Source organism: Musca vetustissima, unplaced genomic scaffold (assembly GCF_032173495.1).
Source record: "Musca vetustissima isolate MV318-11 ecotype Yass unplaced genomic scaffold, APGP_CSIRO_Mvet_v1 utg7633, whole genome shotgun sequence".
Classification (NCBI taxonomy): Eukaryota; Metazoa; Arthropoda; class Insecta; order Diptera; family Muscidae; genus Musca; species Musca vetustissima.
Genome location: NW_026884152.1, coordinates 59 through 71,892, shown reverse-complemented (window position 1 = coordinate 71,892; position 71,834 = coordinate 59). Strand labels below are relative to the sequence as shown.

Genomic DNA, 71,834 nt, shown 5'->3' with positions numbered 1-71,834 from the left:
CAGCTTTCAAAATTTAAACGAAAATATCTTCCTTCGAAGGAAATCTTGTGTCCAGGGGCAAACATTTTTCAATCATTTATATTTACTAATATTTTTAAGTTCCCTGCCTATAAAACCTACAAATATAAAATGCAACATTCTTAGTCAAATCTTGAGAACAATCAGGAGCTTTAGGAAAAATGTTATTTTTAATTTCTTGAAATTTGCCAATTGCTATGCGTAACATTTTATGGAATTGTTTTTTAATTTTATTTGAAATGGACATATAAATTCCCATGGTGTAACTATACAAGGTAGTCTTATGCAGTCATATATTTCCAATTTTTTCATAAAGTTTCCTTTGACCTAATTCAGCTTTCAAAAATTTTAAATCTTGAGAGCATGGTTCAGATTTAAAAAATATATTTTGTTTAATTTATTGAAAGCATGCCAATCGACACACATAAAATTTTATGAAATTTATTTTTCATATTATTTAAAATTGATAGACGAGTTCCAAATTAAAAAGGGTTGCCATCATAAAATTCAAGCTTGTATTATTGTGCCATGATAAAAACGGGAGTTATTATCATATCCATTTTTTTTAATTACCACTATTTAATACTCGAGTAATTTCCGATTGATAAAGTCTCTATCATTTCTATCAAATCGTAGTACATATTTTATAGCTTTCAAGACAAATTGCTCTGTTAAGAATAAAACAAATTTATGCTATTCCCAACTCAACTGTAGGAAGAAATCATTATGTTTCGTTCATTTTTAAAGTTTTTAGTTTTGTGTTGAAAATGTTTTAAATATACAAAACGACTTGTTGCGTATATATATTTTATATCAAATGGAACAAGCCACCACTTAAAGAGTTACTTTTCATGCTCTCCACAATATTCAATTTGTCATTCCGTTTGCAATACATCGAAATATTCGCCGGAAACCGCATATAGTATATATACTTAAAGTGGTGTGCAGAAGCGAGTGGATTTTGGACACATTTCACGTCAGAAAAGTAATATTAAAATAGCAAAATTATTTTTTTTGTCATTTATTATGTACTATGCAAAAAGAAAAACGAAAATAAGCACAAAGAAAAATTAAAAACACGGAAATAAATCGTATGTACACACTTCTGCACGTCACTTTTTAAAATATTTTTTGGTTTTATTGTTTTTTTTATATTAGATTTACATTATTTATATCCCGTTTACTGAAAACATTGTGGAAACCCTATATAGTTAAAAAAAAACTAATACATAACTTATAATATAAATAGTGAAAAACTTATATTGTGCCAATAAGTTATCATATAGCTACAAAAACGGTGTTCCGTTGTTCCCAAATCTCAAATAAAAAGTCATAAACGCTTCTAAGTTGTGTAGACCCTCGTCTAATGACATGTAAAATGTAAATTGATAAGTTTTAGCACCAAAATATCCTTCGTTAGTACTCGTCAACCCTGTCAGTCGGTGGACGGCGTGAAGAGCCCTTCCCGGCTTTGGTTATAGCAGCAGTAAAAAACAAAAACCTGCAAAATCAGTATAAAAAGTTTTCAATGAGCCCAAAAGTTGAACAGTGCTCAACTGAAAACGCGTGGTCGGATCCGACGAAACCGAATTCAACTGGTTTTAATTCGACTATAAACATAATTGGTGATGAAAACTAATTCAATGGGGCAATGTGAAGCACGATTAAGGAATCGCCATGGTATGGGTTGGCTTTAACTTGTGGGACCTTGGACCGATGTAAACAAATTGACAATATAATAATGAATAATGTATATAGAGATCATTGTAGAGTCATTTCAACCGGTTTTGTAGATAAGAATGCCTATCCTGTAAAAGAAGCAATTTTGAGCAACATATATTTGCGTGAGCAATTTTTTTTAACACAGTGGTCAGCACAAAGTCCCGACCACAATCCGAAGAATATTATCGGATCAATCTTAAAAAGACAGGTGTGACAGTTCCAAACAGCCACTAATAATTTAGATGAACTTTGGCAGTTGATCTCATGTGATTGGATGAATATTGAAAAATATAAAACTTCGATATAAGTACTAAAAATATTCGTATTCTTCATTTTTTTTGTTTCAAACGTGCGATGGAGTTGATTTTGTTTTCTTTGTTTTTTTCTTAGAAATTGAAGAAATGAATTTTTAATTATAGGAAGTTTAGTTAACTACAAAATACCTAATAAAATATAACAACAATTTTAAATTTGGTCTTTTCCATCCATTTTTAAGACATAAAAAGTGTTCTAAGTTCAAACATCCACTCACTTCTGCACGCCACTGTATATTTATGATCAGAATAAAATTCTTTATGGATTTATGCATGTCCGTCTGTTTGTCTGTTGATATCACGATAGAGCTCGTAATTTTTAAGATAGATCTTTGTAATTTTGCTCATACATTGCTATTACTCCTTTAATATTTGGTATTAAAAATGGGATATATCGGTCCACCTTATTGTAGAGCCATATGACGGTACCCCGAAATATTCGATACTTTAGGCATTTTTGGGTTCTTATTGGGTAACACATCTTCCTACAAAAACGATCAATATTGATAACTTTTGTAGGTAGCGTTTTTGTAGGTAGCGTTATTTCCCTACCAAAAATTATCAATATTGATAGACTTTAAAGGACAGTCCTCACATTCTCCCAAATTTCAGTATTTTGAGGAGTTTGGTCATTGGCTGTGATTTGGTATTTTAATTTCAAATTGGTTAGTAAATTTTCCTACCAAAAATTATCAATATTACTCCACTTTTTAAGTAGCATTTTTCTCTAAGTGTGCCAGAATTTTGTTAATGCGGTACTTATATTTTTTATGTATGTATAGTTTTAAAAAATGTAAAAACTTAATTCCAATAACTGCGTATTTTACGTCGTCCAATTTTAAGATATTTATTATTTCACTTTTGCATTTATTTTAATTTGAATAAAATATGAAATAAATTAAAATCACTTGTTGGCACGCGCAAGAAATATCCATAGTTATATGAACAGAAATCGATTTCAGGTGCAGAAGTGTATTTTAAATATATATATTGAAAGTTGTTGTACCTTCATAGTACACCGTGTTTTTTTCAGATTTGAGTTGTTTATTTTTATTTTGGTTTAATTCCATTTTTTTCTTATATTAAGATATTTAAATATTTGTGTTGGTTTTGTGTCATATATATTATAAAATAGTTTTAATTTTGTTAGTGGATTTGTGCCCTTAAACATGAAAGCCAAGATATGTATCAGAACCTAAAATAAATTTAAACTACTAAGTAGAAAACTTATATCTAAATACAAAAAACTTAAAAATACATTCAATTATAATTGACTCCCCAGCCATAACCACTAAAACAAAAGGGCGTAAATGAAAGCCAACACCAGCAAATTGCAGTCATTAATACAAATAAAATATGTGTAAATGAAATATAAATTAAATTGAAAAAAGAAAATAGAATGTGCAAAGAAATTGTCTGTAAATGAAATGAAAATGTATGTAAACAAAAAAAACATACAGTTCATAAAAAGCAAACCCGATATCATGAATAAGTTAGAATAGTTGACAGAATAATAAATGCGATTATCAGGACCACGTAAATATTGCAATAGCTTCAAACGAAAAGCATTATTCGATTGAGAAAATATTCTCAGTTCAATGGGCAAATAGTTCCACAATCGAGCAACACGTACAACACAGGATTTTTCAAAAGCGGAATTGTATATCCTAGGTATAAATACTTGAGGATTTCTCGTTGAGACAGAGAACCTGAACATGTTTCTTAACAAAACAGGTACACCATTCTTAATTATATTGCAAAAATTACGCAGAACTCTAGCAGAAACGAAACTTTTAAAATTTAACCCCAGAAAATCTACAACCTAATCAGATATGTGAACTCGAGATTTAATATTATAAATAAATCGAGCAATAGAATTAACAACTCGTTTTAATCTTAAAAATGTATGATCAGTTGATGATCAGATGATCAGTATTCGTATATTTTCATCGCCATTTTTCTTGTTACCCGATCTTTGCTCAGAAAACATATCTGTTAAAATAGCTTTTCATAACGGCTTCGTCCATTAAAAATGGATCTGAAAGTATGTCGTTTGTAGATTCAATGTAAAGGCTACATCATCATCATTAGTTCATTAGTTGGGTTATATAAAAAGCCAATAATTATAAAAAAATTAGGCTTTAAGCTAAAAGTGTTCAAAGGTGCCCTAGCTTTCCCCTATATATAATTTGAAATTTTATTAGCTCAAAAATCCTGCAAATAGCTCAAAGAAATATTTTCTTTAAGTTAATCGTAGCATGTAGTTGATCGTCCATAGGAAAATACAGGTTGTAACCACAAGGGACACACACACACTACCAATAATGGTCACTCTTAATTTGGGATTTCATCAATCTCTGCATAAATTATGTTTTGGGCTGCACTGGATATCTCGGATACACATTAACATTTTACGGATAAATTTTCAACACTAATGTAAGTGTGGAGTTCATTAACTGGTTTATTTCTGATTAAATGAATGCATCGTTTATTGGATTTTCTTTTCTTTAATATAAATATTTCTCGTTTTTCACATCTGGGATATATGTTTGAATAAGTGTTAGCTTTCTATTTAAGGTGTTTTTATTTAATTTAGAGATATATTGTAAAATATTTTTTATACAAGTTTTTTTATTATTTTCTCATTATTCTTCACGTTTTTTTAATGTAGATGTCTTATGGCTCATGTTTTTACAATTTATATACTAATCGGGTCACGAAAGCCCCTTGAAAATTATGTTTTTATTTATATATTTTCAAAGAAGCCAATCAGTAGATAAATTGTATCTGGTATTGTAATTTTCCAGTATTTTAATTGTTATTCGACTCATAAAAGTCCTTTCGAAATATATTCTACAAAAATAACGAATAACATAATAACATTTTCTATTTATATTTTTGATTTAAATCCCATTTGTCACCACATTCATTTATATGAAAATTCACTTTATCTTCACATCGATATTTTACACAAACAAAATCAATTTATCAATATTATCCTTTTCCGCCAGCCAATGAGCAAAAACTTACCTCATAAAATAGAATACAACTAATTAACACTTGTACGGCATTGTAGATGATCATGGTGTTCTTTAATTCGTAGGGTTTACGATCACGCATATAACGAGGACCCAAATATAAACAGAACAACAAATAAAAGGCTAAAATTCCAAATAACGGCCACGGGGAATTTGAAAGAAGCCAATTTTTCGTACGATGATCGCCATGCTCAAAGAATACACTTATCAGATAGTTGACCGTCGAATTTGCGCTTAACGTTAGCGAAGAAGACATTTTTCCCCCGATACGAACCGTTCGAACTTAAAAAATGGAATAGAAACGACATTCCCAATAAACGATTGGAGAGAGCAGTCGATCGGTCGACTGCATAGTCGCCAACTATCCAAGAAATATTTTCGGTTTGTTTCTTCTTCTTATTTGTTGTTGTTATTGTTGTGTTAATATTTATGCATAATACAAAGATGTATATCTGGGAATAGTTTAAGTCTTTTGTGCAATGTTTACCACGGGATGGGACCTAACAACATTCGTTATCGAAAGCTTGTTTAATAGTTTTATATTTACATATACATATACTTATTTTTTCGGGAGGTTTCATCTTGGAAATATGTGAACAAACAGCATTAGATCTGTGACACACTCAACTAGCCAGCCAATAAGTTTAGGTCTGTCTGTTGGTCAACATTGTTGGTATAGGTTATCACCATTATGTCCCGTGTGTTATGGTGTGGTACGACCTTGAAATCGTGTGGTGTAAAACTGGTAATTGGGTGACTAAAAATCAAATCCAATACACATACTTCAGTTTACCAATAGACAACAACAACGACGAAAAAATCATAAATTCACTTGTTGTCAAGTCTTCACTGAGATACACCGAATTGTTAAGACCCTTCAGCAAGTGATGGAAGAGAAAGCCATACAGCTTCAGTTGTTTGAAAGATTAATTTAAAATAGGTGCACAGTGGGTTGGCTCGTTAATACCAACGATTGATGAAAATTTAAATAATTGGTAAATGATTTAAAGACCGCCAAGTCTATTGTTTTTAAATAAGAATAATTTTCATAATATCTCCTAAAACAGTCTCAATAATGTTATCTATGGACTTCAATAGAGAGTCTGGGACTTCTAATAGAATAAAAATATTTAATACCGAAGAAATTACCTTTAGTACGCAAGGTATACATGATAACCATTACAACAGAGTAGATCGATAGAAAATTGTTTATAAGGTATTCTGCAAAAGACTACTTTGGAAAACATCAGACAATTTTAATAGGATATGAGATAGAGTTTTCACAGACAAACGATATTGATAAAGTTGTGTCTATGGTCAGAATTTGTATCGAAAATACCTAAACAAAAAGCTTGTTCTACAGACAGAATATAATTCAATTGTATTTTATTATAATCTTTTTTATCTCCTATATAAACAACAAGATACCTTTTAAATAATCTATTGTAAAATGTATTCCACAAATAAAATGCATTCGAACCTGTAACTTTAAACGGTATTGTGTTTACACAAGAAAAAATCTTCCTTATGGCAAAGTCTGCGAAGTAAAGTCAAGTTTTCATTATTCTGGATGAGATATAAAAATTATTCTACCTTGGTCAATTTATCACTGACACCATCAACACCGCAAACGTTAAAATTGCAGGGTACATTTCGAATTCCCAGTGCCACATATTTCATTTTTTTCTATTATTAATTTTCGGTTATGAAATTGTGTCTAAATAATACCTTTAAAACTTTTACTTGCTAATGAAACCGAAAAATAAACCTACACACACACAACTTCACACAGACTCCCAGTCTTTATATGCTACAGAAATCATCGAAAAAACTCGTTTTTAGTTCATGTCAGCGATGTGATTATTACGTCTCAACTTTTTTCTCGTCTTTCTTCATTCATATCTTTATGTGTCCGAGCGTGTTCGGGTGTAGTTCACAAGTAGACATGTAACTAAACGTACATAAACATTTTTATTATTGATTTTCAATAACACCTGCCGTACTTAGTGGTCAACAAGTGGAATGGGGTTAAGGCCTCGCCAAACCAAAGTTCCACCCTTCATGGTGGAAAAAGACAATTTCAAAATATCTTACAGTAAACCTTAATGTTTGCATGGGGTGCACACAAAAACGTGAATATGCATTCATCAGTTTTATAAAACGCAGACTAGATGACGTTTTCAAGACGGTATTTACAACCGGACGAAAGAAGGTATATATAAGCGAGTTGAGTCGTTTTAGATGATCTGAGATCAGATTTTATTGTCGAACTGAAAGCTTTCTTTATAGATGAGCTTTATGGACAATATAGGAGCTAAGTTGGTATTAATAAATGAGCATAACGCTGTCTTCATAGATAATCCAAACTCTGCATTTTTTAATGTGAACGGCAAGATGTACCCAGGATGTACAATCCATATCAAAACAACGTATTTATATTCGAACAGAGCGCCATATTTTCCTTTATAAATTAACTAAGGAATATGTTTATAGTCGACTCTGCCCTTTATAAATTTATAGTCAGACTTTGTTATAATGGAGTTAGTGAAGAAGAATTACTTTCGGGCAAGATCAAATCCATCTTTACATTTATCTTATTGTAAATGAGATAAATGTTGTGATAATGGACGAGATTTTTCTCATATAATCTATACCTAGCATAACTATAAATTAAAAACGATAAATTCCCTTCTTCCTGAACACCGAAGTTTTTAAAGACTTTTATGGTATTTCATATACATAGAATGAATTGTTCTTTATACAAATTATTTTTTTATTTTTTAATTTTATTGTTGTTTTTTATAATATTTTTATAATAAATACACATAGTAAAATTTTCGCCATATTCATCTAAATACATCCAATGCAATAAAATACATCATATTGAAGATTTCATTAAATATAAATATTCTTTTCACACAAATATACGTACACTTTACACACACACAGATTTTGGTTTCTTTTAATTCTCATGTAAATGTTGTTCCTTTTTTTTTTTTGTTTCATAAACTAAGTTTGGTTTTTCATGTTGTAATACATGTTTATACATTGATATCAGAAAATATTATTTATTCCTGTTAATATGTAGTTTTTTTTCTATCTTAGTATAGCGTATGTTAAACATAATACAAAAAATCTCAAAAATTCTAATGAAATATCATCTATTCCTTACACGACTGTATTTGATGATGATGCGGATGATGTGCATGATGATTGTGTGGCGCTGGCATTGTATGCGGAGTTTGAGTCATTGCTGAGGGATTAGATCGTGTAACTGGTGTACGCAATACAAGTTCGGAATCTTCAGATATAATGGGTAAAAGATTGGTCCAATGATAATTGATTAAATGACTTATACTTTCAAAAATTCGATCTTTAGTACGAACAATGCCCTCGGGGTCAATGAGAAGTAGGTGTTTAGGAGTTTTACCCTGTAAACCGGTTAGAACATACTGACCGGGTTTGCCTTGTGATTCACGTACCAGGAAATCGCCGTCGTTGTCCAACATACCCTCGGCAATAGGCCGACTTATAGAACCATGGAACCAAGACTCAGTCATGAGTTGTGAACGTTGTACTTCAGCGGACAATGAAAGAGGAGCTACAAAAGAAAACAAACGCTGCTGTTGTTACTGTCATTCCAAACAGAAATAAAGTTCTACACTTACGTATATCAAAAACATCGGGTGGCTGTGGCTGTGTTACGCCACCCGGCTCCTTCATGGGATCAAATGGGCAAAGATTCATTTTGTTTGTTGTCTGATCGGGCGGTGGACTATTCAAGTCAATCAAGTTACTGCTAAGACGATCGCGGGGTTTCTTCAAATTCAATTGGGCCACTTTTTGTGTTGATTGCGACTGTTGCTGTTCCTGTATGTCAATGTCATTCATTAAATCTGGTGGCAATTTATTTGGTAAATCATTATAATATTCTTTATCGTTTCCTTTTATAGATGTTTCATTGAATTGTTCGCTGACTTGTTGGTGATGTCTGAAAAACAAAGAGGAGGAGAATCTGCATGTAAAATTAATCATGAATCATCCAACTAATAATGACTTACCCTTTGCGACTGAGTGCATTGTAACGCAACATGAAGGCTTTGCCAATTGTCACAATAAGATCTTCACTTTGTCCCCCGATACATTCCAAAACATAACAAGCACGCCATTCATCTTCGTTTTTGGCAATGTAAGCCAAAAAGTCAAGGGTATCCTAAAAAAAGAAAAAAAGGTGTTAACTACGGCAGAGTTTAACTTTTTATACACTTATACAAAGTAACAGTCGATTTTATATGTAAAATACTCTAAATGTCAAAACATGGATGTGTTAAGCCCATACGGGAAGATTGTCATTGCCCATATCAGAAGATTGGCAAAATCAAATTTTAAATCTTAAATAAATCGAAAACAACTAAATTTTTACAATTTTCCCTTGATACTTTTTTGTAGAACTTTAGGAGTACTATCAGTGGTAAAAAATTGAGATCCTCTAGTTTTTAACTTTTGAGATAAAAGCCACAAAAGACCGGTCACTCACGCGACTTCAAATATACATGACTTTTGACATCACTACTAATAATGGGAAAACTTTGCGAATTGTGTGAATATTTTAGACTTTTAATATTCTTTACATGAACAAGAGATATCAAGCATTATTATTGGACTTTCAAAATTTCAAAATATGGCATATCCTTTATTTGCGAAGGATTTTTCTCGGTCACTCTCGCGACGTAACTCACGCGACATTGTTGATTTTGCAGTTTTTATTTCTGCAGTGTCTGCATTTTTAGTTATTTGGCACGATTATCAGGAGAATATTTATTGACAAGTTATCTGCTTAAAAGGAACTGCCTGTAGTAGGTAATGAATATTTGTAGAGGAGTAGATGAACGGGGTCTACACAGAGACAAAATTGACATTGTATAGATACGAGTGTTTTTATATACAAGCTGATGATATTATTTAAAAAAAAGCTGGTGGCATTGTGTATAGTTGATTTTAATAAAGCTTTATAAATAGACTAATACGAGGTTGTCTTTGTAGACGAAATTATCGAGGATTATGGGGTCGCTATTCAACTTAAGACTATGTGAAGGCCCGGCCGCGGACCATTTTGATTTGTTTTAATATAGGCCCTGGTTACATTCTTGCGTAAAATCCATATTTGGGGCACCCATATATTTTCCCATGATTTTTAAGAATTCTCTAACAGAATAAAGTGGTAGAAGTCCTGATTGCAAAAATGAATTTATCATATCGTTCTGATACATGGGTCTCCAAATTCGGTAACAATTTATCAAATAAAAGTCTTTAGTTGTAACCAGGGTGGCAACAATCTGTAACGATAAAGGCCCTAAACACTAGTCTTGTTCACAATCTTGGCTTTCTATAACAGTCTTTGCAAAGAGTATACAACTGCAATACATACGGAATCTCCGCCAGAAGCAAACGATATTCTTGGCATTTGATGTGAAGCAATAATTTCACCGGTGTCGACATTAATCAAATTCAGCGAACGGCTCGATACATTAATGACAACATTTGTACCAGCATTAACCATGCATGGACGATCGGCTATATACTGGCCAATTTTCTTATCCACACGTCGTTTTCCAGACTTTAAACCAGCGGCTTCACATACACGATTTATGCATTCCCTGGGGGTAAAAAAGACTTGTTAGTTATTCTCATTTCCAATTTGTACAACAATTTACTTACCTGGCCACCTGTGTACGGGTATGGAAGTCAAGCGTTTTCATCGATGTATTCACTTCGATACAACCAGTGTACTGCACACACAACAGCAACATATGCAAAAGGAAAAAAAATAAAACGAAAACAATAGAACAAATGAAGCCATACTTTATCATAAATTCAAGAGCAAATCATCAAAACCGCATATATGCATTCGGCCTCTGTGATTTGTTGTTGGCTTTTGTTTTTGGTATGACAAACTTACCCTCACATTAAAAGCCACCCCTTTCTCCATTATAACTTCATCCGGATATATGCAACCATCATCACCACCTGAAGCCCCACCCATACCGGTCGATGCAATTCCTGCACCGCCACTATTTCCACAGGCACCATTAGAACGCATCATTGTGGATGGATGGTTGGTAGGTTATCGTGATCGTTTCAATTGATTTCAATTATTTTTCTAGATGTGATGTCTAATATCGCGGCTGCTGCTGTATGTTTGTCTGTCCGTCGGCCTGTCAGCCAGTATCAATGTTCTTCACCCTGTGTCGATGTATGTGTTTTTGTGTGAATGTGTTATTCCGTTGTTATTGCTGTATATTTAATTAATTTCTTATACTAATTGTTTTTGTTTACTTCCTGCGCTTCGAATATCATTTATAGGTTGTGTGTATGTTGTTGTTGCCCGTTCGTTCGTTTGCTCGTTCAGTGTTATGATGGAATGTTATGAATTTTCTGTTAAATTCTCTGCTGAATCCACTCGATAGCGATAGTTGGTCGGTGGTGTGCAGTGGGCTTGAGGTTTATGCTACGGCCCGTTTTCGTAATTACTATAGCTTTTGTTTTTGTACTTGGCTTCCGTTTGTTGGCGACCAGTCTCTGACTAATCCTCTCTCAAATTCCATTTAAAACCGAGTCAATGTTTTTAATCTTAGTTTTTTCATATATTAATTTTGTAACTTTTCAATGTTATCAGTAATGCCCATTATAAACGAATAGAGGCATTTCATATGAGAAATTATTTTACAAATTCATTGTTTTTATTCAATAATTTTAATAAAATATACACAAAAAATACATTTCCTCCTAATGCTATGTTCTAGAGTTGTGTCCAAGGTGGATTTTATAAGGTAGATGCATTAGCAATCGATTACAACACAAACTATTGTAGACATTTGATATGTCAAAAATATATTCAAAAAAATTAACTATTTACGAAAAAATGGTTAAACCAATTTTATTCAGATTATATTGAGAAATTTATTATTGTATATATTCACTTAGAATTCAAAGATTTTCATTAAAAGCTATGTCTTTAATTCTTTTTGTTTCAAATTAAAACAACTTTTTTGACAGCTTATTGCACCAACTGCTGTTCTGGTGCATCTACCTTTATTTGTGTTGTTCCGCAACGAACTAGTTCAAATGACGACTCTGTGATGTGAACGATCGGAATTATATCTAGTTCTTAGTTCACCTAGTTTATTTCGCTTAGTCGAGTTCATAAACGACACTATTGAATAGACAATAGCGGTGTCTGCTATTTGATAACAATTGTTACCAAATGTTGTCTGTTTACGCAAAAGTCTAGTAAAAGAGAGTAAAGTGAGAGAGCAAGTTTGACAGTTCAACAACAAAAACGTACCGGAGTTTACTGAAGGAATTGTATGCAGTATAATGTTGTTAACTCAGTAATTTTTAAATCAGTTATTTTAGAATAAAAACGGCTTACTCTCTGAAATAGAACTTACAGTACGTTTACATTTAACCGGATTTTGTTAACCCAGTGGGTTTCAATTGTCATTTCCTTTGCATATATGTCAAATAAATCCTCATAAAGTAGGTTAACCCGGTAAAAAGTTCTAATGTACAAGGAGTTTTACTGAGAAAAATTTATTGGAATATTAACCAGACACACCTATTTTGTAGCAATTGTTACAAAATTTTACTAGATGTAATATGTTTACTTCAAAATTATGTAAAAGAGAGCGAAAAGAGAGAGTTAATTTGATAGTTCAACGCTGAGAACTTATTGAATATTTCTGGTTAAATTTTCGAAGACAATTCGATGTAGTATATTTCAATCAGCCGTTTATTTTAAATTTTGGTCAGAGTCAGAAAACATTTTTTATTTTATTAATTTTATTCATTAATAAGTTTAAAAAAGAAAAAATCAAGCATTTTATGTTTATTTTTTCAGTATTATTAATTGCAAAAGATAATAAACCGGCTAATTCTCCGAAATATAACTTAGTGAGCAAATGTTGGTAGAAAAATAACCAGACACAGTTACTAGCAGCCATTGTGTAAAAGCAATAGGGCTGCTAAGACAACAACAACTAGCAGCCCATAATTATGTTTTATGATTTAAAAATAAAACACATTAAAATAATTTTGTTAAATATTCAATTTCAATGTTATTTATTATTAAATCCGGTTGAAGACTGTTTATTCAACCGACAATTAATTATGTGATATTGTAAACTTAAGTGTTAATGAGAACTGAACTCTTCAATTAGAAATCAACGTCTTAGTCCTGATTTATATATTAGGCGAGTTTACTTGCGGCAATTTTTATCGTTCTCTTTTGAACTTGCTCCATGGCAATTCGGTTTCCAAAAAATTTTTTTATTTGTTGTTTTTTCACATTTAAATATATATAAAATGTCAACAAATACGAAATACACAAAACGAATTGCCAGAAAATTGTAGGTACGAGCAATTTTTTTCCATTTCTATTCCCCTTGCCCCTCTCTCCTACAAACAAAGACTTGCCGCAAGTAAACTCGCCTAATCTAAATCAAGACTTATAATCTAATTTTAAAATGTTAGTATAACAATTATAACAGATTAACTTTAGCTCTGTCTGTTAACTCGATATTAGGTAATAATTGTTACTAAATGTTGTCTGTTTACACAAAAATCCAGTAAAAGAGAGTCAAGTGGGAGAGCAAGTTTGACAGTTGAACAACAACAAAGTTGCTGGAGTTTACTGAAAGAATTTTATTCAGTAAGATTTTGCAACTCATTTTCTGATAAGCTGTTTTCAAACACCAACCAAAGACCAAACACAAAATTTATTTAAAACATTTTTTTTTTTAATTTGCAAAGTTCAATTTGAAGTTAATTACAGAAAATCAAAGAAAATTCGTAAGTAATGCAAAGTTTCATTAAATTAGAAACTAATTCCTTATATATTTTAGGCAAGTTCTAGATAGAGGGCAATGTATTGATGCAGGGAGCCTTAATGTTCCCGGGGAACATACCAGATAAATTTTTCTTTTATTATTCATTTTATTTTTAATATTAAATGCAATACAAATAATTGTGTTCGTCCTTTGTTTGATGTTTATTTTGGCGCAAATCAAATGTTTTCTTGAATCAGCTGTTTATTTGCTAAATCTTACTAAATGTTGTCTGTTTACATTTTTCAGTATTATCGCAAAAGAGAGTAAGAAAGGCTTACTCTCTGAACTAGAACTTACTGAATAAATGTTACTGGAAAAGTAACCAGACACACTTATTAAGAGAGCTTTTGTATCATACGAGACTACTACAAAGAGAGTGATAATTAATAATTGAAAATAAGAGTGAGTTTATGAATTTGGTAATCACATAAAAACTAAGATAGATTGGAGTTTTAGAAATAAGTGTATAACTCCATGGTATAATAATAGAAGGTAAAAGAAAGTGTTACCTTCTATTATCTGGAACTTGCCTAAAAATATATAAGGAATTAGTTTCTAATTTAATGAAACTTTGCACTACTTACGAATTTTCTTCCATTTTCTGTAATTTTTTACAACTTAACTTCAAATTGAACTTTGCAAATTAAAAAAATGTTTTGAATAATTTTAGTGTTTGGTCATAAAACAGCTGATCTCAAAATGGCTGAGCTTGCAAAATCTTACTGAATAAAATTCTTTCAGTAAACTCCAGTGAGTTTGTTGTTGTTGAACTGTCAAACTTGATCTCTCACTTGACTCTCTTTTACTTCTTGCGAGTTATTCAATGAAGAAAGATTTGCTTCCTCAAACTTTCCCAGCACATTTAATAAAGAACAATTTCAAATTGTATGCGTTCCCAATTTTCCTGTTGCGTGATTTTTAAAAACATAATTTGTCAAATTCACATTGACACTAGTATTAAATTTGTGATGTGTAGATTCTCTCGGAACCCTCAGTCATTTGTAGTTAGAGTCGTAAGATTGTGGAATCAGCTCCCTTTGAGCCTTCGTAAGTTTACCTTTTCCATTTTTGCGTATAGGAGGGAATTGTTTGTGCATTTGTCTCGTATTTAATGAAGTTGGCTTTGAAGAAATCACTGATTACAGGTTGCATAGTGTTACTTTTCCTTTTTTTTAATTCTTGGCTGGGGAGCCATCTTTATTTAAGTTCTATAGCATTTATATTATAGATTTATACATACGCGCTCATACATATGAAATTTAATGTGTGTGGGATATATAGTTTATTTTTATGTAGGATTCCTTATGCTTTCTTTCCCCTCCACTTTTCTTAGTGAAAGTTAAGTAAAGTGCAGTGGATAGGGGTTCTTTTTTTGTAATCTGTTATATTAGTTGTTTGCATTAAATTTAATTTTGTAGAGTTTTTACTGTTATGAATTTTTAATTTATTTAGTTTATTTTTTGTTTGCATTTTTTATATAAGTTATTGGCCATGCTGGTTTTTTTTTATATTACATTGAATGAAATAAATGAAATTAATCAAATCAGCTGGGATTTGCTGTTACCTTTTATAATTGTACCATGCTAGCAGCCACAACAAGCATTTTTACCTATACGTTTGTTAGTGTGTTTCCCAACAAATGGTACTATATTTGCAATTCCCTTTTGTTCAAAACAACAAATTGAATCTAGAATGATGTGTGTAATGTTTTGTCGAAATCGGTTCAGGTTATAATTTTAATTTCGTTCGGTTTAAGGTAATCTATAAGCCAAACTCACAAGGTATGTCCGATTGAGGCAAAATTTTGCACAGCGCACCAAATTTAGTTTAAAATGACGTTAAGATTTACATATAGCTCCCATATATATTTTTGTCCGATTTTATCTAAATGGTCCTCCATAAAACCAAGATAGCAATGACGGTTTTCCGCTGAGTGTATTAAATTGCGTTTAAACCGATTCATATTTAGATACAGCTATTGTATATTTTCGTTTGATTCCCTGTATTTAACGCACCTAATATCCAATATTTGTTCGATTGAGTCAACATTTTGCACAATTTTTGAATGATGAATGAAATTTTGGAATGACTTGAGTTACATATGCTTTCAATCGGTTCAGATTCATATATAGCTCCCATAAATATAAATAAGGAAATAAAAAATTGATGTTATTGGTAATTTGTTGTAAAATATTTACAGAATCGCACCACAAATGTTGGCATAGCTCCCTTATTTATTTTATTCTGACCATATGTTTCGGACTGGAAGATGCACAGACATTGTACAAAAATACAAGGTAGGATAAATTCATGTGAATAACAAAAAAAAACTATGTACATAGTGGATTGTTTATTTGACTTTTTTCAACAAAAAACACGAAAAATTACTGAGAGGTCTTTATTTCTTTCTAAAATCCGGTAGAGAATACCAGAAATGCTTATTTAATCCATAAAAAAGTAAAAAGTAATCCAAAAACGTTTAATATTTTAAAGTTCCCATCCTCTATTATGTATAAATATAACTTGTAGTATCTATAGTTATATTTTAAGAACAATGTTGATCAAAAATTGAAGATATTTATTACATGGCATTTTATTGGCCACAAGTCCTAATTAACAATATGTATGTCTGTACATAGAATGTATATTTATATGCAATTATGAAAAGATTTGTCCATTTTAAAATACTTAAAATCTTTAGAAAGTACACATTTTTAATTAAAATCAATCGACATGCATACAAATTTAAGGAATTTATTTTTTAAACAATTTGAAATTGATAGATTAGTTCTAATTTAAAAGATTGCCCTTATTAATTTCTCTAATGCGACTATCTTCGGTAATTATGCCATGTATGTTTGGTTTAATTTTTATTAAATACTAGCCGACCCGGCAAACGTTGTTTTGCCTTATCAATATTGCATCAATATAAAGTTGGTAAAAAACATTTGCCACTAAGTTTATGTCACTGTGCGACACGAAAATTTTTCAGGGGTTCTAATGTACCAATTCTGTTTAGTTGGAGTCCCTGGACCACGAATATACCTTTGGTTTTTCTGGGTCACTTCGAAAATTAGTTTTATAACGGTAAATGTAGAGAAAAACGTGGTTTCATAGATTTTCAGTTTGAAACGCTTATAACTTCTTTTCTTTCTAACGGATTTATATTATTTTTTATACCCTTCACCACACTGTGGTACAGGGTATTATGTCTTTGTGCATATGTTTGTAACAGGCAAAAATAATCGAGATAGACCCATGGTTCCTTTTGAGAATATGCATAGAATCACTTTCTAAGTCGATTTATGCATGTCCGTCCGTCCGTCCGTCCGTCTGCCCGTCTGTCCGTCTGTCCGTCAGTCTGTCCATGTTAAATTGTAAACAAAGTACAGGTCGCATTTATGATCCGAATTGGATGAAATTTGGCATAGGTCACTTATTCGGCCCAAGGACGAACCCTATTGAAATTGGGAAAAATCGGTTCAGATTTAGATATAGCTCCCATATATATATTTAACCGATTTAATGTAAACGGTCCCTATATATCTTTCGATTTGCACGAAGTTTGGTACAGGCTAATCATTTAGGCCTATAATGATGTCTGCCAAGTTTCGTGAAAATCGGTCCAGATTTAGATATAGCTCCCATATATAGTTTCGTCCGATTTCAGGTAAATGGTGCCCCAAAGTCCCTATATATCTTTTGATTTGCACGAAATTTGGCATAACGTACTGAATTAAGCCTAGAGTGGTGTCTGCCAAGTTTCGAGAAAATCGGTCCAGATGTAGATATAGCTCCCATATATAGGTTCGTCCGATTTCATGTAAATGGTGCCCCAAAATCCCTATATATCTTTTGATTTGCACGAAATTTGGCATAACGTACTGAATTAAGTCTAGAGTGATTTCTGCCAAGTTTCGAGAAAATCGGTCCAGATTTAGATATAGCTCCCATATATAGTTTCGTCCGATTTCATGTAAATGGTGCCCCAAAGTCCCTATATATCATCCGATTTCCACGAAATTTGGTACAACCTAATCATTTAGGTCTAGAATGATGTCTGCAAAGTTTCGTGAAAATCGGTCCAGATTTAGATATAGCTCCCATATATAGTGTCGTCCGATTTCATGTAAATGGTGCCCCAAAGTCCCTATATATCTTTCGATTTGCACGAAATTTGGCATAGCGTGTTGAATTGAGTCTAGAATGATGTCTGCCAAGTTTCATGAAAATCGGTCCTGATTTAGATATATCTCCCATATATAGTTTCGTCCGATTTCATGTAAATGGTGCCCCAAAGTCCCTATATATCTTTCGATTTGCACGAAATTTGGTACAGCCTATTCATTTAGGTCTAGAATGATGTATGTAAAGTTTCGTGGAAATCGGTCCAGATTTAGATATAGCTCCCATATATAGTTTCGTCCGATTTCATGTAAATGGTACACCAAAGTCCCTATATATCTTTCGATTTGCACGAAATTTGGCATAACGTACTTAATTGAGCCTAGAAGGATGTCTGCCAAGTTTTATGAAAATCAGTCCAGATTTCTATATAGCTCCCACTTATATATAGCTCCCACTTATAGTTTCGTCCGATTTCATGTAAATGGTGCCCCAAAGTCCCTATATATCTTTCGATTTTCACGAAATTTGGTACAGCCTAATCATTTAGGTCTAGAATGATGTATGTAAAGTTTCGTGAAAATCGGTCCAGATTTAGATATAGCTCCCATATATAGTTTCGTCCGATTTCATGTAAAGGGTACCCCAAAGTCCTATATATCTTTCGATTTGCACGAAATTTGGCATAACGTACTGAATTGAGCCTAGATTGATGTCTGCGTTGTTTCGTGAAAATCGGTCCACATTTAGATATAGCTCCCTTTTATTAAAGATTGATTTTAAGTACTTGACGCACCAAGGAACCAATAGGAACAAAACGTTCTGAAATTAGTATAACGTATCCTGTGACAAGTTTGTTTGAAATCGCTTAATATTTGGCCCGATATCAAGTAAATTGTTAGTCAGTTTGACATCAAATTTTGCACAACGTACAAAATTGAGCATAGAATTATGTAGTTTCGTTTTCTAGAAGTACAGACATAGCCCAACGGATGACCTATTTATATTTGTTTGAAGTCGATTTACATACTTTATGGATAGATCTACGTAGATTCACATTTAGATAAATATCACATGTTTTATTTCATTCAAGTACATGCTAATAGTCCTGTTTATTATACCCATAGTGGTGAAGGGTATCAAATAGTCGGCCCCGTCCGACTTTACTACTTTCCTTACTGGTTTTCAATTCGAAGAGTCGTTTTTTTTTTCTTTCTTTCAGACATGGTATATACTTGGTAAATCGGTTGAGGATTGGTTGTGTTACAGTGGTTGAAATGTGAAAAAAACACGCATAAAATTTATTTTTCTTCGGACTGTACAAAGAAATTACGACATCAAGCCGTATAAGTTTTATTATATTACGGGGAAGACAATTAAGTAAACTTTCGGTTAAAAATGGACGGCTTATACACATTTTTGTATTGATTCTATGCATATTCTCTAAATGAAATATAAAACTAAACGGAATTGTACATTTGAACCCCTGAAAAAAAATTTTGTTTTGTTTTGTATCACAGTGGTATTAACTGGTACCTCAATGCATGCCCAAGCACATAACATTTTATAATTTGGTGGAACTTATTTCATCAAATGTTTTTTTTTTTTTTCAATAAAAAACATTTTTTGATATTTATCTTTATTTATCATTATTCTGTACTTTACCTTGAAATAAAGTTTAACAAAAATAATGGGCAAATGTTATCCTATAATGTAATTCAGATGAAATATTACAAGCGCCAGTTATACGAAATTTAATACAGTGTATGAAATCGAGCAGAAAACTAGAAAAGATTGAACTTAAAGCGTGGAGGTGGTCTGAATCCCAAAATTAATAAGCGTATTGAGCTCATAATTATTACAAAAATTATGTAAAACCCTCAAATGTCCACAAGGACGCTTGGGAGGGACTTCGAAGAGGTGTGTGGTGTTAAAGTTTGTCACGAAACAATTCGACAGACTACATTTATTTGCCAATATGAACATTTCGCGGGCAACTGGATATTAGGACGACGGTATGGGACCACCAGAGTTTGACACAAGACTTTAAAAGCACTATAAAGGCAGAACATCATCCCAACAGTTAAATTTTAAAAATTTCTATAATGATTTAGAGGTAATATCAAGCAAAGGTGTGGTAGACTTAGCTTTTATAGAACCAACAATAACAACATTTGGACGTTAACAAAACCATTTGTTTAAGTACGTTTACATTGTACCGGATTTCGTTAACCCAGTGGATTTAAATTGTCAATTCCTTTGAATATATGCCAAATAAATCCTCAAAAAGTACGTTTACCCGGTAAAAAAAGTTTTAATGTAAATAAATAAAAAGATCTAATGTAAGTTCTAAAATAAATAATAATAAGGATAATGATGCTACGCATAAGTCACATATAGTGCGGACGTGGCTTCTTTATAACTGTGTCAAAGTTTTGGATATGCCATTGCGTATTATAAGTATTTGTTATATTATATATATTTTAAATTAAAAATACAACTTTAATAAAGAAACATTTTTTGTTTTTGTCGAACGTTCCCATGCCTTACTTTCCCACCCCTGCCGACCGAGGGGGCGACCTACCCTGTCGTAGGGATCGCGTACACACCATAATCCGCATTATGATGGAATATGAGAAGAGATAGAAAACCAGCTACAGAAATCTGCTTCAACGGCCAGTTTGTTATTAAGGGAACCCCCCCCCCCCCCATTTTCGATTTTTTATTTTTAAGATTTTAAATGGGCTGGTAAATGAATACCAATGCTTGTTAAGGTTTGTAACTTGGCACATATATATTTGAAGATTTAGAAACGAAGAAAAATAATTTACCAAAATTTGTTATTGTTGTTTTGTTGTTGTTTTTTGGGTTCAAAGAAAAGTCCATATTTTCGATGGCGGGCATGATAACTCCTCACTGGAACATCGGAATCCGAAAATTCCAACGGTGTTAGAAAGAGTACATATCTGGCTCTCGTATGAACTAGGATTATTGACTTCGCACAACAATTAACAAAATGGCGGAACTATGAAAATTTTTTTTTGGAAAATCGCCTATTTTTTACCACAAACTAAGTTAAAAAATAAGGAAGATCTTCACCGATTGGCTTAATCCTAGTTCATACGAGAGCTACACACTCCCAGAGCAACGTGTCAAAATTTGAAACCGATTGGATTATTAGTTTTTGAGTTATCGTGCCCGCCATTCGTTTTGAGAAAAACCCGTTTAAAGTTTGAGAAGCCCTTTAGCCGTCACTTGATGGTGACACAATAAATCGGCTATATCTTCAAGAGTTCTTGAAATTTTCACTTGAAATTTTGTAGGAACATTCTAGAATTGGAGTAGATTCGAATTAAATCAAAAAATTTTTTGACACCGAGAATGGGGGGGGGTCCCCTTAAGTTGTATTATTCATTTAAAAATACAATTATATTAGATTTTATTAGTTCTATATTCATGCAAAAGTCTACGTTAGAATACACAGAATTGAAATCAATACACATTTTACTAAGTCGATCTTCCATAGAATAATTTGTGCGATGAAAATCTACGTATAATGGTTGATAATATCTACTGCATCGAAAAGGAACATTTATTCTAATATTTTAATTGCCATCATAGTGTTCAACGTAATACGTCACTTTCTAGGCAATCGAATTAATTTTAACCGGCTAGTATAAGAAGGCAACACAAAGTCACTATTCCAATGTAAACCTCTCAGTGCAAAAAGTAGAAATTGTTTCTGCATTGATTCAATTTTATCGGAATATATAGTATATTTAGGTTTATTACTAACAAAATTAAAAAAAGTTATTTTTACTATGTTAGCTTTGGTTCTCTCACTAGAAAACAAATAACTCGAAAAAGTCCTCCACCACATTAATTAAAGTTTAAATGGTGTCGAGCAATGCACTAAAATGGTTCTACGGTTTGAGAAACTTGGGCATATAATCATAAAATCCATTGCCACGAATTTGCACTACGTAGATCTACTTCATTGTTATTACTAACTAAAAATGATTAAACATACTGCAGGATAATAACAGGTTTTTGCAGAATCAGGTCTCTCACCTCCAATTGGAATGTCAATGGAGTGGATTATTGTTCTTTATGTGAGGAAGAGTTGGAAACGATCGAACATCTAACAACAGAAGTTAATTGTTTAGTACATACGAGATTAATAATCCAATCTTATTCTCCCAAAATCCATAACGTTGCGAAAAATCTCTCCTGGTTATGCTATGGCATATAATTTCGCCCTCCATTATCCTCTTCTCAAGTACTCAGGATTAGCAATTCCTTTTTATACCCTACACAACTATGTTGTCAGGGTATTATAGCTTTGTGTAGCCCCAAGAGTTTGCAACGCCGCGAAATATTGGTCCTAGACCCACCTTTAAGTATACCGATCGTCATATCTCGACTAGCTGAGTCGATATAGAAATTTGTGTCCGTCCGTCCGCCTGTCCATTATATTTTGTAAACACGATATAGGCCAAAGTTATGGACCAATCTTCACGAAATTTCGCATGCAGGACCGGTTCTGGCCAATGAAGACCCCTTTTGTTTTTGGTAAAGACCGATTAATTTTTATGGGATGAAATGAACCAAATACTTAATTTTTTGGGTTTTTCTGGTTGCTCCACAGGTCACAATTATGGCCCAAACATCTCAAACTTCTACATGGTGAAGGGGATCGGGTCAAAGAATAAGCATGCCTGTTTTGATAAAGACCGGTCAATATTTAGCAAGTCAAATGGACCCTGAATTTTGTGTGAACGATGACAAAATTTGTATTCAATAGCGTATATATTTACCCCTGAAGGACCCGAGAAATTGATAGTATATCCCAGAGCAGTCGTTGGCCTTTAAATTGATACCAATTATATTGTCGTATGTACTCGGATGTGGGAGTTACACGTAAATATTTACAGGTGCTTACGTATTTATATATTATTTAGTAACCCATTACTACATTAGAGGGCGAAAATATAGCGCGGATCGATTTGAAATTTTTCTAAGAGGATCCAGGTATGGTCAAGGCCTATAATTTTCGGTGATGATCAGATAATGATATTGGGATGAAGTGGACCGAAAACATTTTTTTGTGTTTTTCGGGTCTATCTATAGGCAAAAATTTAAAGCCGAATATTACAAAACAACCCACGGTCAAGGAAATATGGACAAAGAATTTGAAGTGCTGTACTGAATATTAGTAATAATAATATTTGTTGACCTCTAGTCGGTCAAGAGGGTGCAAATATCGTGAAGTATTGCCCAAGCTCAGAATGTAGTACCGCAGAAAGTTAGATTTTCGTGGAAGTTGTGTAGGGTATCATATGGTCGGCCCCGTCCGACTATAGCCATCGCTTCCACACAAATACATTTCTATGGCCAATATTTTGTTAAGTTGGGAAAACTATTCCATTTAATTCAAAAGTTTTCAATTTGTGAAGGGTTAAACCTCGGACTCAGCTATGTTACATTTTTGGAAATAGTGACAAATATTCATCCTCAGTATTAAAGTTATTTTCCAAAATGGACATGAGAAATTTCAGTTTAATTTGTGATCCCATTCTTACACTAATCACCAAACTGCAACTGTTATATTACTCAGTAAACTCAAAATGTCATCGTGGTAATAAGGCGAAGGAAAAAACACTTACTACCGAGTTTTGGAGTCGGTGGCCAAAGAGCGTTAGTTCCAATTTTTCATTAAGCAAAATTGAACGTAAGGTTCCTGGTTTAGACTATATACGAAAAAGCTGATTCAAGTCTGTTTCAGTTTCACCGTCGGGCCCATGCCGTCTCTCATAAAATTATCCTGTTTGAAGGCAATTAGCTGTATCAGAACAACAAGTTGAAGATTTCTGGATGTGGTGGTTGCCGCAAACTTTTTGCGGTTTCTCGGTGACATCACCGTCGGGCCCATGCCGTCTCTCATAAAATTATCCTGTTTGAAGGCAATTAGCTGTATCAGAACAACAAGTTGAAGATTTCTGGATGTGGTGGTTGCCGCAAACTTTTTGCGGTTTCTCGGTGACATCACACATCGAATATGTAACTAAATTTTCAGCATTAAGCCGAATGTAACGCAAGGTTCCTGAATAAGACTCTTATAAGAATTAACGCCAATAGACCATTTAAAACGACGTAAGGTTTCAGTTGTCAAGTCCATATTGGCGTAGTGTTTGTAACTTCTTACACACACCTCTGGCTAACTTCCTAAAAATTATTTCGGATGAATAAATGATTTTATTACAATATTTGTTTTTATTTACAAATTACATCCATTTCAGTTATATCAATACATTTTATTTATTTATTTTATTATTATTAATTCAGTGATCCGTTATAAAAATACAATTACATATTATTATCATTATATTATAGTTATTACATTCTAGTTAAAACATTACAAATCGCTACCACACTATGTGTTATGTAAAAATATTTGTATTCTTTACGTTTTATTTGTTTGTTTGTTTGTCTGACTGTTTTCTTCTTCATAACTTCCGAACAGAATTATTGACGGGTAAAATACGTGTAAAAGAAAAAAGTTTCATTTCCAAAATTACTCTATGTGGGAAATATTTCCAAAATAGAAAAACATGAAATCATTACGCATAATTATGGGGCTTCGGAAAATTTGCAGGTGCAAAATCGGGGAGTGGGGTAGTGATAAATTCTAAAAAAAAACAGAAACTAATTTTTTTCTGGAGCTTAAGTAAGAACTTTCATTTGTATACCAAATAATTTGGGATTATTACATTGATTAACCCGTGGCAGAAAATCTGCTTCTTCTTCAGACCTCGTACGTACATGTGATGAATTTGACCCCCATTCAATTCGGTGACTTATGAATTCTCTAAAATAGTACCATATTGTTCGTCTGTCCCCAAATATACCACATTTGGATCTTCTCCCAATTCTAAGCGGCCATAGCGTGCTATGATCGGCTTGTTACTTACTGGTCGCGGCCATTTTCTTTTGGGCTTGGAATGGGTCAACATATGACTCTTCAAATTGGTAGACTGAGCAAAGCATTTGTGACATCCCTCGATGGGACAGTGATATGGTCGGTCGCCAGTGTGTATGCGCACATGGGTGCGGAGGTTGAAATCGAGGGAGAAGCGTTTGCCACAACCTTCGAATGTGCACTCGAATGGCTTCTCGCCCGTGTGCACCAGTTGATGTCTCTTCAGTTTTGAACTTTCAACGAACGACTTGCCGCATTCGGCACACACATGGCCGCGCGGACCATGAGTGGCTGAGTGCTTGCGCATGGCAGAATGGTTGCGAAATTCTTTGTTGCAATCGCGATATGTGCAACGGAAAACTGTGACTGTTCCTGAGGCGGTGGTTGTTGTGGAAACAATACTCGATGGCTGTGTTGTTGCAGGCGTTTGTTGCGCTGTGGATGCTACTGGTGGGGACGGTGCGGCTGCCACCGTTGTAACGACATTGCTGATCGACGCATGAGACTTCCTTTGCTGCTTATTCAGATTTTGGGATCCTTTCAGTTTCACCGTCGGACCCATGCCGTCTCCCATAGAATTCTCTTGTTTGAAGGTAATTAGCTGTGTCAGATCAACTAGTTGAAGATTGCGGCTGGAGGTGCTGGTTGCGGCAAACTGTGGCTGTTTCTCTTCTTTGGGCTGTAAGAGTTCCTGCGGATGTGGCGGTGACGGTGCCACCATCGGCAATTGATATTCGGTGTTTTGTAATGAGGTATCTTCACACTTGATGTCTTCCACAGCGCCTGCGGTTTGTACTTCTTCTTCGACGATGTCACCAGTGAACGGGTCAGGGACAATGACATATTCCGAGGGTGACAGTCCTTCGTTTACATGCATCATGCTGCTGGACTCCTCGAGCAGCATTCTGTTTGTGGTATCTGATTCGCCAATGGACTGTTGATTGTCCTCTGTGGAATCGGTAGTGTTTTCCTGAACTGTTGTTAAATGTTGTTCCGCCAAATGCTCTTCGTCGTCCACGACCTGATCCTCTTCATCCTCATCCTCGGAATTTAATGCCGACCATAAGGTAACATTGAACTCATCCTGCGTTATTCGAATCGGTACTTTGGTTTGTTTCCATCGCTTGGCCGTGTGCGGCTTCTTCCGCTGGCTGTTCTGCAACAGTTTCTCCTTGCGTTCTTTGCTACAGAGCATATGATTCCGTTCGGGCACTTCTTGCTTTACGACTTTCGACAATTCATTGGCATCGGGCTGTTCCATTTTGACATGCGAAGGGATCATTGCGGCTGGCATACCGAATTGGGCGGCTCCCAAGTTCAGTTGCGCCGCTACATACTGGTCAAACACTTGTGTCGAGTTTGTGGGCAGAATGACGCTTTCGCCGACATTAACGCTCTCGGCAAAGGCCTGTAGGGCATCTGCAGGCGAGGGCTGCATAATCATTTGTGGTGGCATAGGTTCAGGAACTGCATAGTATTGGATGTTATCACCCGATATGAAAAATTCACCCGGATCGACAACAATGTTGCCCTCCTCGTCCCGATCATCGATTATTTCCTCGATGAGAAAACTCTCACCCACGGGGCCACAGGTGGTAATGGGCTCCTCCAAATCGGACGTGTACGGCTGTTCAATGATGGTCGTGGATGGAGGTAAGATGTGTGTAAAGTATAGAGGTGATGTTGTAGCACTATGTGTCACTGGTACTGCAGCAGAAGCCAACGAGAGATTATTCACAATAGGCGCCGAGCTGCCAGAGCCCAAAGCGAAATTGTGGATGTTCATTATGTGACCACTCTATAATTGTGTACTTGATGGAATTAATTGTTCTTCGTTCTTTGCACAAAACTATCTGGGAATCGACGGCAATTATCAACACTACGACGCTTCTTAGGCGGAACTTTGTTTTTATTTCGCTTTGTTTTTCTCCGTATTTATGGTTTGGCAGACGCGTTGTTGGTTTTCGTTTTCTGTGTTGTTTGTCTACGCATTTTTTTTGTTCTTTGCCACTGCCACCGCAACCTTTCACTTCTCGCTTTTATAGCTGGGCTCGAATAAATTCACCAATTGTTTAAATTAACGTATTGGAAAGTTTGTTTACATTGCAAAAATGTAAATATTTTGAAAAAAGCCGGTAAATATAATATGGCGGAAAATCGGAATTGTCCAAAAAATGGCTATATATTTTTTCCTGTATTCTCACACTAATGCCAAAATAATGCTATTTCCTCGAACGAATGTACCCAATACTTAATACTCGGCTATTGTGAATGCGTGTTTGATACACGGGGAACAGCTGTATGTTTTCATCGCCAGCGGCCATTCACAATAGCATGACACTGAACAAAGGAACGAAAAAGAGTGCAAAAGGAAAGAAACAAAAATGTAATATCGAAGCCGATGAAGCTCATTTGTCAATTGACATTTTGGCGCAAATTTGTTAGCAAAACAAGAAAACAAGTGGGTGGTATTAATGTTTGTTGTAAAATAATAGTTCTGTCAATGGTGGAAAATACATTAACTGTGGAAAGAGTGTTTTTATTATTGCGTCTTTTTGCGGAAACTGCCCCCTGTTATACATACACACGCCAACAAAATCACAGTAGAATCTCATAACAATTCCAAAGATTAGATACTTTTTAAAATACACAGATTTTGGGGGGCAGATATAATGTTTGGGTGCCAAGCCTACCGACAACAATATTTGATTCTAGGGTGTTACTACAGGTGGGTAAAAGTAGACATTTTCGAAAATATTCTTAGTTTTTGGATAAATCATACAGGTACTGAACTAAATTTATAACTTATTTTTATGTAATGAATTATTCTGCAATGTTTGCTACAGGAAATTATTTTAACATTTAAAGTGGTCCATGTAAACTATATTTTTATGTATTGGTTAGATCTTTGTCTTATATATACTATTTGTTAAGAATTTCGGAAATATAGAGTCTCATATCTGGTAAAATGTGGACTTTTCCCTTAAAAATCATTTGTGATCTGGGAGACGAGCCATCAGAGGCACTTATCTGGGAAGTATGGACTTCCCCTTTAAAAGTCATATATTTTAGTGAAATTTTTGAAAAATCCGAGATGAGACACTGCACTCATTATGTTTCGTGTATGATTGTACAACGTTTCTGAGCTAGGATCGGGTAAAAGTGGAAAGGACGATGAAAACTTTCGAATATTGATTTCTTGTATTTAAAGACCCTATATAAAATAAAATGAGCAACATTTTGGTAGAATATTGAGATGTCTCGTGAATATGAAAAAGGCGCACAAGGACTGGAAATAAAGTAGGATATTTAAAAAAAATTCCTCATCCGATTTGGCTGAAGAAATGCCGTCTCAAAATATCTTGCAATAACCGCGATTAACCAGCAAAAACTTCAACACGCCACAACTGAAGAACTGACCTATAGTGAATTTGTCCTTCTAAGTTCTTTAAATTTTATACAAGCTATTGAAAATTTCACAAAAATAAACAAATACATTTTTATATTCATAGAAATATATATTTACATAATAGTTTTCATATTCATTCTACTATTATTAATATAGTATACTCGCTCTCAATTATTCTATAAAAATAGTAAATTTTAAAATTTTTTTAACAGTAATATTTCGGGTAAATAAATATTTTTGATTTTGATGTCAACAAATTGTTCATGTTTGCATTTTTGAATTGCTAAATCATTTTTAAAATCTGTCTTTTGAAAATGCAAAGATTGCTTATCTTCACTCAGATTTATATTGTAGTATTTACAATCTTCAAATAGCTCATATTTACTGGCATGGCCAGATAGGCGTAATACGAAATCCACCGGAACTAGCAGTTGCTTACTGCTATAGGCATGGGCGAATACATGATATAATTGTCTGTAAAGAAAATATTGTAAACAATTAAAACATTACGAAAATTAATTGGAACTCCTCATACACACCTTCTTAAAGTTGGTAACTTTAACGATCCTATTGCACATAAAATATGAGGAAGACCCTGTATTCCATTTAAGACTCGATACAAATTCCCTTGTATGTGGCTAAGACAAATTTTGAATACCAACTCAAATAACGGTTCAGATCTGTAATATATTGTATTAAAAAATAAAATGGATACGAATCTTACACTCAATAAACACATACTTAATGTCTTCATCTACGGTAAGGCAGCGCTTCATAGCCTCGAGAGATCCTAAATTAAATATTTGATATAATGATTCAATAAATGTTCGTCTACGTATTTCCAATAGATTCAATTCTTTCGTTGGAATTTCATCATAGCACACCAGGGCACGTTTAAGACACTCCTGTAGGTGTTGTTCGCATATTTTTGGATCAAAATTGTCTATAGCTTCCTCGGTAAGTTTATAACGGCTATAGCACAGGAACATAATCATAGGTTCCAATAATTTTATCGTTTGTTTAGCGTTATAGTCCTGCATAACGATTTCTTGTCTCACCGATCGTAGACGATCGAAAATGAAATCGTAAACAATGTTATACGGTTTCCGGTTATCCAAGACAATTCTACAATGCAAACATTTCTTCTTTAGTACCGTTTAAAGGAATGTGAACGAATTTGAACTTACTCGCGCAACAAGTATTCAACGCATCTTTGTAGACAACCTTCGGTTCTCATATCTTGAGGCCGTGGGATTTTCTTGTCAGCTGCCGATCTGGAGAAACATTTAACCAACTTTCCGGGTACATGTTTCTGGCCATTTTTATACTCAAAATAGTGTAGTAACTTCTCCCGTATTCGTCTGTAGAAATGAAAGGGAAAATTAAAAAGATGCTTTTGGTATGTCCAACAGTCCAACGTACAATTTTGCCTCATTCTGAGGGCAGAGATCTTCGCAAACGCCCTTCACAAAGCCGGACATAATAAACTAAAATAAAGTAATGAGTGCGGAGTATGTTGTCCTGACCAAGTAAACAAGTGTTTTTTTTCTTTTTTTTTGCAACATTATTGTGAATTACTTGAAGAATAACCAATTCGCTAGCAATTTTTATTAGGTATGTTCACACCATATAATATTTGTGTATTGTGTCAACAACTTCATTGTGAATGGTCTGTAAAAAATGATTATATAGCGTTATATAGATGACCGAACGAGTTATAGTGCGTGTTAGTATATTCCTTTGCATATACGTCAAATAAATCCTCATAAAGTAGGTTAACCCGGTAAAAAGTTATAATGTACAAGGAGTTTTATTGTTAGTGAACTGACTTTTTATAACATTAGCTGTGTTCCTTTAATCATTTAAATCCAACCAACAGGAACTACTAAAATCTTTATGACAGTGCAAATATAATCAATAGGTACGGCAAAAGATAACTCCCAATACTGGAAGATAATATTACAAAACGAGCACAAGATCCAAAGATAAGTAATTCCTATTTCCAGTTTTTTTTTATGCTGAAATTTTGGAACACTATACCTCCAAAATTATAAAGTTCTCTCACAAAAAAATAATATAAATAAAACGAAGTACAAATCTTAATGATATTTAATAAAAATTATTATTATTATTTTTGGAAGTTTCGAACTCCTATCTCTGGAAGTACTGATTTTTCTGAAAAGGGTTATTCGACACGTCCACGATTGCGGATAATGGGAACTGCAATATATTTTTATTGAGTAACTGCGAATATAATAAGAAGCAGAAAACCTTGATGGCCTAAGTGGAAATGACCATGTGCCTATAATCTTTTGGGCTGACTTTTGACGCCTGGTTCTGGTTGGTATTTCGCGGCAGGGATGGTCCGTGTGACGAATTTTTAGGTTTTCGACCGTCAAAAAGGTGTAAACGTCGAAAACGTCATATACCTGTATAAAATGTAATAAATGTAGTAAACGTCGTTTATTTCAATATTATCAGCAAATAAGGTTATTTTCAAGAATATATATTATTTTTACATATATCTGACTATTCCTTGCTAGAACTGATAAAAATTTCTAAATTTTTTTTGAGAAGAAAATTTTCAAATTTTTTATTGATTTGAGTAAAGCATGCGTAATTTCCAAATTGATTAAAGGAAATAGCTATTTTGTCAAAAACCTAATGGATTTGGGTAGGTTTCCGACGTTTCTGACGTATGTATTATACGTCGGAAATGTATGTCATTTACGTCACTGTTTCTGACAGGCCATCTCTGTTTCGCGGTTAAAAAGTTGACAGCAAGAGAATACTAAGGCAATAATTCGCCTGCCGGTTAACCTTATTAATAAACCTTGGATTAAACCAAGGATTAAAACATAAGGTTAAGAGGGAGGCGAATTCGAAGTCTTCATTGACTGACAAATTTATTGTTTGAAGAATAAATAAACAAAAAATATTTTTATTCGAACCAAAATTGTATCATTACGATTTCCTAAAAGATATTTTGAGTTTTTATTCTGTTCTGGTTGGTATTTCGCGGTTAATATGTTGACAGCAAGGGAAGACTAAGGCATGAATTTGTCTGCTTATTAACCTTATGAATAAATCTTGGATTGCACATTAAAAAAATGAAAACTGTATAATTCTATTGTCATTCAATAAATATTTTCATTCATGATTGGACACCTACATACGTCATAAAGACAACTTTAATTTTTATTCCAATGTCTCCAACTGTTCTGTCCCTAGTAAATGCAGGGTTACCAAGACTTTTCCACTTCTACCACTAAAAACTCCCAAAACAACTGGTAAAAATCAATAGCGTAAGTTCCCGCACATACATGACATACGTTCGCATGTATTTCAATTTTTTGTTTTTTATTATACACATTCGAATTCTTCGAAAAATGTGTTTGAATTTAGTGCAACTGTGTCACATGTTTAAATCCAGCCTAAGTCTTCCTTATGCATCACACTCATCCGTAAACACATTTTCTCTTATGCTCGTCCTTCGTCGGCCATTCTATTCTATCCAATCTATTCGCATTATTTGAAAATAGGTCCGATCGTTCATTTGAACTTATTCATTTCATTTCGGAACAACACAACAGACAACTTCTGTTGGGGAGCAAACCAAATCTCTGTGTTTTGTACCAAATTACGAGACGATGTATAACGGGGAGTGCATTCCTATTAAAGACATTAAACCCGGCCTTAAAAATATTAATGTCATTTTCATTGTCCTGGAAATTGGCAATGCCACTGTAACAAAGGAAAACCGTGAAGTTAGAAACTTCAAAGTCGGCGATCATACAGCCTGCATTAATGTCAGTATATGGGATGAGCCGGGGAAACTTATCAATCCTGGTGATATAATCAAATTAACGAAAGGCTATGCGTCCATTTGGCGACACTGCTTGACTCTGTACTCCGGCAAGAATGGTGAAGTGTATAAGATCGGTGAATTTTGCATGACATTCAATGAGTCGATTAATATGAGTGAGCCGAAACGTCCAGAGCAACAAGTTGGTGCCGTACCTGGAGGACCAGTACCGCAAGTTGGTATGGTTATGACACCAACTCAAATGACGCCGGGTACTGCTCCAAATATGGTGGTCAATCAGCCGCAGCAAATGGCAACCGGTGTTGTTGGCACCAATGGCAACCGGCCACAGACGATGGGTGTCAGTGGTGTACAAGTTGTAAGCAAGCCAGTGCAACCAGTTGTCGGGGCGACAGTACCCGCCGCAAGTGTTGTTACGCCGACACAAGCCCAATCGAAAACAACGAATCGTGGTGCCCGTACAAATGTAACACGAGCGAGTAACATAAAAACTGCCGAAAGAAGATGAAGTTCTGTATAATCGGGATATACAGAATACAAATACAATTGATATTAGATTAAGTAATATACGCTACGCATAAAAATAATATGGAATTAGGATAAAAATTATACACTCGATCCAACGACCAATAAAAAAAGTATTGTGAATGGATAATTAATTACCACCTTTTTGTTAAAATAAAGAAAGAAAAAATATACCAAAATACGATAATGAAAAAACATTTGAATATAATGTAAAAATATGTATTTTATTGTTGTTTTAATTGGGGGATATATATATATATATATAGCCGGCAAACCTAATTGCCAGAGTACGGACTTGATTCTACTGTCGAGTTCGTACTCATATGGGGTGTATTGTTCTGAAGTCCATGTATTACTTAACAATAAATACTGATAAAACTGGTTCTGAAAATGTGTTATAACACGAGATAGTGAAGTCTGCTAAATCTAGAGGTTTAGCACCTTAGAAAATTGAGTGAAGGTAGTCATATAACGGTGCCTCCTTATATGTAATATGTAGAAGAGTTTAATATTTTGGATTATCATCGAGTAGAAAATGTCCCTACCAAAAATGATCAATATGTGGATCCATTTCGGGATAGCCCATATTATTCTGTATTTTGAGGACTTTGATATTTATCAAATCTTCTCATTAAAATAATATAGGTCCAAGTCGTGGTATATTTTGTAGGCCCAACAAAGTAACTAATTTCTCATTATGGGGTATTGGAGGCTGACATATATGCAGAAAATTGTCAATTTAGGTCAATGTCCTAATATTGCTACCATATAAATCCACAGCCATTATTTCCATGATTGGATATCAAGGTTACACAATGGACTGAGGTGACAGACGTTGGCCGAGTATAACTCGGGTCGTTTGGGATCGTAGACCCCTCTGTTATGGAAATGGGGTTGTATCGTTTGTTGTACAACACTCTCTGTTAATTTTTTGTGTAATTTTATATTGTCTCATTTCAGCTCATGGAAAATATCTGAGAACAATAATAATAAAATAATGCAAAAGAATTAAATGTTGTTGTTTTTCTAATATTTATTGAGTAAAAAATTAATATACATATTTATATTATAACATTTTCATATTACATATATCTTCATGCACATTGTTTTTATACAAAAAAGAAAATATAATATTTTGAGTTGTTTTTTGTTTTGTTTTATAATTATTAACTACTAACTCTTAGTATTTAATGAACGGAAAAAATCAAATCGCTTTAAACAAAAGACGCAAAGAACTGTGTAATAACCGAACATTGAGGAAATATTACAAAATTCTTTTTGTTTTCCCAAATAGGAATGTAATTGTTTTCTTTTAACACGACAAATATAAATTTCCAAATGTCTAAAAACGGTTAAGAGTTGATTGGAAAGCAAGAAGCTGTTTAGTTTTTTCATTTTTCAATTAAAATAAACGTCAGTAGAATATTTGAACTTAACCCTTCGTTCGTGATTCCTTTTGTGTGTTTGTGTTATGTTTTTGTTGTAATTTCATATTTGGCTAAAACGATTTTTGAAGTAAAATTCTCAGTTTGTGTCTTATAACTTAGGTGTCTGTTGTGGACTGTTTTGTTATGATTATTTAAATTTATATGGGGTTATTTTATCCTTAGCTGATTCCTAAATGTGTGTGTGTGGCGTTCACTCATTAATTATTTACGCAGCACGAATTGATTGGATGATTTGGAAAATCGCCGATCCACAAACGACAAAGATGAAGAGTGCCAAAAGCCAAGGTCCAACGGGATATTGATTTTCCTTTGTTTTCTAAAAGTAAATAAAAATTAAAAGGAAGACATGATTATTGAGATATGATAAAATATAAAACATATGTCCTAATGACATTAAATAATATAGGTGTTAAACAAAATGTATTAATGCATAAATACATTTATTCTCACATAGTAAGACATTTTATCAGAATTTTTTAACAGCAGTTTTTCACTAAAAATGTAGCTAAAGTCTAAAATATTTAGACGATTCTGTTGTATGGGAGCTAAAAAAAAGTATTGGCATTGAACACGCAGAGATGGGCATTAATGTCCCAGTCATCTGACACTGTCTTTCGCATACGATGATAGCGATTTTAATAAACATCTCATTAATGCTACGATGTTAAAATTGGGAATCATAGTGCATACTCCCCGGACCACTAGAAAATTAAATACGCCAACTCCGTAATATTAATTATACTAAGACTGAAATTTATTTTAACCAAATCTTCTAAAATCCAATAAGTCTTACCTTTGAATTTTATTTTAACTACATTTGTTGTTGTTTTATAAAAAAAAAATTGATTTTCATCTGTTTTAGATTTGTTGTAAATATGTAATTACATTATAGGAGCCGTTATGCAGCCGTAGCAAGGTTCCAAAAACAATAATATTTTAATTACACATATTAATTGTAAAGAATGGAGGTTGAAAAACTCAAATATTTTACCACAATTACAGAGTAGTTTTACCAAGATATAAAATGTGATTAATAGGGTATTCTGACATTTTCTTATATTATATTGTTTTTTACATACATTATTTCAAATATTCCCAAATAGATGTATCTTAACAAAACATAAATAAATTATTAATATAAATTATAACATTAAATCACAGCAAAGCATATAAAAAAATAATTAAGTAAATCAGCTATGCAACAATAATATCATTGTAAGTAATACAAAAGAATATACATCAAAATCCATGCAAATTGGTATATTCAAGTAGAGATGTCTTATAACATTTAATGGAGACCTTATGGTAAACAAGTCCTGATTTATATTAGACGAGTTTACTTGCGGCAATTCTTATCGTTCTCTTTTGAACTTGCTTCAAGCGTCTATACAAGGCAATTCGGTTTCAAAAATATATTTTTTTTTTTGATATTTTGTGACAATGTTCTGGATTGGTATTTCAAATTACTGGCACTACAAACAAAATACACAAAACGAATTGCCAGAAAATTTCCGGTACGAGCAATTTTTTTTTTAATTTCATTTCTCCTTGCCCTCTCTCCGGCAAACCAAGACTTGCCGCAAGTAAACTCGCCTATGAAGTAAACTCGCCTATGAATGAATGAATTTCTGTATTCCTTACAGAGCTAATAAATGAAAACAATTGCAACACGGGGCAAAACAAAAAATATATATTTAATCGATTTGTCTGCTATTTTCAGTAATAAATTATTATTATCGGACGTTTCCATCAGTGTTGTATTGAAAAAGTTATATAAAATGATATTATTTATCAAAATATTACAATTAAAAAAAATTGTGCCGAGTTTGGGAACCTGTTATTGAATTCTCCATCCAAATAAGGCATTTCAGAGGTTAAACAATTTAAGATTAAACAATTTCTTCCATTATGTAAAACCACTCAAAACTGATTTTTTTATAAATTAATCGTTATTTAGAGCACTAATATAAAATTTTTTTTAATTTTTAAACAAAATGATGAAAAAGATGCTTATTATTCACCCATATTCCCACTATAGGAAAACCTTTAAAATGTTTGTTCCTAAGGACGGCATCGATAAAAATATCATAATTACAAATATTTTTTAATGATTTTAAATTCTAAAGTATTCTCCTCTATGTTCTTTACAAAAACGAAGAAGATCCTTTTGAAAAATATACAATTTTAATACAGTTACAAGTCTTTTGAAATCGACATGCCCACTAATTTTTTCTTAAGAAACATGAATTATCGCTAATGTTGACAAACTTAATGTACTTAGGTGGATTAAATTTTATACAGAGATAGGTTGCAGTGTTATTAAAGATTATTCAAGGTAGTTTTGATATTTAGTTATAGGATTTTTTTAGTTTTTTGAAGTTATATAAAAAAGATGCCGACTATTGGCACACCGGAATTAGGTGCGTTTCCCTATAAAGTAATTTCTTTTAGACCGATAAGTAATATTTGCATGCTAAATATAAATCAGTCAAACATAAGTATTTTTTAACTAGTAGATGAAAAGTAATGCAGGCATGGACAATTGACTACTGCCATGAGTTCATCGCCATATTAAGTCAGTTGGTCTAAAGAAAAAAAATCGATAAATGGACTAGTAGCGATTATTTTAAAATTAGTTTAAATTTGGTTATAAACTAATTCATTTTCCTATAGGGAATGAAAATTCTTATCGTAAGACTTAAAACACTCTTACATGTAACAATTTTCTCACAGTCAAGTGTGCATATATTATGTCCACATGACAAAAACAACGATACGATGCATTTTGAGAACTTTTCAAAACACGCTCCCTTGAAACTGAAAATTTGTCCTATCTTCGCGATTAAAAGTTCAGTTACCTAAAAGTGATAATAAAACATCGGTCGTAATATTGGTAACATGATAACAAATTCAATAATACAATAGCAGTAACACACAAAAACCATTTACAAACAAAAAATAAATAAAACAACAAATACACACACGCACATAACAAGAAAACTTGTTGTGGCGTGGCACTTTCGCCACCGAAACATATTTTTGTTCTACATCTTTCTAAGATATTCCCTTCAACTTTGTTATACGACGATTCCTGCTACAATCTCGAAACTATTGAAAATATATGTTATTACTCTACTATTGATGTAACATTTTTTTTGTAATAATCTTACCGATGATTTTGGTACATTTCCACGCATTGTAATGTATTTGCTGGCCTTTTCGTTGGCGACTCGCATTCTTTGTGGTGGGGCCATTGTTTCGTTGTTTTTTTTTTTTCTTGTTTTTCTTCAAGGGAATTTAGACAAAAACCGAAGTCTGAAAAAAAGGTTGGAAATAAATAAAAACTGTAATTAATAATCATGTTGCAATTGTTTATATCTCTATATACTTAAATATACATAATTTATTCACACAGAAGAAAAACAAACATTAACAAAAACACAATTATATTAAATCAATTCTAATGTTACACACTTTTATTTTAACACAATTCTTATTTGATTTCTTCTGTTATTTTTGTAAAAGAAGTGTTTTTATGTGAAAATTAAAAGTGTTAAAACTCTCAACAATACCTTCTTCTTCGTTTCTTCGTAAATATGAAGTGACACGTAAAACGAATACGACACGTATAAATACGAGTTACGAGTTCAACCGTGGTATAGAGTAGTTGGTAATTGGTACTCATTATTATGGCCATAAACTGATGTTGGATGTGACACTTACATTATGACGGAAGTCACACACTTAACATTTATACTGATGTATTTTCTTATGAATTTTCATTTATTTTTTTAATTTTCAAGTCAAAAATAAGCGGAAAATCGTTCTGAGGGAAGGTTCCAAAATATGTCCTTGTGTATACTCTTTACAAATGTCTGTTTCAGAAATTGCAGAATGTAAACATTTTTAATTACGATAACATGGTATAATAATATAAGGTACAACAAAGGATACAACAACCTCATGGAAATTTGTTGTTGTAAGTTATACTAGTGTCATCGTCATTTGACAGCAAAATGTAAACAAACAAAAAAAATATCAACAAATTATATTTATTTTGAAATGAAATATTTTCAAATCCTCAAAATAAATTTGAAAAACATAAATGAAAATCTATAAAATTTATATTTCTATCGCTTCCACATCTTTCTCATTTTTCTGTTGGGTGATTTTTAAAAACATAATTTGTCAAATTCATATTGACACTAGTATTACGTATCAAATCAGCTGGGATTTGCTGTTACCTTTTATAATTGTACCATGTTACGATAATTACGTTTCATTTGTAATATCGAAAAAATTGTAAATATTAGTAAATTCGGACTATTATTTACTCCAAAGGGCTTGTCTCTGTTAACATTCAGTTAGAAAATTATAACCATTCCAAAACGTATAAAATCGCATTTACTCCAAAACGTAAATCATGATTGAAGGGGGGGAAACACATAAGAGGCCCTCAAGATTGGCATGTTAAGTTGGATTTTTTTATTGTAAAAGAAAGTCCAAAATCAAGTTTGACCCTGAAATTTCTTTATAAATTGTCATTTCATACAAAGCCAACTTAAGAGACCATGCCTGAAACCTCGTATGTGCTTCCCCCTTTAGGATTGTATAATTTTTCATAATTTACCATCATGGTATAATAATAGAAGGTAACAGCAAGTGTTGTTGTACAACAAACGATACAACAACCACATGGAAATTTTTTGTTGTAAGTTATACTAGTGTCAACGTCATTTGACAGAAAAATGTAAAAAAAATAAACAAATTATATTTATTTTGAAAATGTAATATATTCGAATCCTCGAAAGAAAATTTGAAAAACATGAATGAAAATCTATCAAATTTATATTTCTATCGTTTCCACAACTTTCGTATAATTGAGCCATTGCCATTTATATGTGAAACACATATGAAAATGCTGGGAATTGCGAGTTATTCCATGAAGAAAGATTTGCTTCGTCAAACTTTCCCAGCAGGCAGATTGAGTAAATTGAAAACGGGAGCACAATTAATAAAGAACAATTTCAAATTGTATGCGTTCCTAATTTTCCTGCTGGGTGATTATTAAAAACATAATTTGTCAAATTCATATTGACACTAGTATTACGTTGGAATCAAATCAGCTGGTATTTGCTGTTACCTTTTATAATTGTACCATGATTTACCATAATAAAATAAATTTCAAAGCACGAAAACACCATAGTATTGGTCTGTTCCCGTACTGCAAGTATCTACCAGATTTTACTATTTTCTTCGATATCATAAAGGAAAATTCGTTATCGTAGTAAAAAGTAGTAGATTCTTGCAACACGGAACATACCATATGCTATGCTGTTTTTGTTCTAAAAAGTATTAAAAAATTCGGTTTTTCGTTGCTCAGTGCTGATATTAACTAATTTTTTTTTATTGAAAAATCTGAAAATTAAGGGCTTTGTAATAACTTTTTATAGTTATGCATTCTACTTGATATAGTTGAATTCATATTAGTTCTGTTCCAGAACCTAAATGAATATATTAATTTTACAAGTTCTGCAACTTTTTACTCGAAAACCTTTCCTGAAAACAAAATGACGTTCTCTTTGTAAACTTTTTACTCGAGAAATTTGGGTGAGTAAAAATTATATACAGCAATGCCTACTGATTGGCTGTTAAGGGCTAAGCAGAATGCTCGCGTTGAGCGTTTTTTGTTATCGCGTTAACGCACGCAAAAAGTTAAAATATATTTAACTCCGAAGCGCAGCGCACATCAACTTCGAGCGTTTGTGTTATCGGTTCCTTGTGGTTGTTGTATTTTCGATAACACATAACGCAACGGATGGCTCAACGCGAGAATTCTGCTTAGCCCTTTATGTTGATCTTGAAGTATTGCCATCTAATTTTGACATATTTACTAGATTTTCGTTCCCGAACTTTTCAAATTATTTCGTACTCTGAGAGAGATTTTGAAATGTTTCCCTTTTACTAGCTTTACTATTAAAAAAAGTACTGGAACACTTTGTTGAACAATGTTGTCTTTATGATATCGAAAAAATTGTACAAATTAGTAGATTCTTACAGTACGGGAACATACTAATTATCAAAACAATTTTAAAAATGTTGGCCGGTAGTTTACAAGAGAATGCTGATAATTAGGCAAATAAAAAATTGTTTATGAATTAATGTATTAATGTTAATATTTAAGAAGTTTGAGTAGATTCAATCCCTCCCTTTTACATTAATTTTATATATTTGTTATTTGGCAATTTTTTTGTTTTCTCTTTTGAAATTTTTGCTTACTTTTCAACTAGCAAATTTTTCTTTGCCAAATTTGCGAATCAAAATACAAAAGAAAGAAAGAAACGTCAAAAGAATTTTTTAATATTTTATTTATTTTTATATATGTTATTATATAAATTGCAAAAATTAAAAATTAAATTTCACTTGCATAAATTAAAGCAACAGTTTTGTAAACAAACGCCGGTTGTGTGTCAGTAAAACGAATAGGTTAAAAAGGAAATGCCAACAAAATTGTTTTCAACGAACAGAGCAAAGCAGAATTTCCGTGTACCGCAAATTCTGAACAGACAAAGTTTTGTTTTTCTTCCTCGCACCCCTCTCGCCTACAAACTCAGAATTTGCCAAATAAAAATGTGCATGTGGAAAAGGGGACATATTAATTATTATTTTGAGAAGTTTATCAACACTCTCATGACTAAGAGTGTAAAACCCCACTTGGTCTGTTCCCGTACTGCAAGAATCTACTATTTTTTACTACGATAACAACTATTCCTTTATGATATCGAACAAAATAGTACAGACAGCTTGTTCTGTAGACAATAGCAAAGATACAAACGTATTTACCAATACATTTAATAGTCTGTTCCCGTTCTGCAAGAATCTACTACTTTTTACTACGATAACGAAATTTCCTTTATGATATCGAAGAGAATAGTAAAACCGAGTAGATTTTTGCTGTACGGGAACAGACCATAAATTTTTGTCAATTAATTTTTTTTTTTAAATTTCAAATAGTTTTGCAAAATATTTGGTCTGTTCCCGTACTGCAAGAATCTACTACTTTTTACTACGATTACGAATTTTCCAATATGATATCGAAGAAACTAGTAAAATCTAGTAGATTCTTGCAGTGCAAATTCACGAAAAAGGAATAAAATTATTATTTTCATCCATGAATTTGGGAATTTGTTTTCAAATTGTATGGACGCCTACTTCACAAAGACAATTTTAATTTTTTGACAATCGTCTTCGGCTGTTCTGTCTCTTGTATACGCTGGGTTAGCCCTATGGCTTAGGGAATAATAAAAAAATTCATACGATTTTTTATTAATGTAGAAAATGTTAATACAAGTGTTACCAAACAAGCTCGTTAAAAATCTGCGTTTTTCCATCATTAATTTTGTTTTTAATTCTTTTTTGTTTCAAATTGCAAAATAATACAATTTTTATTTTTTTGCAGTACCAATCTTGGACATTATAAACATACTATAAAAATCGAATTTGATTTTTGGTCGAAAACCCAACAAGAATCGACTAATCGATAAGTGGAAAATCGACTTACTAATCCCTTGAAGAAATCATTTTTTCTGCTGTAGGAGAACATTGTCGGAGAGCCAGACGTCAATTCTTTCTGGACTAAAAGAAAAAAATTCACACAAAAATGCTGTCGAGGGCCGCAATTCTTTCTGGTAATAATTTTAATAATAAATTCAAAATAAAAGTATTTACACTTTGAATCAAAATAAATAAATGTGTTCTTAACCTAACAAACAATGGCGGACAGTTATAGTTATCAAGCAGTGTTTCGACTTTGCAAATTATTTCGAGTTTATGTAATCACTCGGTCGCTCTCATCATATGCTGTCAAAAATGTTATGGCATTTGCAAAAATGGAGTATAATGTGCTTGGGGTGGTGTGATTGGATAATTTTCGTAGAAATAATAAAGTATTTGTTTTTTTTCTCGTTTTTCAGTTCAACGTCCCATGGGCGCTATGGCTGCCAGAGCCGCTGCTACCGCTGCTGGTTCTGATCGCCCCGTTCGTCCCGAACACCCCGGCAAGGTGCGTTTGGGTTTCATTCCAGAAGAATGGTTCCAGTTCTTCTATAACAAGACCGGTGTTACTGGCCCTTACACCTTCGGTGTTGGTTTGATCACATATTTGTGCTCTAAGGAAATCTATGTTATGGAACACGAATACTACAGCGGTCTTTCCTTGGCCATCATGGCCGTCGTTGCCGTTAAGAAGCTCGGCCCAGCCGCTGCCAAATGGGCTGATGGTGAAATCGACAGAATCGAATCCGAATGGAAACAAGGCCGTGAGGATGAATTGAAGAACCTTCAAGAATCCATTGAAGCCGAAAAGAAGGAACAATGGCGTGCCGAAGGCTCTCTCTTGCTCATGGATGCCAAGAAAGAGAATGTTGCTCTCCAATTGGAAGCTGCTTTCCGTGAACGCGCCATGAACGTTTACAATGAAGTAAGTTTGAGGACCTCGCCCTGGTTTTGGCCTTTTCTAATTTCGTGATGTAAATTGCTTATTTTCGCAGGTCAAGCGTCGCTTGGATTACCAAGTTGAATGCCGTCACATTGAACGTCGTCTTAACCAAAAACATATGGTTGATTGGATTGTCAATAATGTTATGGCCTCCATCACCCCTCAACAAGAAAAGGATACACTCAACAAGTGCATTGCCGATTTGAGTGCTTTGGCTGCCCGCTCCAAGTAAATGTTTCGTGGCATTTTACTTTAGTTATTATTTCATAAATAAAATTAAAAATACTACAAGATCGAAGAGAGAGAAATGTGAAAAATTACAAAAAATTGTCAAACAAAAGAAAATAAATCTTCTCGTCAAACGATAAACATTTGGGTTTTATTATTTTTCTTATTTGAATATGTATACAAAGGCAAGATTTCAAATATGAGAAAAATGAGCTCTTAAGTCAAGTTTAGGGAATCCTATGGGATAGCTTTAACCTTTAAAATTATACCCATATTGCGTTGGTGGTTCAAGGCACAATATCCCGGGAAGTATGCATTTCCCCAACTAAAATCATGAAATAGAATTGGTAAAAAATTCAAAATGATCCGATTGGAGCCCCTAAACTTGACTTGTTCCGAAAAATGTATGAGTATTTAAAAAAAGATCAGAAACTAGTAATTCGTCGTTCATGGAGTGAAAGAGACCGCTTATAAAACGATTTTGCCAGTTTTTGTGTACGGGAGCGGACACATCATTAATTCTTGATTACGCGCAATTCGAATTATAAATGACAATTTTTTATTTTATGTGTTGCTCTCTTTCATAAATCGAAAATAATAATAATTTTGTACAATGAAGATGATCTGTTCCCGTAGTCAAAAAGTAGTTTTCAAATTTATAAAGTGAACATCGAAAGCAATTTCGGTTAAAGGAGATTATTGGATATTCTGAAACAAAACCAGTATTACTCAGATTATATAAAATAAAAATAAAATATAGTGCGAGATACGGCAAAGAAAATTAATGTTGCTCTATTCCAAAACCTACAGGAAAACTGTAATAATCGAAATTGTTTTCGATTCTGATTGCGGTAATAGGCCAAATGTGAATAGATATATTCCGAAGTTGATCGAAGCAGATTCTGGAACGTATTTAATATACATTTATGGAATTTTAATAAAAACAAATTTAAATGTTAACATGCTATCGAAATTTTGTTCCCGTTTATTTACATATGCAGAAAAACTTGGCAACTCTGTGCAAATGGGATAAATAGAATTACGAAAAGTAACGTTCTCCGTTGTTAATTAGTTTTTAGTGATTGGTGGTGGTAATATGTATAAAAACGCTATAAGATGTGGAGCACGAACTGCTCTACAGGCTTGGAAGTCCAAGACCGGTGAGTTCTATTGATTTACATAATTTATTAAAAAACTGATTTTGGAGAGTCATCCATTTCGTCCATATTTTTAACAGGGATGCCAAGTCAATGAAATATGTTGTTTTTATAATAAATTCACATACTCAAAGACAACACTGGATATTTGTAAACAAGTAGGGGTATTCATGTACCAATGGAACATGTAGATTTCCCAAAAAGTGCAGCCCTTAAAATAATTATACATAAAAATCTTTGGGAAAGGTTTTTTACAAAATGAAATGTCAAATTAAATCAATTTCGTTTGGAAAATTTGTCTATAACCATGAAATTACCAAAAAATGGAACGGGTCGTTTATATGCCAAAGCATAACCCTATATTTCAATTTTCTGTACAGATGTTTTTCACAATGGATCGAAAGTATATTGCGATGTTACGCATCTTTTATATCGTTATATGGAATCTGTATCAAAATCTTGTGTAAAATGTTCGGCGTTCCCACGCCTCTCTTCCCCACCCCAGCCGACCGAGGGGCGACCTCTCCTTACGTAGGGATCCCGTACACACCATGGTCCGTACCATGATGGGATTTGAGAGTGGAATAGAAAACCAGCTACAGAATCTACTTCAACAGCCAGTTTGTTATTAAGTTTAACTACTCTTTTAAAAATACAGTAATATTATATATATATATATATATTATATATGGATTCTTTGGTGTAACTTTGCAAAATGTGTACACTTTAGTCATTATTTTACAACGTATTATTAAGATATGTTTGGAACATGTGCTCATAAAGCCAATATTTGTATTTGTCTTCAGTGGTAATTTGTATTACACAGAAAACGATTATTGTTTAATAAAGTTTTGGAATAACTTGTAAAAGAGTTCAATATGCCTTACGGTAATAATCCAGATGAATATAAGGTACGTGGTCCTTATGACCCAGGTCGCATTTTTTAAGCTTGTGTTCCATTCGTTGAATTTGGGAGCACCCAATTATAAAATATATTAACTTTTGGTTAATCTAACCTCGGTAAGTCTTTTAACATACGTAAATAAATGTAAATCGTGCTCAAAGTCCGCAGTTGCCCTTTTTAGTAGAAACTGCTATAAAAGGTGATTTCGCCTTTTTCAATTTTTTGTTTGTAATTGATATGCTTCTAATGGAAATTTAATAAACTGTATTCGGAAGGTTTCAAATACATGTTCTTGTTATTTAAATTGTTTTATGAAAAAGTTTGAATTTTAATAAAAAATATCACATGCTAGAATTTTTCATCACTTTGCAGTTTTTGTTGAATTTATAGTATAAATGTGTACTAAACATTTTTTAATATTTTTTTCTTAATTATGACCACTAAATTTATCACTTTTAGTTTCTTTTTTATCGCCAGAAAGAAAAAGTCATGCAATAAAGGGTTATAGTACGTTTACATTGTACCGGATTTCGTTAACCCAGTGGGTTTCAATTGTCAATTCCATTATATACATGTCAAAAAATCCTCATAGAGTAGGTTAACCCCGTAAAAAGTCATTTTAATATGGGTTTCTTTTAAGGAGATGCTCTGAATTCGTATTTGGTGTTATTCCGACTGCTTATATTTTATAATCGTATTCAAATCCTTCAAATAAATTTATAAAGATTTACATCACTCTATACAAAATTTGGAAACTTATGCAAAATTCCATATCAATTGGACAAGAATTGGGTCTTTCTTGCATTTGGTTCCAAAATGTACCAGAAAAATTAATAAGATTAATGGGTCGATTATGGAAAGCAACCAAACTCCAGTTTCGATTTCAACTAGCAACGCCATTGAAATAAAACTTAACATTATTAATATCAACTTTTCTCAGTTGCCGTCGATAAAACGTTTTTGAAACTTCATCAACCAGAAATATTGTAAACAATCAAAGAATTGAATATGTCAGAAAAACTAATTTTAAGCTCATTGGAACTATTTTGTTGATGATGAAAATGATTTGTAAAGCGAATCACCTATTACAAGACTTTTAAGAGATAAATCAAATCCAAACGTACTGGGAGTAGATGTTTATGTTTGAGAAATGTTCAATCAACTGCTCATTTTAGCTTTAAGACGTATTTTGGGCTACCTAAATATGCCGTTGTGTACTTAGTTGAAGCATAAAACCCTGGTTTCCGAAAAGCCCGGCGGTCAACAGCAATTCCTCCTCTCTTCAAAGTGTGTGCAAGGGCCCAAAAGAAGAGGTTCGCCAATCTCTGTCATTCATTCCTCTGAAATGGCCTTTCACGTCTCAAGTCGCTTGCCGGTAGCACTTGGGGCGCAGATAAGGAAACCTTGTTGACCTCTTACAAAGCGAAAGGTCGGTCTGTGGCTAGCTATGCGGTTCCAGTGTGGTCTGCGAATTCCAGTGATACGCAATGGAGAAGTATTCAGACATGTCAGAATGCCGCCCTGAGGACAGCGACAGGGTGCCTCCTCATGACATTAGTGGACCATCTTCATGAGGAGACGAAGATCCTTCCCGTACGTCAGCATAGCAATATGCTTTCGTTGCAGTACCTGCTCGGGTGTTTCAGGGACGATCATCCCAACCATCATATGATGGATAGGATTACCCCACCCAGGCGTGGAAGGATCTGCATGATCTAGAGAGAGAGGTCCAACGATACAAAAGGGAGCCTCTAGATCAAGTTGCCTATCGAGCAGTTTTGAATGGCATTCATACAGATGCAGTAGCCGCATCGCTGAACGGTTACAAAGTGAAGGCCGTTCTCGGAGCTCACCCCCCACCCATAGCAGCTGAAGAACGTCAGCTGCCCAGACAAACTAGAGTAGTTTTGGCCCAGTTACGTTCTGGATGGTGCAGTCGGCTCAATTCGTATTGGGCACGGATTGATGACCAGGTGCAGGATGTCTGCCCAGCATGTGGTACAGGCCCTCATACCACACTGCACCTATTCAATTGCCCAGCCAAATCTACTCACCTCACTCCGGAAGATCTGTGGTTACAGCCAGTGGAGGTAGCTGCATTTCTAAATCGGGAGACAGAACTGGAGGAAAATTAAACAGGAAATATACAATTCATATAAACTGCAACAACAACAACAACTAAACTATGGTTACCATCCGTAATCGACCCATAAATTAAAATTAATATTTTATATATTTTCCGAAAAAAATCAACCCTAATATTCAATTTCACGCAATGATAATTTATTTTCTATAACAATAATAGGTGTGTCTGGTTACTTTTCCAGTAACATTTATTCAGTAAGTTCTAGTTCAGAGAGTTTTAGTCTCCTTTGCTCTTTTTCTGAGAAATGTAAACAGACAACATCTAGTAAGATTTAGCAAATAAACCGCTGATTCAAGAAAACATTTGATTTGCGCCAAAATAAACAACAAACAAAGGACGAACACAATTATTTGTATTGCATTTAATATTAAAAATAAAATGAATAATAAAAGAAAAATTGATTTGGTATGTTTTCGGCTTCCTGCATTAATACATTGCACTCTATCTGTAACTTGCCTAAAAATATATAAGGAATTAGTTTCTAATTTAATGAAACTTTGCATTACTTACGAAATTTCTTTTATTTTCTGTAATTTTTATACAACTTAACTTCAAATTGAACTTTGCAAATTAAAAAAAAATGTTTTGAATATTTTTTGTGTTTGGTCATAAAACAGCTGATCCAAAAATGGCTGAGTTTGCAAAATCTTACTGCATAAAATTCTTTCAGTAAACTCCAGTAAGTTTGCTGTTGTTCAACTGTCAAACATGCTCTCTCACTTGACTCTCTTTTACTGGATTTTTGGGTAAACAGACAACATTTGGTAACAATTGTTACCAAATATCGAGTAAACAGACAGAGTTAATGTTGTTTTTGTAATATAGTTAGTTGTACAGTATTTTTCGTTTAATTGACGGTTAATTCGTTTCCACGCTTAATTGAACCACATGATGGGGCAAAAAATATTTCATAGAGAAATACATGTAAATTTTCTCGGATAATTAAACCTTGTTAATTAATTTTCCCGCTTAATTGGTTCAAAATTCATGTAATCAAAAATAAATTTCATTTTTCTTTTCACCGGTTAATTGCATAATAATAATTGAAAAATAATCTGCCATTTTTTTACATATGTACATATTTTACATAATTTGTGAGACTAGGTGGCATCTTTACTAATTCAAAACGTATGTTTATTGCTAAGGACATTGGATTTTTTTTAAATAATTAGTATTTTCAATTATACGTGATTTCTGTATTTGAACAAACTATTCAATTAAGCGGGTTCGGATAATTGGTTCCTCGGTTAATTGAACAAAAATTTGTGCAAATTTTGATGTGCAATTAACCGAAAAATACTGTAATTCATGCATACACCTTGGCTCTAACATTTGTTATTAATATGTAAAAAATACATCCGAAACATGTATAAGCATGTTTTGTACAACGGCTGATATATCGCCATCAACTTTCGTTTGCCGTTACCATTGTGGACAACAAATAAGCTTGGCAAATTCATTTGTTTGCCGAGAAAAATGCGTTCTTTCGGCTTGGCAACCCTGTACTTTATGAAAACTTTGACGACCGGCAACGACCATAGCAAGTCATCATAATCATATTTCAGTTTTCTTTCTTCGGTCCATAATATCGTAATATTATCCGTAAACTAAATTAAAAGGAAAAGAAAAATAATTTGAAAATTATTGCAGATTTATCTAAATTATGCTTAGATATACAAAATACGGATTTTTTTGAACAACATCTGTGTAAAGGTACGACCACCATCCGTGTACAATAGTGTTTATTGCCTTGTCATCCTTAATGATTGTTGTTGAATTTAATCAATTCTAAATTACTAGTCCAACAGTCCCGTTAACCAAACTAAAAAAATCCAGCCCAAAAGTCCGTGGTCCTAAAAACAGCCACAGTGATTTTGATGTGCTTTAGTTATTGTTGTCCGAATTCCGCAAGAATAACAACAAATTTGTGACCGCCCTCCCTCCCTCCACTTGGTCAATAATTCTCAAACGTTGCCAATTAATGTACGTGCAATTGCATTAATAATGTGTGTATTGGCGGATTAGCTTAAAAAATCTTTAAAGAAAAATAATTTTAGCAATTAATTTCCACTTATCCATCATAGAAAATTGTCATCTCAATTCCCTAATATCGGGTAAACAATTCGTTAAAGTGCAAAAGCAATTTTATCGTGACTATAACGCTGCCACATTTGGAAGACCATCCTTAAAGAATTGTGAAACACCATTGCTGGGCGATCTGTGTGAAAAGTATCGCTCGATTTTAATACGAACATCTGCTGATTTGTCATCCGCCGTTGACGTCGCTTCATCCAAGGATATTTTAACCGCTGAGGAAATAGAAAATCTAAAGAATATGGCATCCGACAAACAAAAGGAATTTCAACGTTTGCCCACAAATGTGACACCATCTCATTATGAATTGGAATTGAAACCAAATCTGGAAGCTTTCACTTTTGAGGGAAAGACCAGTGTACAATTGAAAGTAAGTATTCTCAATGTGAAAATATTTTGTTTGTTTTCTTTTATCTTTTTTTATAAAGTAAACATTTTTAATCTTGGATTACACTTTGAACCTTTCTTCTGTGGTGGTACTTTCACTTTTTTCGTGATCAGGAAGAGGTTTTTGAGTGTGGCTGTGAGTGTGTTATTTTGCCAACGTCAAAAAGTGCCACATTCACTTTCATATGTATGCATAACTGTAGTGCATCCTATATATATATTTTCTAGTTGTGTTTATCTTCGAGGGAGTAATAAAAACAATAGAAAATAAAAATACTTTTATGACTTATCTGACATCAGTGCCTGTCGCAATATCTCGTTGCTAATTGCAATAGTCACATATAAACAATTGTCTATTGATTTTATAATTTTGTTACATTCATATGAACAACGATTTAATACAAATATTTGCAAAATATTGCTGGTTGGATATCTTTAGAAATCACATTTTAAACAAAAGTACTCCATTTACTATATATATATATAACATTCTTATCTTTTTGTTCTATATAAGTGACCAATAAAATGTATCAGTAACATAATTTCAGATAAGGCTACGTTTGTGCTTGACATTCCCAAAAGGGGCATTTCAAATCAAGTTTTACACTCTACATTTAATTGTGGGATGAGGGTTTGTCGCATTTGTAACATTCAAATATGCAAAACTCCATAATGTAGCAATGAAATATTCTCAGTCGATTACGCATTCTACTCCCGCCAGAACTATATAACATGTACATAAAGCTGTGATCTATTAGGGTATTTACATTCTAAATATTTTATAACAATTTCAATTAATTTTTTTTATTTTAATTTCCTAATATGTGTATTCAGATGAAGCATATAAAATTTCGATATAAATATCAGTATTTAAAAATTGGCGTATGCCTCAACTTTTGGTCTGTTCTTGTACTGCAATAATCTCCTAGTTTTTACAAAGATAATAATGTTTCCTTTATGATATCGACGGGAATAGACCTTCTTCCCGAAAAAATATATATTTTTACGGTTGAGTCAGTAGAGGCGTATTTTCTGTCAGCCGGAATGCTTTCTTGACTAAGGTGGAAGCTTCCGTATTCCCCTCTGTCTGAAAATGTCATTCGAAACAGCAGTAAATTTGTCCACTGCCGCGAAATGAGTGGGCTGATAGTCGCTATTTTAAAACATGATTCGTGTGAAAACGTTAATATTACAGTTTGAGGGATTTTCTACCAAAATGGTCGATAATGTTCGATTCTTACACGGCCCGTTTATTGGACCATGATGATTCGTTTCTGATTAGGTATCGATTCAAATCGGTATCAATTCTCCTTATAGCCACTGAGAGGAAGTTGCCTGCGGAAAACATATTTATTACATTGCTAAATCGACTCCAAATATTCTGAAATGAATTAAGTCCAAAGGCACATGTGTTCTAAGTACGATATTATATTTTAGTCAGGGGTAAAACGTTGTGTCAGAACTTAGACTTATGGCTAATGAGTATATATACATTTTGATACAGCAAACATGTGCCTCATCGAAATATTAGTTTTAGAACACATGTAACTTTAACTGGCACAAGGTCAGCTGGTATAATCGAAAATAACCTTTCGGAGCCCTTCAATACTGAACGAGGATTCAGACAAGATGAAAGTTAGGCGTGAGACCCATTTTTAACATAATGGGTCGAACATTGCAAGCGGTAACAGACACCTTTGAACGAATTGAGAAGGAGTCTGACAAAGTGAGACAGGCGGTAGTAAATGGTGAGGAGACCAAGCTGATGGTATTAACGCGAAAGAGGTCTAGTAGACTCGGACCAACTATGGAGCAGCTTGAAAACTACAGCTTCAAAGTAGTGAATGATTTTATATACATCGGTAACGCAATAAACAAAACTATTCACATTAGCTTTGAAAACCAGAGAAGGATAGTGCTTGCCAACAGATGATATTCACACTCTGCAAGACGCTGATATTAATCGTGCTGTTGTATAGATTTGAAGCATGCGCAAGCAGATGATGTAGCTCTTAGAGTGTTTAAGAGAAAAATTCTCTGGAAGATTTATGGGCCGATCTGGTGGAATGAATCATGAGCTATACCATCTATTCTTGGGCATCTACATAGTCAGACGGATCGATCTGCTGCGACTACGTTGGCTAGGTCATGTTGTGATAATGAACGAGGATGCCCCCCCACTCAAAAGGCATATAAAAGCGAGTCAAGTTATGGTTCACGCAGAAGGGTAAGGCCACGAATCCGATGGAAAGATCAAGTAGTAGACAACATCTCGGAACCGACGCGCTTGGAAATCATTTTTAAGCTCGGCTTTTGGGAGCAATCGTTCTGTCACAAGCCAGCTTTGAACCAAATCCGTTTCAGACACTCTCTCACTCGTCACTCTCTGTCTGTCTGGCCGGTTGGTGCCAATGATAACTCCCGAAGGGAGTAAACCAAACTCTGCAAACCTATTACCTTTACCAAGCCCATAGGCTGATGATATACATATATCTGTCGGCAAATCCGACTAAAAATTTTTTACTTGTTTTTATATATTCCTCTTATATTTTTTTTCCAATTTTCGTGGTAGATTTTTGAAATTTGATGTATTTTTCAATAAGAATTTGTTCACATGTTTCATATTAAAATATAATATCAAGCTTAAACAAGTATTGTATAAGAGTATTATAATGATATATGAGATACCGTTATATAATTAATTTAACTTGTTTTTAATTCATCTTAAAACAATAACTATCGACTCTTGCTGTTCACATGTTTTTTCAAGCTGACGTCAAGGAATGTTTCATGAAATGGTTTGCCTTTAAAGAAAAACAAAATACAAACGAAAGTTCTTGGCAACGAACTATCTACCTGGTTTAACCGGTATCACATTTGCAAACAGTACCGTTACCACAATTCCCCAAAAACAAGACAATAGCCTGTCTGAGTCAAAGAGTCAATGTTCTTTTCCAATACTAGTTTTATGATAACACATACATTTCTAATAAAAGATTCATGCACACGAGGAAAAAACAAAAAATGGCAATTATGTGAAAAGGAATGCGTTGACCGGCGGCGATAGGCCTTGATTTAACCAAGGTCGTTATAATATTTTGATTTATTCTCTTAGGTATAGAAGTAAAGCTACATCGACTTAAAATGATTTCGTATAAAAATGTGTCATACGTTTTTGTCTTAATGGAAATAACTGTCGAACCTCCTCCACAAAAAAATAAGTTTGCAGTATGAAAATGCAAACATTCCACTTGAAGACTTTGCCACACTTTTTTATAATATAAACATTTCTAATTTAGATGTGTTTCAATAGTTTCTTGGTGCTGGAATGGGACCTATATTCGTTGAGAAGCTTTAAAGCCAGTTGACTTACCACTAAGTACTCAAATCCTCTAGCTCATCATTTGGATGATATGTGATCTTGATAATTCCTACAGCGATCTTCATCTCCGTTGCCCATTCCCGCATTTGTGGCAGGGAACCTTCTTCTTTCATATATTTTTTTAATTATTGAACTAACCGATCTCACCCAAACTTATATTTATATTTAAACTTCAAATTCTATTTTATTATTTGCCATCTAGATTAATTCACCAACTAATGTCATTACCTTAAATGCCTTGGATATCAGCATTAGCGAAAGTGGTCTAGAATTGAATGGTGAAATTTTGAAACCGAAAAAAATCGACTATTCCACCGAAAATGAAACTGCTTCGTTACACTTCGAAAGGGAGTTGCCCGCTGGGGCGGAAGTTAAATTAAATATGCATTTTTCTGGTGAATTGAATGACAAAATGAAGGGCTTCTATCGCAGCAAATATTTTACTCAAGGCGGCGAGGAACGTTACGCTGGCGTAACACAATTCGAAGCAACCGATGCCAGACGCTGTTTTCCATGTTGGGATGAACCGGCCATTAAGGCAACATTTGATGTCTCACTTGTTGTGCCCGAAGATCGTGTTGCCCTATCCAATATGCCCGTAGTGAAGGAGGATTCAGTTGAAGGTGGTTTGCGTCGCATTAGCTTTGATCGCACACCCATCATGTCCACCTATTTGGTGGCTGTAGTTGTTGGTGAATATGACTATGTTGAGGGTAAATCGGAAGATGGTGTCTTGGTGCGTGTCTATACCCCGGTTGGCAAAAAGGAACAAGGACTTTTTGCCCTGGAAGTGGCCACAAAGGTCTTGCCATATTACAAGGAGTATTTCAATATTGCCTATCCCCTGCCCAAAATGGATCTCATTGCCATATCGGACTTCTCGGCTGGTGCCATGGAAAATTGGGGTTTGGTGACATATCGTGAAACCTTTGTTTTGGTTGATCCCAAGAATACATCGCTAATGCGCAAGCAATCGATTGCCTTGACAGTGGGTCATGAAATTGCCCATCAATGGTTTGGTATGCTATTTCCAAAGAGACCTTAAACCAGATCTTGATACGATTTGATGCAATTTTATTTTCAGGAAACCTGGTTACAATGGAATGGTGGACCCATTTGTGGTTAAATGAAGGTTACGCATCTTTTGTGGAATTCCTTTGCGTCAACCATTTGTTCCCCGAATATGACATTTGGACACAGTTTGTCACTGATATGTATACACGTGCTCTGGAATTGGACTCGTTGAAAAATTCCCATCCCATTGAGGTGCCTGTGGGACATCCCTGTGAGATAGATGAGATTTTCGATGAAATCAGTTACAACAAAGGTGCATCGGTTATTCGCATGTTACACGATTATATTGGCGAAGCCGATTTCCGCAAAGGTATGCACACCTATTTGATACGCCATCAGTATAAGAATACATGCACCGAAGATCTGTGGGCTGCTTTGCAAGAGGCCAGTTCAAAACCCGTGGCCGAGGTGATGTCAACTTGGATAAAACTGAAAGGTTTTCCCGTTGTTAGTGTGGAAGATAAACAATTGGAAGGCAATAAACGTTTGTTGCGCCTAAGCCAAAGTAAATTTACCGCCGATGGTTCCAAACCTGATGGTGATTACATCTGGGTGATACCAATCACTGTGTCTACCTCAAAAAATCCCCAAAGCATTGCCAAAACGTTCCTTCTTAACGAGAAGTCAATGGAAGTGACATTGGACGATGTCAGTCCCGAGGATTGGATCAAAGTGAATCCTGGAACTGTAGGATACTATCGTACACGTTACTCCAAAGATATGTTGGAAAAGCTAATGCCAGCCGTTCGCAACATGGAATTGCCACCCTTGGATCGTTTGGGTCTAATTGATGATATGTTTGCCATGGTACAAGCTGGTCAGGCTAGTACTGCCGAAGTGTTGGAACTTATCGATTCCTATCGTAATGAAACAAATTACACTGTGTGGACTGCCATTACAAATTCGCTGTCGAATTTACACATTCTTATTTCACACACGGATCTTATGGACCACTTTAACAAATATGGAGAAAAATTGTATCGTCCAGTGGCTGAGCGTCTTGGTTGGGAGGTACGCGATGGAGAAAATCATTTGGATACACTTTTGCGCAGTCTTGTGTTGTCTCGTCTTGTATCTTTCCGTTGCAAGGACATCATTGATGAGGCCAAGAAACGGTAATAATAAAATTAATACTAAGTCTATGTAAGGAATAAACATTGAAATGTTGTTTTGCAGTTTCCGTGATCATGCCAACAATGTTTGCCCAGTGCCCGCCGATTTACGCTCCACTTGCTACAAAGCCGTTCTTCAAGACGGCGATGAATGTATATTCAATGAAATGCTTGCATTATATCGTGCCACCGATTTACACGAAGAACAAGATCGTATTTCGCGTGCCCTTGGTTGTATTGGCAATGTTGATTTATTACGCAAAGTGATCGATTTTGCCATGTCGGTATGTTATTCATAACGTCACATATATAATTAGAATGCTAAATACGGAGGATGTTTTTATTTTCCATATACTTATATATAGGGTGAAGTTCGTGCCCAGGATTCAGTTTTTGTCATTGTTGCCGTAGCTGTTAATCCCAAAGGTCGTGATATGGCCTGGCAATTCTTTAAGGATAATCATCAAAAACTCTTGGAACAATATCAGGTAAGTGCAAATATTAATATTTCGTTGAGTTTTTACCCTGATATCGATTGATCGTAATAATGTGTATCGTAACTATTTATGTATTGGGAGGTTGTTTTTTAATACAGTTTTTGATAAAATTGTATTAACAGCAATAGTTTCCTACAAATCGTAATTATGAGCAGTAGTTGGGAACTTTTTACAACACTTAGCAATTTGTGGATTCTAGTTTCGGATCTTTTGTCGATTCTAGTTTCGAGTTTTTTTTCTAGAAACCAGCCTGGAAATGTTATTTAAAAGTCCATCTACGCCTAAAACTATGCTCACAAAAATTTATCATTCTTATGCCTCTAACATTTTGCCATATATTAATAGATGGCGCTTGCATAAAAATACAACAAAATTTATTTTTGGATATTGTATAATTTCAATTTACGCAACAGTATTCATATTTTGTGACTAAAATATTAACTAAATTATTAAACTCATATTTATATTATGTGCCATATTTTTTTATGTGCCAATCTTGTTCTTTTTCTGCGTAAACCATTTTGGCTAGCTTTTTCAGTTGTCTACAAAATTTACATGAGTGACTATGTTTTCGCACTGCAATTGTAAACTTTTTATTTTTTGGTTGTAAGAGCGCAGGTAGAATTCAGTGATAGTTTTCTCTCGTTAAACAATTTTTTTGCATTCCAACAATCATTTCAAACATATCTAATGTATTTTCATTCATAAATATTTTATAAAAAAAAAAAAAAAAAAAAAATATTATAAATTTCGTAAAATACCACAAGTGGGGCACCTTTGAACATACCCAGTAAACTCCAGTAAAAACGGAGTTTTTATCTTTTGGCTTCGATTTCTCAAAAATTTCAAATGGGCTAATAAGATTACGAAATTAGTTGTATTTTTATTTTATTTATTGAAATTCATTCCTTAACATTTTGTTTTTATGGCATTTTATGTTTTAATACATTTTGATCAGAATTTTTTAATTTTCGAATATTTTTTAATAAATAAACATAGACACTGTAAAAAACCATGCCGTTCAAAAATACCAAGCTTTGTTCAAAGGTGCCCCCCCTGGGGAGGCAGTTTTGAACACTTGGACTTCGTCCAATAAAATAGTAATAAAATATGTATATCAAGCTTAAAGTATGTCATATGTATATTCATTTTAAAGCTTACACATGTACATATTAGTTAAAACTTATAAGAAACCAAAAATTATAACATAAATTTTGAGGCTTGAAAGAAAAAAGTGTTCAAAGGTGCCCCCTCTCCCCTATATATATATATATATATATATTGTATATATACTTCGTTTTTTTGGTAAAATTTTTATTTTAATATTTTCTGCTTCACCTCACTCTTCATTACAGGGTGGATTTTTGTTGGCACGTCTGATTAAATATCTCATTGAGAATTTTGCTTCAGAACAACGTGCCCTAGAAGTTGAAGAATTCTTTAAGACCAAACAATTCCCCGGAACTGAAAGAACGGTTTCACAAGCTGTCGAAACTATACGCCTTAACGCAGCCTGGTTAGAAAGGGATCGCGATTCACTGACTGCTTATTTGAAGAAACAATAAATGTGCATTTCTTTGATAAATATCTACAAGTAAATATTATGCAGAAAAAGTACACAATGAATTAAAATGAACCCTAAGCTACAACATCAAAACCAAAGTCATTTATAGAGAAACAAAAAACAACATATATATTAATTAATATTGTTCGTGTTATAACACAAGTAACAACAAAACGCAACTTAATATTGTCATTAATCATTTTAATTTCCTTACAATTTCATTTATTTTTTGTTATTGATCACATGGCCATAATTAAATTATTAATTGCTTTTTTTTTGTTTTTTCTTACACGAATAGGTGTAAACAAATATATTGGAATTTAAATTATATTATAAACAAGAAACATCAATATTGTCTTTATTGAAATAGTTATGCATTTTCTAGAATATATTAAAGATTTATAAAGAAAGACCTATAAATAAAGAGATTTATAAAAATAAGAATGTAATGTTTTTTAGTTAACGTCTGATTTATTATTGGGGAAAATGTGGCATAGTTCACCAACACACAATACATGGTTTTTTAAAACTTGACAGCAAATCGCTGTGAACACTTTTGAATGAGTCTTGCCTAAATTGTGGCCTCACATGTTCGTCTTTCATCAGACAACCACGGAAATATTCATGGTTTTTGAGTCAATAATCGATAAAAAAACTGATAGTCCAAAATTATAGTGTGTACCTGACTAAAAGAAAAACTAATGGGTCTATTATGGATAGCAACCAAACTCAAGTTGCGATTTCAACTGACAATGCCACTGAAATAAAACTTAACATTATGAATATCAACTGTTCTCAGTTGCTGTCGATAATATTGATTTGACACTTCTGGAACTAGAAATAAGAGATAAATCAAATCCATTAGAATTACCATCCGTACTGTGAGTAGATGATAATGTTTAGAGAAACGTTTAATCAACTGCTCATATTAGCTTTAAGGCGTATTATCGGCATTAAACCCTAGTTTCCCAAAAGCCCGGCGGTCAACAGCAATTCCTCCTCTCTTAAAGGTGTGGGCAGCTCTGAGGTTTTTTACAGCAATGACTTCAATCTTCGCATAGCTCAATCCACAATGTCGGTGGTTTTGAGCGAAGTTTTCCGGCTAATAGAGGAAAAACTGTGTAAAATTTGAATGGTTTCCAAATGAACAGAGAAGGAAAAGGCGAAGAATAAAATTTTTTTATTCGAAAACAAAAGTTCCAAAACAAATTTCAGTTCATATTGCTAAACACGACTAAGCTGCAATCAGAAATAAATGGTTGCCGAAAAATTCTATTTGATCAAATTTGGCAACTAGCAACGCCACTAAACTCTGGTTACCATCCGTAATCGACCCGTTAAGCCATTAACCATATATTCATGGAAACAATTTCTGAGTTATGAAAAGGGTAGGCAAAACTTGCAAATCTGTTCGGAAATTCAGTGTTAAGTTGTTAAGTTTTATCAATACATATATCGCTTGTAGCATAACCTCCTCCTCATAATCACTCTTATTACGAAACTCCTTGTAGTCATATTTTTGCCGGTATTATGGAAAATGTACGACTACGCGATATTTTGTAATAGATTTTTTATTTACTCTATTACAAAACCAAAAAAAAAAAATAGTATTTTTGGAACTTATTTATGTAGTATTGGAAGAGCTAGGTCATTTAGTTAGTTTTCTAATTAATTTCCTGGCAAGTTAAATTCTTATGAATATTGAAAAAGGTAAACATAAATTTTAATATAATTTTTTTCAGTAACATTTTCAAAATACTTTTATAGTATTTTTTTATTCTGGAACTTCATCGGCAATTTGTTATTTTTTCTGGTATTTTACGCCGTCGTCCATTTTTTTATTGAGTTTTCTAGTTAATATTTTTGTTTAAACTTAGAAATTAGTTATAGTACGATGCAATACAACTCTGTAAAAATGACAAAGATGCTGCTACCGACATATTGACGCGATGTTTTTAAATTAGCTAATCGGTAGCTAACGGTCCTTTTGTTTTGTTCGAGTTCGTATTTATCAGCCACATTCTCCTTGCTCCCTCTGTTCGTTACAAGTGGAACGTTTTTAAATTAGATAGGTGGAAAAGTCGACTTACCTCTGTAAGTCGGATTTTCTTTGTTTTTTTTATATTTGGATTTGTTTGGATACTGGAAACGATATAACTATGAAATTATATAAATTATATACTCATACGAAATCTTATAAGGGTAAGTCTTCTTTCGTCCTTGAAATGATACAATATGGATATTTGTTGTAATATGGCTAAGTGACACAAAGGGAGTGGTGCTGCATGAAATGATAAACATTGTTAAATACAATTGGAAACGAAAATTGCTGTAGTGTTTTCTTGCAACCTGCACTATTGTTTACTATTTTATGCTGGTTGTATTTTTTTTGGAATCTGTGTGTGGGAAATCTATGGTATGATCGTTGGATGCTGCATCACATTCCGTAGGCTCAATGACCCTGCCGTCCCGACATTAAGCCGTGAGCAACATGTCACATGCTACCTTGCAACGTGGTATTTTCTCATTAAATGCCTGCAACGTCAAATGGATGGTGAAAATTTTGTTCCCTACGAAAATAAATCGCAATTGCAAGGTGATCAAAGTTGTCAGTCAAAGTAACCAATTCAATCGTTTCCACGACAGAAGGGTCTACGATCCGAAACGACCCAAGCCCATTGTGTAAACGCAATAGAGCTGTTACAGCAACCAATCCAATCAGAATATATGGGTGTCCATAAAATTTTCCATTTGGTTCTATTTTGTCCATCCAATTTAAATTTTTTGTCCACGTATAATTGAACATTAATGATAAAAATGCACTCAAATATGGATCTATTGCCTATTCAAGCAGCTCTTGAAGCCATCAACTTATTTGAAACCAAATTTGCCACTGGCTAGAACACTCAATACTGAGGTATTGTATAGCCAAAGTCTTTGGCTCATTCTAGGAAAGCTGTCAACTGCTTCCCATATGTGTATAATAGCATGGAAGAAAATGTGGATGCTGACCAATTAAAAAAAGGACTCACTGTTTCCTATTTTTGACATGTGAGATTAAATAGTAGTATTGGTAACTATAGATATGGTAGTGTTGGACACAATTAGGAGACCTAAAAAGTCCAACCAAGATGTCTCTTAATTTCCTCAAAGATTCTCTCCAATTTTTTAGATATATATATATATATATATATATAGTAAACAAATATTTATTTTTAATTCCAGATGCCGATCTTTTGGTCAACAACAAAGAACATCCTGATGTTAAAGCTGGGGATATTGTTGAGGTTTATCATCGTGAGGATGAAGAAAATACCCGATTAGTTTTGCAAATCACAACGTTTACGGATCTCAAACATCGCGATGCCATCAGCATAGAGAGTGGTGTTGCGACCCAATTTAAATTACGCACATTTACCGATGTTGTTATGAGAGTCGTTGATGTGGCCGATGTTGCGTTGGATTCAATTGAAATTACATTTAAAGATCAATATATGGGTCGATCGGAAATGTGGCGTTTGAAAAAGTACTTGGTAAGTAAATAATTAAACAAAAAAATTTAAGTAAATTAATTGGTTAAATGCTTGCTTGCTTTGCCATTTTGCAGACCAACACCTGCGTTTATGTAAATAAAAAAATCGATTATAACGACATGCAAATACGTTGTCAAGTATATGAAATGTGGTCACAAGGTGAACGTGTCTCATGCGGTGTCATAACAGAGGATACGAAGATTGTGTTTCGCAGCAGTACCTCCATGGTCTATCTGTTCCTACAAATGTCATCGGAAATGTGGGATTTCGATATACACGGTGATTTGTACTTTGAAAAGGCAGTAAATGGCTTCCTCACGGAATTGTTTCACAAATGGAAGAAACTGGGATGTAATCACGAAGTTACCATAGTTCTGTTCTCACGTACATTCTATGCTGCCAAATCATTGGACGAGTTCCCAGAACATATGCAAGAATGCCTACAAATGGATTATAAGGGACGTTTCTATGAAGATTTCTATCGGGTGGCAATACAAAATGAACGTAACGATGATTGGTGTACGGTTTTGAGTCAGCTGAGAAAACTTTTTACCTCCTATCAAGCAACGGTATTAAATTATCATGCCAGAGAGGGTATAAAAATACCGCCTGCCTATAATTCAACAGCGGCTCAGGGAAACTTTCTCGAGGTGTTAAATATTTCTTTAAATACCTTTGAAAAGCATTATTTAGATCGTACATTTGATCGTACTGGTCAATTGTCAGTTGTTATAACTCCTGGCGTGGGTGTGTTCGAGGTGGATAGAGAGCTAACCAATATTACAAAACAAAGGGTAAGAAGTAATTTGGTAATTATTTCATACTTATTATTAAATACTATTCTCTTACTTCTAGATTATTGACAATGGTGTTGGCAGTGATTTGGTATGTGTTGGTGAACAACCTTTACATGCAGTGCCACTACTAAAATTTCACAATAAAGATACATCGGTAACCTCTGCTGATGACTACTCACTGCCGCATTGGATAAATTTGAGTTTTTATTCAACAAATAAAAAAATTGCCTATTCAAATTTTATACCGCGTATAAAACTACCGCCCATGATTTGTAACGCCCCAACCATAATGGATAATAATAGTGTAAGCATATGAAAAAAAAAAACAATTAAAATAAATTTAAATGTTCTCCACATTTTATAGGATAATGAAAATAATTTTCTAAGCTGTAATCAATCGGAATATATTCATAATTCGTTATTCGATTATGAAGCCTATGACGAACAAATTTTCCAGCCACCACCTGCACAAGGAACATGGTAAGCTGAATTAAAACAATATTTTATATTTTGAAAATTTAATTCTAATCAATTTCTTGCAGTTCTTTGCAAAGAGTTGTGAGGGCCAAGAAAACATCAGTTCCCAGTTTTGAAACATACGCCTATCAAAATAATGATTGGGAGAATTTAACACCCACAAAAATTCCAAGTCTTCGTAGAAAAATGTCTGATCCAGACATTCATCATGGTACTTCGGGAATACTTGCTGCAATGGTATGTTTTAATTTGTTGAACATATAGACAGGTTGTTTTTTTATGTTTTTCTTTTGTAAATATTTCAGACGGATGTCACAAATCTCTCCGAATCACTTGCATCTGATAAAAATGCCAGACGTTCAATTGTCTCTATAGCGCCCATTGTACGCCCGGGACGTTCTTTAATAAATCCATTTGATCCATCACATGTAACAATAAAATTAACATCGAATCGTCGTCGTTGGACTCATATTTTTCCAAAGGTATGTAAACACAAATTTATCATCAAGCTCTAAAAAATATATATCGACGGAAATGAATTTTTGTATATGGGAAATTACAAAAATCTTTTAAATTCCTTGAAACTGAGGTTTGCAAGGTTATAACTCGCGAAATATGAACTTATTGCATATAATTTAAATTCATTTCTATAAAATGAAGTGTTATTGTTAAAATCTTAAAATATTGGTAATAAATAATAAGTAGTGTGGAAGCTGTGATGGTGGTAATGTAAAAAAAAATGGGTGAAAATGTGTTGAAGCCAACGAGTTTTTTGTGTTCCTTCCTGATTTGTGGCTAAACTACACAACGCACGCACATGTGATCAGTGACTATGTTGCAGAATACCCCATGGACAATATGGTTCTAATGTATGATTTTTCGATATAAACACTGCATCCACCCAAAATGGATGCTGACATTTTGAAGCCGGATTTTCGGTGTTTTTTGAATTTTTCTTATAATTAGGACGCGCATCCAGATAATGGACTAAAGTAATTATAGGATTGTAGAACTCGTGATTTTTCTTAGTTTAGTGTATATCTCATGAATGTGCTCACCGTAGCTTTTTGCAATTGGGCTCCAAAGACGAAAATTTGGTGCGTAATTTTTTATTAAAAAAACATATTTTTTGAGTCTAAAATTAAGAAAGTCCATTCAAATTCCGTGGAACCCCGCGTGATTTTAGTTTTTTTTTACGTGCCGGATCTAATGAGCCCATCCATGTTCAATTCCGCCCAATAAAACGGCGGATATCGGTACCTTGAATGTGGGAAAAATTGCAAAAACCTTTTTTGACAAATTCGCGTATATAATCGCGTTTTTCTTCGAATTGATTTCACATACATTCATTCTTTTGTTATCATATTCGCGAATCTTTTTGAAAATATATCAAACATATATATATACGCATATAATATACGTATTTTATCCAAAATCGATTGTGGAGGCACATCCGCGGTTCTTAACCGATCCTTTCAAAATAGGTGTCCTTTTGTGTATTTGCATAGGAGATTACAGAAATCGGATGCGCATAAAAATCGTATGCATAAAGTTGGCATAGTAAAGTGCATCGAGCGGCACGCTAAAATGTGCTTAATGAAACCTCGAAAAATGCGTAATTATTGAAAGAGATTTATTCGGTTTATACGAAAACGGCATGCGCATCAACTGATTTCAACTAATACGCGAACTGTATGCTTTTAAATGTTGGTCATTTTCATATACTGTAACTGCAATATATTTGGTAATTTTTAATAGAGAAATATACCGATATTTAACAATCATCTAAAAGAATTTATAGAAGAAATCGTCACGTGTTGTAGAAGATCTAGACTAAACCGTATTGCCTTAACCATACAAAAAAATCAAAAATTGAAAAAAAAAACATTTTGTGGCAATTCAAATATTAATTTATTTTATTTTCAGATATTTTCAAGCTTTTATTTGTTCTTCGCGACTATTAAACTGTATTTAAATTTTTTTCAAATGTTATTCCAAACATTTCAATTGCAATTCGAGAATTTCATTTGTAATTCGAAAATTCAATTTGCAATTTATCACATTTTAGGTTTAATTCGAGTATTTAATCGGCAATTCACAACAATTCATTTGTAATTTTAAACTTTTCATATGTAATTCAAAAAATTCCATCTAAATTTTTAAGATTTTCATTTGTATATTTTTATTTGAAATTCAATAAATTGTAAATTTGTAACTTGTAAATCATAATATTTCAGTTGTAATTCTTAAAAATTCTTTTCAAATTCTTAACATTTTATTTCAAATTCGAATAAAATAAATAAATTGAACAATAAGTGGTGTAGAATTTTTTATGTAGTGAAAAATAGTATTAAAATACAAACTAATATATATATACATATATATATATATACATGACAAATTCATAAAAGATACAGTATTTTTCGGTTAATTGGTTTCCCCGCTTAATTGAACCACATGATGGTTCAACAAAATATTGCATACGAAAACACATGTAAATTTCCTCGGATAATTAATCCCTGTTAATTGATTTTCCCGTTTAATCGGTTCAAAATGCATGACATCAAAAATAAATTTCATTTCATTTATTTCATACAATGTAATATAAAAAAAGCCAGCATGGCCAATAACTTATATTAACTTATATATATATAACATAACAGATTCCAAACAAGAACCCCAATCCACTGCACTCTACTTAACTGTTGCTAAGAAAAGTGGAGGAGAAAGGAAGCTTAAGGAATCATACATATAAATATACTATATATTCCTCTCGAGCCCAAGAGCAATATCAGAACCACAGACATTAAATTCCATATGTATAAATCTATAACATAAATGTTAACGAACTTAAATAAAAATGGCTCCCCAGCCAAAAATTAAAAAAAAAAACAAAGTAACATTATGCAACCTGTAATCAGCGATTTCTTCAAAGCCAACTTCATCAAATACGAGACAAATGCCCAAACAATTACCTCCTATACGCAAAAGTGGAAGAGGTAAACTTACGAAGGCTCAAAGGGGGCTGATTCCACGATCTTACGACTCTAACTACAAATGATCTTTCACAAATTGCAGACGAAAACCTCGGATACAACAACTGAGGGTTCCGAGAGGATCTACACATCACAAACCTACTACACAGTGGTAAATCAACATTTCTCATAATTCTATAAAAACACAAAAGGATACGATATTCAACATAATTATAAAAGGATAGGCCAAGAAATTTAACAACAAATTGGGAAACATGATGACTACGACCCAAACCATATGCATAACGAACAATGGAGTTAACAAGCCGATGCAAATGACCAGAATTAGAGCCCGAAATAACCTCCAAACAATAGTTAACCTGAGACATCAACAACGACATAGCCACCTTCACCCTAACCCCAAGAGGCAAATATGCTTGGACACTATAAAGCCTCCTAAGCTGGAATCGCACACGGGACAACAGAAGATCAATGTGGGTCGAAAAACTAAGTTTGGCATCAATAATTACACCCAGGCACTTCATTTCACCAACAATATTAATAGTAAAGGAACTAACGCAAATATTAGGCATAGAACCGTCATAGCAACAATTGAACAAAACAGCTTCAGTCTTATCCCAGTTTATATCAAGACCATTGGAAGAGATCCACATAGAGAGAGATTGCAACGTTGTGTTAGCCAGATTCTCCAACCTGGCGAGATCAACACTCCTAAAGAAAACAAGTATGTCATCCGCATACAAGAAGAGACTACAATCACTAGCAGTAACAGAATCCATGATGTCATTAATGAACATATTAAAAAGTAATGGGCCCAGTACAGAACCCTGCGGGACTCCACACCGGATTAGACCAACATCAGATTGGACACCCTTGTGCACAACAAACTGGGATCTACACTCCAGATACGACGAAATTAGTCTACAGGCCGAAATGGAAAATCCAAATTTGACTCTAAGCTTGCGAATAAGCAGCGCGTGGTCAATTGAATCAAAGGCCTTAGACAAATCAAGACCAACATCAGAACCATCAAAAACATCACGAATAACATCAGTAAGGGATAATAAGTGCACAGTAGTACTGCGGCCACGCCGAAAACCATACTGAGAACTACTCAGGCATTTGTGATCATCAAGAAACTCCAAAATAGCATCTTTAATAATATGCTCTACTATCTTAGACATGACCGGCAATACACTTATTGGGCGCAAGTTAGACTGACTGTATGAAGACCCTTTCTTCGGAACAGGCACCACACGAGCCACCTTCCAAGCTTGCGGGAAGGATGACGTCATAAAAATACAATTAACAAAATGCAAAAAGTGAACAGATATGTATGGAAAAACACTCTTAAAAAAATTAATAGGAATGCCATCAAAACCTACAGCTCCAGACTTAATTTTGCGGAGAGCACTTTCAACATCCTCCATAAACACGCAGTAAAACCTAAATGACTCTCGAACAAAGGCACTCACACCAGGATTAGATTTGCCCACATTACAAAAGTAATCATTAACAGTATTAACATCAATAAAAGGAACATCATCACCACAATCCAGACAACCAAAGGACCTAAGAGACTTCCATAATTGACTACTGTTCATACGACCGAACAACTTTTCATAATATTTTCTTCTTTCATTACGCATAACAGCTTTGCAACGATTTCTGCAGATACAATATATACGTCTATTGTCATCAGTAGGCCTTCTCCGCCATTCAAAGTAAGCTAAATCCCGAATCGAACGAGCTGACTTCACCACATCAGAATTCAACCACTCATCATTTTTGGGGTTAACATGACGAGTAGCAAGAGGAACAAAAAACAGCAAACTCTGAAATAACGTCTCAAACAAGGCCAGTTGGCTGTTTACGTTACTGGTGAGATACAGAGGAGAAAAATCAAAATTAAACACAAAATCACAAATACCCACCCAATCCGCATTACAAAAATCAAGATACTCAATTACCTTCTCTTCAGCAACTACAGGCAAATCAATCATCCCAAAGATAAACGCATGGTGAGATATGCTAGGGCATTGTCCCTGCGAGGAAAAGCCCAGCCGCATGGGATCACTGATCAAACAATAGTCAATCAGCGAGGTAGAACTATGAGCAAGATCAAAGTGCGTAGGCTTGGAATTGTGACAATAAAAAGCCCAAGAGACCTACATATGCCCGCATCAACGTAGATTTCGAAAATTTAAATAAGTTACAATTAAAATCACCACAGACAAACACATTTGCATATGAATCAAAAATACCCTCATGAATGCTACGAAAGGAATCTACATCTCCATGCGGCAGGTATACAACGGCAACAAGCAACGTATATGCACCGAAACACAGCTCGACGCACAAAGACTCGCATACACCATAATGATCCGATTTAAAAACCACCTTATATGAGAATCTGTCACATACATACAATATAACACCGCCACCTACACGGCCAATGCGGTCACTACGTAGAGCCTTATAGCCAGGAACTCTCAATGACCTCGATGAGACAGCTGAGTTAAGCCAAGACTCAGTCACACCAAAAAAATCAATTCCACTGCCAAGAAGTAGACACTTTATCTCATCCAATTTGTTATTGAATCTAGACGGACGAATGCTCTGACAGTTCAAATGGGCATACGTAAGCTTATCACCACCACAATGAAAGTTCTGCCTAAAGAATTGAGCATCGCTAATTATAGGCACATAAAAATTAAATAAGAGACTGGGGAGCATAATTATTAAAGTTCGATTAAACATCGAATGCATATCAAAATAATAATAAAAGAATAACAAATTAAACAATAAAGAATATACCAATTCAAAAAAAAAAAAAAATAATTTTTTAAGAAAAATAATATTAAAATTAAGAAAAATGAGATCAACAATAATAAATATACATCACATGGCTATGTAACAGGAAACTGCACCGCCCCACATTCATTATCCAATACATTCCGCATCTGCGAATCTCGGGATCGATTGGCAAAATTAATAAGTTCCTGCTGCTCGAACCTAGTTTTCGTTCCATCAGGAAGAAGAACTTCAACCAAGGGTTAAGCAGCTTAAATTTTCTAATATGCTTCCTTTTAAGCAAATCTCTACAGGCATAGATAAGTTTGGAGGTCGACTTAATTAAGTGATCATTTATAAACACTCAAGACTCCACAATGCAATTCTCAATTACTTCCTTCAGAAGAATACGACCCTTTTTAGAGTAATTACGCATCAGTGAATCTCTATCCTGTACAGAGTTAAATTTCACCAACACCGCTCTACGGCCAGATATGTAACAACAGTGCTGCAAATCTCTAGGCAAGGCATCCCACAAACCTTAGCAATATTTACAGTTAGCGCTCTAAGGTCTTTTATATTGTCCGGTAATCCTCTAATAATGACATTCGATCGATTCAGTCTGCGCTGGAGCATAGCATTATATAATTCCAATTCATGGACACTATCTATTAACTTCTTTTCCACACTAATAGAAGTGTTTTTCATTTCACTGACAGTTAACTTCAGATCACAAACGGACTGCTTCAGCTCAGTGATATTGCTCTTCACCTCAGAAAATTCAGCACTGTACAATTCAAAAAGAGCATCTGTTTGGGATTTAAACTCCTGCATACACTGTGCCATGTAAGCATCCATCTTTAGCTTCATGGTAGATAACATATCACTCTGCAAACTACGTAAGGCATCCGCATTAACAAGTGCAGCACTATTATCAACAGAAGCACTAGAAACAGGCATCACACCAGCAACCGAACTAACACTAGCGCCACGATCAACAACACCAGCCACACTATCACCACCAGAAGCACGGATACATGTAATGCACGTATATCTAAGAGCCTTATTAACTCGAGCCTCACTTTCAGATACACCCACACAATCCAAGTGGAAGTAATTTGCACAGCCGGTCCATCCAAGTTTGTATTTAGATTTTGCAATATGTTCATTGCAAATACACTGCGACGGCATCTTCAGCAAAATAAACGCAAAAAAACTGCAGCAACACGGAAAACCCAGCCAGAAAACCTTTCAAGGATCACCAAGAATATATTGCTACTTAAATATAGCCAGGAACAACCGAATAAAACTCAAATTTCAAAACTTTAATTATTTTCCTTAAGAGCGCCAAACTTTATAGATTATCCATGTAGGGATCACAAACTCGAAATCCTCTTATTTTTCACCGGTTAATTGCATTATTATTGAAAAATAACCTGACATTTTTATAGACCCATGGTTCCGTTTGAGAATATGCATAAAATCATAAATTTCTGGGCCGATTTATGCATGTCCATCCGTCAGTCTGTTTATGTTAAATTGTAAACAAAGAACAGGTCGCATTTATAATCCGATTTAGATGAGATTTGGTACACCAAATTTATTCGGCCCAGGGATGAACCAAACTTCCAATTTGAAATTTAGCATAGGTTGTAGAATGGCATATGTATGAATTGATGTTAGTCGGTTCACATTAATATAGATAGATAAAGATCACATATTTAAGTTCATTCAATTTCATACCAATGTTCCTTCGAAGAGCGACGTCTGTTAGGATACATATGTAGAACACACCAAAGTGGTAAAGGGTATCACATAGTCGGCCCAGTCCGACTTTATAACTTCCCTTACTCGTTTTACATACATATTTGACATCATTAATGAATAACACTAGGGTACATCTCTACTAATTGAAAACATATGTTTATTGCTAAGGAGAAGCCGTGGGAAAGCGTAAGTGTGATTTCTGTAATTGAACAAATAGTTCAATTAAGCGGGTATCGGATAATTGGTTCCTCGGTTAATTGAACAAAAAATTTTGCAAATTTTGATGTGCAATTAACCGAAAAATACTGTATATATATGCGGTGTTTAAAAGAATGAATAAAAATCAACATTAAGGGGTATCAATAATCTATATAAATTAAATTTAAATACATACATCAGTCGTATTGTGTTCTCCATCACTTGCAGACGTGCCTTTTTCTTAAAAAAACCAAAACAACTAAACGCAAAAACAAAAATTTACGGCTATTCTTGTTTTGTTTTCACTCAACATTTACAAGAATAAATTAAATAACAACAACATTAAACGGCAGTGCGACGAAGATGATGTTGCCTCTCCGAGGCATTTAATGATGAGTATGCGTGGTTTTATATTTGTCGGGATCGGTGTTGAGAGTTTCTCTCTCTCTCAGTGGTAAATTGTGAATTGTGTTGGAAAACATTACCACAGGTAGGAACAAAATAGTACGAAAAGGTACCTAAAATTCTTCAAATTATAATAAATCATAATTATCGAGAAATATTAGCCAATATTTATACCAGTTATTTGCATAAATAATATATGTTATAATTTAAGCGTAAATGTATTTACGAATAATTAAAAAATTAATTTTTGTTTTGGTACGTTTATGTCAATTCGTACCTTTTGTGAACAAAAAATACGCTTGTTACAAAATTAAAAATAGCGCAACTCTAATTACTCTCTCAAGAGAGTGAAACTCTCAACACCGATCCCGATCCCGACAAATATAAAACCACGCTAAGAAAGTGAAACCAAATACTTCTCCATGATAGCAGCAAATCAACATTTTTATCTGCCTCTCCAAACATTGGACGATGATGATATTGATAATGATATCAACAACAATGATGAGGTTATTATCGATAATTCGATAAAAGTAAAAATACCTCCAATTACTATTCTCAAGTGCAAAATTGAGGAATTACATGAATTGTGTAGAATTCTGAAAATATCAGATTATTCAATTCGAAAAATTTCGATTGGTTTGAAATTATATTTATCAAAGGAAACTGATGTTGAAACTGTTTGCAAAGCTCTTAAAGAGAATCTTGCTGTTGATTTTTTTACGTAGACAGCAAAGCATGAAAAACCTTATAATCCATTACACTTAAAGAATTGAGACAAGGATTTTCAGCAATAAATAAGATAAGAATCCGCTGGGAGTATCAAAAACCAAACAGGAACAAATTAACTGAATGTCACAATTGCCAGATGCTTGGCCACGGCTCAAACCGTTGCAACGTCAAAACATTCTGTGGAAATTGCGTCGGAAATCATAAAACTGCCGATTGTAAAGCTTCAACGGTGAAATGTGCCAATTGCAATGGCGAATATAAATCTAGTTCCCTCGACTGCCCAGCAAGGAAGACATATATTGATATAAGACAAAAATATCAGCCCAGAAGTCACAGAAAACCGCCTGTACAATTTAACAGCAGCTTAAATTATAATGGAACGTTCCCCAACAATCTGAACCAAGAACAAACTATCCCCAATAATAACTGGAGTCCTCCACATGATTCTTCTAATAAATTGTTTTCCCTTGAAGAGATGAAAAAATTAACAACAGAATTAATAGCAAATTTGAGCAAATGCAAATCAAAAACTGACCAATTTGAAGTCATCACTTCCCTTGTATTCAAATTTTTATATTGAATAATAAAAATTTGAAAATTATTTCATGGAACGGAAGATGTGTTCGCAGCAAATTAAATGAATTAAATTATTTTTTGGAAAGTCAAAATATTGATATATGTATGTCTTATTAATGAAACATGGCTCAATGGCGATTACTCGATTAAAAGCAGGAATTATGTTTGTTACAGGAAGGATCGGCAAGATCAAAGAGGAGGCGGTGTTGCAATTTTTATCAAAAAG

General features: G+C 33.7%; 9 protein-coding genes across 10 annotated transcripts in view; 4 read left to right on the top strand and 5 right to left on the bottom strand.

The window, feature by feature from the left end:
• The window catches only part of LOC133331165 (elongation of very long chain fatty acids protein 7-like), a 7,150-nt gene extending 1,679 nt beyond the window's left edge, over positions 1–5,471 (bottom strand). Inside the window, exon 1 of the mRNA XM_061539561.1 lies at positions 5,085–5,471. Within this exon, the coding sequence (XP_061395545.1) occupies positions 5,085–5,348 (264 nt within the window). The 5' untranslated portion in view covers positions 5,349–5,471. The remainder of the gene's footprint in view (positions 1–5,084) is intronic.
• A 2,745-nt stretch (positions 5,472–8,216) lies between these two features.
• Positions 8,217–11,196, bottom strand: LOC133331167 (SHC-transforming protein 2). The gene is made up of 6 exons (XM_061539563.1): positions 11,052–11,196; positions 10,811–10,881; positions 10,521–10,749; positions 9,154–9,305; positions 8,761–9,083; positions 8,217–8,693 (listed from the first exon to the last, which is right to left on the bottom strand). Exons 1-6 carry the CDS (start codon positions 11,193–11,195, stop codon positions 8,254–8,256), a joined length of 1,359 nt encoding a protein of 452 aa, XP_061395547.1. The 5' UTR covers position 11,196; the 3' UTR covers positions 8,217–8,253.
• Positions 11,197–24,962: 13,766 nt separating this feature from the next.
• Positions 24,963–26,911, bottom strand: LOC133331164 (polycomb protein PHO). The gene has a single exon (XM_061539559.1). It carries the CDS (start codon positions 26,868–26,870, stop codon positions 24,963–24,965), a length of 1,908 nt encoding a protein of 635 aa, XP_061395543.1. The 5' UTR covers positions 26,871–26,911.
• Positions 26,912–28,687: 1,776 nt separating this feature from the next.
• LOC133331170 (SAC3 domain-containing protein 1) lies at positions 28,688–29,974 on the bottom strand. Its single transcript, XM_061539566.1, has 5 exons — positions 29,916–29,974; positions 29,681–29,854; positions 29,235–29,618; positions 29,033–29,173; positions 28,688–28,967 (listed from the first exon to the last, which is right to left on the bottom strand). Exons 1-5 carry the CDS (start codon positions 29,972–29,974, stop codon positions 28,688–28,690), a joined length of 1,038 nt encoding a protein of 345 aa, XP_061395550.1.
• Positions 29,975–32,143: 2,169 nt separating this feature from the next.
• LOC133331163 (SOSS complex subunit B homolog) lies at positions 32,144–32,827 on the top strand. The gene has a single exon (XM_061539558.1). The coding sequence runs from the start codon at positions 32,144–32,146 to the stop codon at positions 32,825–32,827; it is 684 nt and encodes a 227-aa protein (XP_061395542.1).
• Positions 32,828–34,488: 1,661 nt separating this feature from the next.
• Positions 34,489–37,599, bottom strand: LOC133331169 (stress-associated endoplasmic reticulum protein 2). Its single transcript, XM_061539565.1, has 2 exons — positions 37,463–37,599; positions 34,489–34,608 (listed from the first exon to the last, which is right to left on the bottom strand). Exons 1-2 carry the CDS (start codon positions 37,544–37,546, stop codon positions 34,498–34,500), a joined length of 195 nt encoding a protein of 64 aa, XP_061395549.1. The 5' UTR covers positions 37,547–37,599; the 3' UTR covers positions 34,489–34,497.
• Positions 37,600–41,881: 4,282 nt separating this feature from the next.
• LOC133331168 (ATP synthase subunit b, mitochondrial) lies at positions 41,882–43,072 on the top strand. The gene is made up of 3 exons (XM_061539564.1): positions 41,882–41,980; positions 42,266–42,771; positions 42,842–43,072. The coding sequence occupies exons 1-3, from the start codon at positions 41,953–41,955 to the stop codon at positions 43,019–43,021; spliced, it is 714 nt and encodes a 237-aa protein (XP_061395548.1). The 5' UTR covers positions 41,882–41,952; the 3' UTR covers positions 43,022–43,072.
• A 1,041-nt stretch (positions 43,073–44,113) lies between these two features.
• Positions 44,114–57,344, top strand: LOC133331171 (puromycin-sensitive aminopeptidase). 2 transcript variants are annotated; one of them, XM_061539567.1, is made up of 7 exons: positions 44,114–44,177; positions 49,309–49,688; positions 53,290–54,106; positions 54,172–55,276; positions 55,338–55,557; positions 55,639–55,761; positions 57,126–57,344. In XM_061539567.1, the coding sequence occupies exons 1-7, from the start codon at positions 44,114–44,116 to the stop codon at positions 57,333–57,335; spliced, it is 2,919 nt and encodes a 972-aa protein (XP_061395551.1). In that variant the 3' UTR covers positions 57,336–57,344. The 2 variants fall into 2 exon arrangements, with proteins under 2 accessions (XP_061395551.1, XP_061395552.1); XM_061539568.1 differs by lacking the exon at positions 44,114–44,177 and adding an exon at positions 48,869–48,937.
• A 1,062-nt stretch (positions 57,345–58,406) lies between these two features.
• LOC133331162 (GATOR complex protein Iml1-like) lies at positions 58,407–62,656 on the top strand. The gene is made up of 7 exons (XM_061539557.1): positions 58,407–58,455; positions 60,560–60,867; positions 60,942–61,661; positions 61,723–61,968; positions 62,029–62,144; positions 62,207–62,378; positions 62,447–62,656. The coding sequence occupies exons 1-7, from the start codon at positions 58,407–58,409 to the stop codon at positions 62,654–62,656; spliced, it is 1,821 nt and encodes a 606-aa protein (XP_061395541.1).
• The last annotated feature ends 9,178 nt before the right edge of the window (positions 62,657–71,834 follow it).

Coding starts and splice junctions, on each gene's coding strand:
- LOC133331167 (XM_061539563.1), bottom strand. CDS start 11,195: ATGATGCGTTCTAATGGTGCCTGTGGAAATAGTGGCGGTGCAGGAATT. Junction 9,084..9,153: donor AATGCACTCAGTCGCAAAGG/GTAAGTCATTAT, acceptor TTTGTTTTTCAG/ACATCACCAACAAGTCAGCG. Junction 8,694..8,760: donor ACCCGATGTTTTTGATATAC/GTAAGTGTAGAA, acceptor TTTCTTTTGTAG/CTCCTCTTTCATTGTCCGCT.
- LOC133331164 (XM_061539559.1), bottom strand. CDS start 26,870: ATGAACATCCACAATTTCGCTTTGGGCTCTGGCAGCTCGGCGCCTATT.
- LOC133331170 (XM_061539566.1), bottom strand. CDS start 29,974: ATGTCCGGCTTTGTGAAGGGCGTTTGCGAAGATCTCTGCCCTCAGAAT. Junction 29,855..29,915: donor CCTCAGAATGAGGCAAAATT/GTACGTTGGACT, acceptor TCATTTCTACAG/ACGAATACGGGAGAAGTTAC. Junction 29,619..29,680: donor GTTGAATACTTGTTGCGCGA/GTAAGTTCAAAT, acceptor TTTGCATTGTAG/AATTGTCTTGGATAACCGGA.
- LOC133331163 (XM_061539558.1), top strand. CDS start 32,144: ATGTATAACGGGGAGTGCATTCCTATTAAAGACATTAAACCCGGCCTT.
- LOC133331169 (XM_061539565.1), bottom strand. CDS start 37,546: ATGGCCCCACCACAAAGAATGCGAGTCGCCAACGAAAAGGCCAGCAAA. Junction 34,609..37,462: donor GAAATGTACCAAAATCATCG/GTAAGATTATTA, acceptor ATTTACTTTTAG/AAAACAAAGGAAAATCAATA.
- LOC133331168 (XM_061539564.1), top strand. CDS start 41,953: ATGCTGTCGAGGGCCGCAATTCTTTCTG. Junction 41,981..42,265: donor GAGGGCCGCAATTCTTTCTG/GTAATAATTTTA, acceptor CTCGTTTTTCAG/TTCAACGTCCCATGGGCGCT. Junction 42,772..42,841: donor CCATGAACGTTTACAATGAA/GTAAGTTTGAGG, acceptor TTATTTTCGCAG/GTCAAGCGTCGCTTGGATTA.
- LOC133331171 (XM_061539567.1), top strand. CDS start 44,114: ATGTATAAAAACGCTATAAGATGTGGAGCACGAACTGCTCTACAGGCT. Junction 44,178..49,308: donor GGCTTGGAAGTCCAAGACCG/GTGAGTTCTATT, acceptor TATCCATCATAG/AAAATTGTCATCTCAATTCC. Junction 49,689..53,289: donor AGACCAGTGTACAATTGAAA/GTAAGTATTCTC, acceptor TTTGCCATCTAG/ATTAATTCACCAACTAATGT.
- LOC133331162 (XM_061539557.1), top strand. CDS start 58,407: ATGTCGGTGGTTTTGAGCGAAGTTTTCCGGCTAATAGAGGAAAAACTG. Junction 58,456..60,559: donor GCTAATAGAGGAAAAACTGT/GTAAAATTTGAA, acceptor TTTTAATTCCAG/ATGCCGATCTTTTGGTCAAC. Junction 60,868..60,941: donor GGCGTTTGAAAAAGTACTTG/GTAAGTAAATAA, acceptor GCCATTTTGCAG/ACCAACACCTGCGTTTATGT.